Source organism: Delphinus delphis, chromosome 20, assembly GCF_949987515.2.
Source record: "Delphinus delphis chromosome 20, mDelDel1.2, whole genome shotgun sequence".
NCBI lineage: Eukaryota > Metazoa > Chordata > Mammalia > Artiodactyla > Delphinidae > Delphinus > Delphinus delphis.
The window spans coordinates 32,773,789-32,831,196 of NC_082702.1; the positions used below are offsets into that span (position 1 = coordinate 32,773,789).

A 57,408-nucleotide genomic window follows, 5' to 3' on the forward strand; every position below is an offset into this window, starting at 1 on the left:
TGTCCTCTAAATTACAAATATTTGCTTGAAAAACGCATTTCAGAAAAGGAATGACCTACCGATCTGCACAGATGCTGCCTGTGCTCAGAGTGACAAGGGGGACCTAAAAAGGATATTCACTGGGCATGTTCGAAAAACAGAACATGATGCAAGCTGCGAGGCTGTGCAGTCTGAGGCAAGGGACCTGGTGAACATTCTTTTTCGGTACTGGATGTCAGCAGTGCTGGGTAAAAACTGGTCACTGCTTACCCCCCCCACTTATAATGAGGGTTCTAGTTATTCCTATGGACGTCAAAGCAAACGTATTTTGTAAAGAACTTATGGGTTAGATCGATCTTGAAAATGTAATAATTCATAAATCAATAAAATTCCATATTTTTAGCTTCTCTTTGACAAAATGAGTTTGTAAAACATTATTCGTTTTGGGAAACACAAATTGTTCCAGAGGCTTAGTGGATTCCAGGAGAGTTGCAACAAAAATGGGAACATTTTTTTTCCTCAACTGGGTAAGTTTTGAGCTCACATTTATTTTCACATAAACATTATATCCATCCGTTGTCCAAGAAAGGCCGGCCAGCGAACTCGTGTTCATTCCCCAAGTCGCGCCGCCAACCAATTGCCACACCCGCGCTTACGGGCGATGATCATTCCGGCCCACGGGGGGCGATCTTGCTCACAACATTATACATTCACGTTTCTCAAAAGGGCAGCCAGACTTGGCACGGAAGAAAATTAACGAGTAAAATTAACGAGTAAAAAGGTTTCTATGCTGAGGATTCTTTGGCAGCGAAGCTGCTCTTTGCAAGCGTCAAAAGAAAAGTGCTCAAAAGCAAACCGGGAAACCTGGTGTCTAATCGCTCGTCTTAGAAGGATGCTTTAAAAAGAAAAATAAAAGGGAGGGAGGGAGGGAGGGAGGGAGGAAGGAAGGAAGGAAGGAAGGAAGGAAGCAAGCTGCCTACTTTTGTCAACTTATTGAAAGTGTTAAAACTGTAATTAAATTTTGGTGTTTTCTTTTTCTTCATTGGTGTCAGGTGGCTTTTTCATTTGCCTCATTTTCCAAGGCTGCTTAGCACCTGGACTTTGTTTTAAACGAACTCAAAGCAGAGGCTGACCAGGCTGACTGGCGCTGCAGGAAAGTGTCTGCAGCCCTGGGTGGCAGCGGTTAGAGTGCTATTTCTGCAGCAAAAGAAACTTAGGGGGCTTCCCTGCTGGTGCAGTGGTTAAGAATCCGCCTGCCAATGCAGGAGACACGGGTTCGAGCCCTGGTCCGGGAAGATCCCATGTGCGGCAGAACAGCTAAGTCTGTGCACCACAACTACTGAGCCTGCACTCTAGAGCTCATGAACCATAGCTACTGAGCCCGTGTGCCACAACTACTGAAGCCTGCGTGCCTAGAGCCCGTGGTCCACAACAAGAGAAGCCACCGCAATGAGAAGACTGCACACCACAACGAAGAGTAGCTCCCGCTCACCGCAACCAGAGAAAAGCCCGTGTGCAGCAACAAAGACCCAACGCAGCCAAAAATAAAATAAATTTTAAAAAAAGAAACTTGGGGTTCCATTTGCTCCTCAGTTTTCCTTGCAGCATCTTAGGGACACGCCATGAACCAGGAAGCTGAGAAGAGACCTCTTCATGGGAGCGCCTGTTTTTGAGTTGGAGATAAAAGGTAAGACTCCATTTGATGAAATTCCCTGTTGCTGTCAAAACAAACCAACCAACAAAACACCCTCAAAACCCACCATTTCCCAAAGGCCCAGGGGTGTCAAGTGGCATGGGGAGACAGCTGGGGATTACATTCTGACTCTCTTGACTCAATAAATAAATGAGGTTGGCAAAGACAAAACCCCCTACAGAAATGATGTTTAAACTCTGTTATGGTCAGTTTGAACAGATTCTCAAAAATCAGTGTTTATATGCTTGAATTGTAAATGAAAGTTCAAGAAACTCAAGCTTCAGAAAGCTATAATCAAAATTATTTTTTTAAAGATGACTAATACATAATCCCTTTGGATTTGCACAAGTTAGAAGTATTCTAAACTCTTTTGTTTGGGAAGATGGAAATGGGCATCCCTGCATAGAGCACAGAGGAGATTTTCCAGGAGCACACCTGAAAATGGGATTGTATAACATCCATGAGGTTAGGGGCAAGAGGAAACTCGTGGATGGAGGGTCTGCTTGTCTCATTCAGACCTCTCTCCTGGGAGAGAGTCTATTCTCACCTGGCTGGCAGGGTGGGGCAACTCCCCACTGCTGGGGGCCTCCTCCTCTCCTGCCCTGTCTTCCTCAGTCATTGATTGAGCTCCATGTTGTTGCCTCAAGGAAATCCACAGTCAAACTCTTCGTTCTATCCCTGATGATAGACAAATAGACAAAGGGTAAAGGACCATGATGGGTAATGCTGGAGTTGGAAAGGACAGAACTCAGATTGCCAGCTCCCTCAATTTACAGAAGCGGGAGTTGGCGACTTGCCTGAGTCACCTTGGGTAGCACAGCTGGTCTAGAGGCAGCAGATCTGATGTTCGGTTAGGAGTTTTTTCCATTGCATCCCAAATGACTCAGACCAACTCCGTGGGACTGTGCACATCGGAAATTGCCTTGGAATGTCTCATGACCAAGTCCCTAGAGAGTTCTCTTTTGGCCACGGATAGAACTTAGTTCCTATGATGTGAAAACCAAAGGAATGGTGAGTTTTCAGAAGATTCTGGTTTTTTTTTTTTTTTTTTATTAAAAGAGCTTTTAAAAAAATAAATTCTGGACTTCCATGGTGGCGCAGTGGTTAACAATCTGCCTGCCAATGCAGGGGACACGGGTTGGATCCCTGGTCTGGAAAGATCCCACATGCCGCGGAGCAACTAAGCCTGTGCGCCACAGCTACTGAGCCCACATGCCGCAACTACTGAAGCCCACGCACCTAGAGCCTGTACTCCACAAGGAAAAGTAGCCCCCACTCACCACAACTAGAGAAAGCCCACACGCAGCAACGAAGACCCAACACAGCCATAACTAAATAAATAAATGAAATAAAAATAAATTCTGCAATCCCCTCTTTTATTCAAAGTTGGTGTTTAATAAGTATTTTTTGCTTGATTGAATAGAGATGGTTCCAAAGTGAAGATGTCAATTCATAAATTCACAGCAATGTCAAGATTTTCAAACTTCTCATTTTTAGGCCTTTTTCCCCCTTAGACCAGGCTTCCTGAAATATTTTTCTTCTCTCTTAAATTTAATTTTATAAGCAATTGCCAAGCGTCTTTTAAAATTACCATTTTACATTCCTACCAGCAATCCAGTTTCTTTGCATTTTCTCCAGCATCGGGTGTTGTCATTATTTTTTTCCTGCAAATAGAAAGAATTTTATTCCTTCCTTTCCATGCTGTATGTCTTGTATTTCCTTTTATTTATTTATTTGCCTGTTGCAGTGGGTTTTTTTTTTTCCACTTAAGAATGTAACTTTCTGAATTTGTATGGAAACACAAAAGACCTCGAATAGCCAAAGGAATACTGAGAAAGAAAAACGGAGCTGGAGGAATCAGGCTCCCTGACTTCAGACTATATTACCAAGCTACAGTAATCAAGACAGTATGGTACTGGCACAAAAACAGAAATATAAATCAATGGAACAGGATAGAAAGCCCAGAGATAAACCCACGTACATATGGTCACCTTATCTTTGATAAAGGAGGCAAGAGTATACAATGGAGAAAAGACAGTGTCTTCAATAAGTGGTGCTGGGAAAACAGGACAACTACATGTAAAAGAATGAAATTAGAACACTTCCTAACACCATACACAAAAATAAACTCAAAATGGATTAAAGACCTAAATGTAAGCCCAGACACTATAAAACCCTTAGAGGAAAACATAGGCAAAACACTCTATGACATAAATCACAGCAAGATCTTTTCTGACCCACTTCCTAGAGAAATGGAAATAAAAACAAAAATAAACAAATGGGACCTAATGAAATTTAAAAGCTTTTGCACAGCAAAGGAAACCATAAACAAGACAAAAAGACAACCCTCAGAATGGGAGAAAATATTTGCAAATGAAGCAACTGACAAAGGATTAATCTCTAAAATTTACAAGCAGTTCATGCAGCTCAATATCAAAAAATCAAACAACCGAATCCAAAAATGGCCAGAAGACCTAAACAGACATTTCTCCAAAGAAGATATACAGACTGCCAACAAACCCATGAAAGGATGCTTAACATCACTAATCATTAGAGAAATGCAAATCAAAACTACAGTGAGGTATCACCTCACACCAGTCAGAATGGCCATCATCAAAAAATCTACAAACAATAAATGCTGGAGACGGTGTGGAGAAAAGGGAACCCTCTCGCACTGTTGGTGGGAATGTAAATTGATACAACCACTATGGAAAACAGTATGGAGGTTCCTTAAAAAGCTAAAATTAGAACTACCATATGACTCAGCAATCCCACTACTGGAGGGGTGTATACCCTGAGAAAACCATAATTCAGAAAGAGTCATGTACCACAATGTTCATTGCAGCTCTATTTACAATAGCCAGAACATGGAAGCAACCTAAGTGTCCATCAGCAGATGAATGGATAAAGAAGATGTGGTACATATATGCAATGGAATATCACTCAGCCATAAAAAGGAACGAAATTGAGTTATTTGTAGAGAGATAGATGGACCTAGAGTCTGTCATACAGAGTGAAGTAAGTCAGAAAGAGAAAAACAACTACTGTATGCTAACACATATATATGGAATCTAAAAAAAAAAAAAAAGGTTCTGAAGAACGTAGGGGCAGGACAGGAATAAAGACGCAGATGTAGAGAATGGACTTGAGGACACGGGGAGGGGAAAGGGTAAGCTGGGATGAAGTGAGAGAGTGGCATGGACATATATACACTACCAAATGTAAAACTGATAGCTAGTGGGAAGCAGCCGCATAGCACAGGGAGATCAACTCGGTGCTTTGTGACCACCTAGAGAGGTGGGATGGGGAGGGTGGGAGGGAGATACAAAAGGGAGGGGCTATGGGGATATATGTATATGTATAGCTGATTCACTTTGTTATACAGCAGAAGCTAACACACCATTGTAGAGCAATTATACTCCAATAAAGATGTTGAAAAAAAAAGAATGTAAGCTTCTGATCATAAGATTTTCAAATGAAGATCTTTTCCTCTTTTTCATGTTTCTTTTTAAGGGTGAAAAAATTGGTGTCAAAATCACGAGATTCTGCAATCTGTTTAGCATCAGTGACAGATGTTTGATAAACATAATCACTGGTTTTCCTCAAACAATTTAATTCCTTTGATGCTGTCAAGAGCATTATGGACACTGAATTTGATGCAGGCATCATTTGGCTTGTATCATTAATTTTACTTAATCTATCACCTAAAATTAATACTGAATAAATCAGAGTTTAAAGTTAATGTTTTCAGATGTGTACCTTTGACTTGCATTCTTTATCAATTATCTTTATCAATAAAATCAATAGTTTTTTTAAAAAAGAATATAACTCGGATATCAGATCAGATCAGTAATATGAATCAGCCTCTTTTCTTTTTTTAAAAAAATATATTTATCTATTTATTTTTGGCTGTGTTGGGTCTCCGTTGCTGCACGCAGGCTTTCTCTAGTTGCAGCAAGCAGGGGCTAGTCTTCTTTGCTGTGCGCGGACTTCTCATTGCGGTGGCTTCTCTTGTTGCAGAGCACAGGCTCTGCGTGCATGGGCTTCAGTAGTTGCAGCATGCAGGCTCAGTAGTTGTGGCTCATGGGCTTTAGATCGCACGCTCAGTAGTTGTGGTGCACTGCCTTAGTTGCTCTGCAGCATGTGGGATCTTCCCAGATTAGGGCTGGAACTGGTGTTCCCTGCATTGGCAGGCAGATTCTCAACCACTGTGCCTCCAGGGAAGTCCAGCCTCCTTCGTTTTAATGGGTTTGTAGTGTTCCATAGTAAAATGGCCTTGTTTTACCAGCATCCTATTGATAGGCCTTTAGTTGATTCTAATCTTTTGCTCTGAGGAACAATGCTTCAGTGAATGTCCTTGTATGTATCTTTTCACACATGTGTAGGATATTATAGAAAAATTCTAGAAATAGAATTACTACATAAAAAATATGTTCACTTTATATTTTGATAGTAGCTGAATTGCCCTCCAAAGAGGTCAAACCAATATATAGTCCTGTCTAACACAGTGTCTTCTCAATTTTTTAAAATCTTTGCCTATCTGATAAGTGAAAAAAAGGGTATCTTTTTGTTACAGTTGCTGGTTTTAAGATGAGGAGTTTAAACTTTGCTTAAAATGAAATCAAATTTATAAAACTAAAAAGTGACTCTCTAAAAATTAGAAAAGTATTGCATTATCTTTTCATATATCAAAGTTAGATAATATCACTATTTTTTATTCAATCTGGGTCTCCAGGCTGTATTTTGAAAACAATACAGGGGGACTTCTCTGGTGGCGCAGTGGTTAAGAATCCGCCTGCCAGTGCAGGGGACATGGGTTCAAGCCCTGGTCCGGGAAGATCCCACATGACACGGAGCAACTAAGCCCATGCACCGCAACTACTGAGCCTGCACTCCAGAGCCCGTGAGCCACAACTACGGAGCCCACGTGCCACAACTACTGAAGCCCGCACACCTAGAGCCTGTGCTCCGCAACAAGAGAAGCCACCACAGTGAGAAACCCACGCACCGCGACGAAGACTAGCCCCTGCTCGCAGGAACTAGAGAAAGCCCGCGTGCAGTGACGAAGACCCAACGCGGCCAAAAATAAATAAATTTATTATAAATAAATAAGTAAGAACAATATAGGGCTCATGACACATTTCGTTCACGTATATTGAGGGAGATTTAGTTGAGGCACTTTAGCAAACTCACCAAATACTGGTTTATGTCAGTGAATGAAACTATTGCCTTCAAAGAGCTTGTGGTCTAGCAGAGGAGTCCAAAGAATTTCAGTGTAATACAGTATTAGTATAACTGTCTAGAGTGGATGCTACTGTATAGGACAGATGGAAAAAAGGAATTTAGCTGAATCTGGAGGTTAGAGAAGGCTTTGTGGAGGAGAGAACTTCTGATCTGAGAAGTAAAGGAGGAGTAGAGACTAGCCAGGCGAAGACAGGTGGAAAAGGCAGTGCAAAGCAGAGGGAACAGCATGGCAAAGACATTGAGGCATGAGTGAACTTGAAGAGTGAGGAGCATACCAGAAACCCAGCATTTCTAGAGAGACAGGCAGAGGACATAGGAAATTGCTCAAAGTTAGCACACCCTTGTAATCAGCACCCAGATCAAGAAAGAGAACGTTACCAACATCCTGGACCCTTGTGTCCCCTTCCAGTCACTACACCTCCAAGGGTAACTATCCTGACTTCTACTGCTGTAGATTTGTGTTATCTTTATTAAAATGTTCGAATCAATCTTTATGAAAGCAATGGAATCATATAGTGTGTACTCTTTGGTGTCTGTCTTCTTTTACTTAGCACGTTTGTGTGATTTGTCCACAGTATCATGTGTGGTTGTGGTTTCTTCATTCTTGTGGGTGTATAGCATTCCAGTTTATGAGTGTATATTTATCTACTCATTCTCCTGTTGATGTATATTTGGGTAGTTTTCAGTTTGAGACCTCTATCAATAGTGTTTGTACATATCTCTTGATGAACATGAATATGGATTTCTTTTGGGAGAGGCGTTGCTGAATCATAGGGTAGATATACGTGGGCTTTAGTAGATACTGCCAACAGTGTTCCAAAATGGTTGTACCATTTATGCTTCCACCAGTGGTCTATGAAGGAATTCCACTTGCTTCACAGTCTTGCCAACACTTTCTGTCCTTTTCATTTTAGCCGTTCTGGTGGGTGGTATCGCATTTTGGTTTTAATTTGCATTTCCTTGATGACTAATGAAGTTGGGAACGTTTTCATAATTTTCCCTGATCTTTTTTTCCCCTCAACTCTTTATTACAAAAATGTTCACATTCAGAAAAGTTAAAAGAATTGTATAATGGACACTCATATACCTAGTACCCAGATTCAAACAATTGTAACCTTTTGCTATATTTACTTTGTGTGCACATGTGTGTGTGAGATCGTTTTGCTGATCCATTGTAAAGTAAGTTGTGATCACAATGACACTTGCTCTATAATTACTTCAGGAAGCATCTCCTAGAAATAGACATTTTTCTGTACAACCATAATACTATGTTCATATCTAACAAAATTTACAATAATTTCCTGAAAATTATCCACTAGTCTGTGTTCAAGTCTCTCTACTTGTCCCCAAAGTATTTGTCATCTAGTTTTTTGAACCAGGAGCCAATCAAGGCTGACTTACTATATTTGGTTGCCATAGCCCTTTAAACTGACACACCATCTTCCCCCACCCCCATGACACTGACTTTCTGAAGAGCCAAATTATGCCCTGGTTGTCTATATAAAGAACATTTTAACTTCAGTGGCTTAAAACAACTATCTTATATCTCACAATTTTGTGGACCACAAATTCAAGTGATTCTTTGTTTCACATGACGTTGAAAAAAGTCAGTGGTGATATTCAGTTGGCAGATGGACTGGCTGAAGCATCCAAGATGCCTTTGCTCTCATGTCTGATACCTTGGTTGTGATGGCTGAAAGGCTGGCTCAGCTAGGAATGCCCACCAGGGCATATCCATGTAGCTTCTCTAGCATGGTGGCCTCAGAGTAGTCAGTTTTCTTATATAATGGCTCATGGCCCTGAGAATGAATGTTTTGGTGAATAGGACTTGCATTCCTTTTATGACCTAGCCTCAGAAGTCACACTGCATACCTTCCATCATACACTATTGTTTGAAGTAGTCACAAAGCCCACCCAGTTTCAGAGAATTTGAAGCTATGTTTTAAAAACTGCCGTGGTCTGCATTCTGGCCACAAATTACAGATCTTCCTCAATTGATGATGAGGGTACATCTTGATAAACCATCATAAAGTGAAAATATCACAAGTTTAAGATGCATTAAATACACCGAACCTACCCAACATCATAGCTTACCCTTGCCTGCCTTAAACATGCTCAGGACACTTACGTTAGCCTACAGTTGGACACAATGATCTAACACAAAGCCTATTTTATAACAAAGTGTTGAATGTCTCATGTAATTTATTGAATACTGTGCTGAAAGTGAAAAACAGAGTGGTTGTCTGGGTACAGGGTGTTTGTACGTGTACTGATGGTTTACCCTCATGACCACCTGGCTGATCAGGAGCCGCGGGCTTGCTGCCACTGGCCAGCATCACGAGAGAGTATTGTACCGCATACCACCAGCCCAGGAGAAGGTCAAAATTCGAAATTTGAAGTGTGGTTTCTGTTGAATGCTTATCACTTTTGCACCATTGTAAAGCTGAAAAGTTGTAAGTAGAACCATCACAAGTTGAAGACCGTCTGCATTCGCCTTTCTCTCACATGCAAAATACACACACCATTTTCAAGAGTCCTCCAAAGTCTCATGACATCAGGATCAGGCTGATGTCTTTTTTTTTTTTTTTTTTTTTTTTTTGTGGTACGCGGACCTCTCGCTGTTGTGGCCTCTCCCATTGCGGAGCACAGGCTCCGGACACGCAGGCTCGGCGGCCATGGCTCACGGGCCCAGCCGCTCCGCGGCACGTGGGATCTTCCCGGACCGGGGCACGAACCCGTGTCCCCTGCATCGGCAGGCGGACTCTCAACCACTGCGCCACCAGGGAAGCCCTGATGTCTTTTTTTTTATCTTGAGTTCCCTGTGATGCTGCTATCAGACCACTCCCTTAGAAGTCTTAGAAGCATTACTGTCTAGCTGAGAGGAGCAGTGAGGCAGGCCCTTGATTCTTAGAGAGATTTTTGTATACCCGAGAGGGTTGTGACGCATCATGTTAAGCCATTCTGAGGTCAGAAACTTCTGTCTTACAGTCAACACACCAGATTCCCTGAGACAGTATTTTACTAGGTGCCCTCTTAGGAGGCTCCACGTTCTGATTTCTTCTACTTGTTTCTTCTTGGTGTCGTTTAACGTTTTCTTAAACCCCCCTCACTCACTCCCACATTTCTTATAGAGTTGAGTCAAGAGGCTTGACTGGAATCAGGTTAACTATTTTGGCAAGAATTCTTCATAGGTGATTCAGCATACATTATACTGCCTGACATCTATAGACACATAATATCAAGTTTTCCCGTCATTGATATGTTAGGTTGGATCACTTCTTTTGGGTGGTGACCATCAGATCCTTGCATTGTAAAAGTACACTTTCTTCTTTGTGATTAGCATGTAATCTGTGGGGCGATACTATCAAAAATACGGAATGCTTTACAAGTTCACATCATCCTTGAGCCAGGGGCCATGCTAATTTTTCTGACATTCTTCCAGTTTTACTCTGTGCTATGGAAGCAAGCCCTGACCTGGCTCTCATGTGTACAGATAACCCGTCTCTTGCCCCAGCACCTCCTCCTGCTCTAGGTGTCTGTTGGCTGAGCTTAGAATATCCCTGAACTGTTCTAGTTTCCTAGGTAGTAGTTTTGTTTTTGGGTTTTTTTCTATCCATGTTTAAGCTGTGTTTTTCTTTGCTCCAGTTTTTCTGTCAATCTGATCCCACCTGCTTTCTATCTTACAGGAATTCGTGAATAATCTGCTCTTCTGGTGGCACTCTTTATTGCTTTCCTGTGTTTTTATGGGTTTCACGTATAGACAGAAATACCTACAGAGAGACAGAAGGTGTCGTTTCAGGACATGTGAGGCAGGAAGTAGGAAGGGCGGTGTGTGTGGTTGTGTTCAATCAGATATCTCTAGCTAATCTTTGCTCTTGGGAAACCGTATTGTTGGGTAACAATGAATAACTATCAGAGGCTGAAGATAGAAACCAGATTATTACAGACTGGATTGTGCCCCCCCGCCCCGCTAATTCATATATTGAAACCCTAACCTCCAACGTGACTATATTTGGAATTAGCGCCTTTAAAAAGGTAATTAAGGTAAAATGAGTTCATAAGGGCGAGACCCTACTCCAATATGACTGGTGTCCTTATAAGAAAGAAATACCAGAGATGTGCGTGCACAGAGGAGAGGCCATGTGACAACACAGCAAGAAGGCGCCATCTGCAACCAAGGAGAGAGGCCTCAGGAGAAACCACCCCTGCCGACACCTTGATCTTGGACTTTCAGCCTCCAGAACTGTGAGAACTTTTCTGTTGTTTAAGTCACCCAGTCTGTGGTATTTTGTTATGGTGGCCTTAGCAAACTGATACACAGATCATGGAAGACATGTATGACTTACCGAGGAGTTTAGAATTTATTCTGTAACCCATGGGGAGCCACTTGGGTTGTAAGCAGGGTAGTAATAAGATCAGATCTTTGGGGCAGAAAGATCACTATGGGAATAGTGCAAGGGAAACTTTGGAAGATGGAGAGAGCAGAGGCAGAGAAAAACCGGTCAGGAGGCATTTTGAGAGTACAGGTGAGAAGTGATGAGGGCTTGAACAAAGGCAATTTTATGGACAAAAGAATGAAAAAAAGGTAGCATTAGCAGAACCTATTGAAAGGTTGGATATGGGGAGGTGAGAGAGGAAGTAATATTGAATTCTTCCCAGGGTCCTGAATTGGATAGTGATTGCAGTAGACATTTATTTGTTTTCTACCCAGCTTCTGCTTTCCTAAAAGCACCTAGGTTGTCACACAGAAATTGGCTTCCAGTCTCCCCTGTTGTGCAGCCCATGTGCTTTAGGGAAACTGACCCCATCCCAGCTTTCAAGGTGGGCCTTGAGTGACTTACACTAATTAGCTCATTCCATTGCTCTGGCTCTAGCTTTGGGTTCAGGAGTGAGCATGTGAACTAAACCTGTCAGTGACCATGAATGTCAGAACTCTCTATTGGGACCGGATGATCTCCTTGTTTGGACAAGAATAAAGATGCTTGTAGACCTGACTTAATTGGCAAACATCTTGTGACCCCCAGGGGAATGAGCCATAACTGGACATGACTATGTACAGAGCAAAGCAAAGATTAGATTTCTAGTGACAGTCTTGGGAGGCTGTTGCACTAACCGACCATGAAGTCTTGGACTCAAGTTTTGGAGTCTAGAATCCCTTGTCACTTAAGCTGGTTTGAGCTGGATTCTCCTGTTACTTGCCATATGAAGATACAGGTAATCAGGCAGATGGTGAAGCCATTAACCAGCAGATGCAAGGCAAAAGGAGGGACTGGTGTGAAAGGCAAGAAGTTTGGTTCTGAACTTCCATGATCCCACATCTTTGCTTGAAGTTGATCCCTGGGTCTGGGATGACCCCTCCTCGCATTCGTGGGCCTGCTGGAAAAGTCCTACTCACCCTTGAAGGCCCCATTCTGATGCCCCTTCCTCTGTAAAGACCTTGTAAACCCCTCTGCTGTCCAGGTCAGAAGTCCCCACTCTTCCTGAACTTCCACAACATTTTGGACACGGCTCATGTTACTGTTTCCTTCACTGGGCACCAATATCCTTAACAGCCCAGAACACGTCACATTGTTCTACGCGTTCACATCAGCAGCCCCAGGGTGTCTAATAGGCGTCTGAACATCTTTTTTTTTTTGGCCACACCATGTAGCATGTGGGATCTTAGTTCCCTGACCAGGGATTGAACCCGTGCCCCCTGCAGTGGAAGCATGGAGTCTTAACCCCTGGACCGCCAGGGAAGTCTAAGGCATCTGAATAACTTGATAAATAAACGACAGCTTGTTCTTCCCCCATATTCTCCTTGAACTAATGGATTTACTTGCCACTCCTCTTCTTTCGGACTGAGAAAAACTCTGGCTCTCAGAACATGGATTCAATTATATAATAAATTACCAGAAAAAGATAAAAATATAAGAATGGGAGGAAAGGGTATTTTTATGGAGCTGGGAACACAGAAAAAGAAAAGTTGGATTAAATGAGTTACCTCTGTTATACTGATGCGATATCTGCTCCTTTGCCAAGTTATGAGGGTGACACACAAAGTCTCTGAATATATAAGATGCATTTACAATTTCTGCTGAAGATTGTGGGAAGGATCTAAAATCGGCAGTACCCACACATAAGGTTGCATTATGCCCATCAGTTTATTTTGATCTCATTGAAGGCGTTTTGAAGCAGCGCTCAAGAAATAGCTCAACCAAAAGAACATTTAAATTATGTAAAAATGAACTCCAGTGATTTAAATCCATTAACCTTACATAATAACTTTTCAAACATAGTACTGTAATTTCAAAATTAAAAAATTTTAAGACTTTGAACTCATAAGAGATAAACTCTAACAATGTTTTCAGGGAAAAGTTGAAGAATAATCATTTATCATCTTCGAGTACATTTAGAAACTTGAATGGGGGGGCGGGCAAGCGTAGCCAAGCCTTTATCAATGATGACAGTAATGAATGACGATAGTTACTTAACAAATGTTTATTGAGTGCTTGCTACGTGCCAAGTATCATTTGGAACGCTAAGGATACAGCAGTGAACAAATGCATATGCATATTGATGATACTGAGGATGTTTACTGAGCCCTTACTATAGGCCAGGCCCTGAGCTAAGCGCTCTGCGTAGACTGGTTCATTCATTCCACTTTCACCAAAACTCTTGAGCTACTATCATATAATTCCCATTTTACAGACGCAGAAAATAAGCTTCCTGGGACTTCCCTGGTGGCACACTGGTTAAGAATCCACCTGCCAATGCAGGGGACACGGGTTCAAGCCCTGGTCTGCGAAGATCCCACATGCCACGGAGCAACTAAGCCCGTGTGCCACAACTACTGAGCCTGCGCTCTAAAGCCCGTGAGCCACAACTACTGAGCCTGTGTGCCACAACTACTGAAGCCTGTGCGCCTAGAGCCGGTGCTCTGCAATAAGAGAAGCCACCGCAACGAGAAGCCCACGCACCGCAACAAAGAGTAGACCCCACTCGCTGCAACTAGAGAAAGCCCACATGCAGCAACGAAGACCCAACGTAGCCAAAAACAAACTTAAAAAAAGAAAAGAAAAGAAGTTTCCAATCAATAACTCACCCGAGCTCTCAGAGCCACTTGAAGTGTTGGAAGTTGGACTCTACCCAGGCCTGTCAGATCCCAGAAGTAACACAGCAATTGAGTATAAATGGCTGCTGGAAATGTTTCATAGATAGGAGACTAAGCCATTTTAAATCTTGTCGACTCTTAAGCATTCCATTTTCACAGTTGGTATAAAAGTCAAATTCAATACTGTTGCACCAAACTTTAACACATTTAACTGAGCAGGGTCCAGTCAATGAGCTTTCATCACAGCATTATTATTGACTGGAGCTTATGGATGTAGAAAGTTACATGTGACTGGAACCTGTACCTTGGCAAAGTATTTTTAATCACTTAAGTCCAGTGTTTTCAATGTTTCACTGCTACCCTTTGCTCCTGTTGTAATATCTGTACACCACTTGTACTATTATTTACTTAAAACTGATTCATTGTTTTTACTTCATGTTTTAAAGGAAAATAATATAATTACTATAAATAAAGAACCACAAATTCATTCAATAAATATTTATGAAGTGCCTACCATGCACTAAGCTGTGGGGATACAGCAGTGAAAGATACACCAAAAAGAATCCCTGCCCTCACGGAGCTAATGTTCCAGTAGGGGTGATAATCAGCAAGATAAATAAGTAAGATACGTAGGACATTAGAGAATAGTCAGGGCTGAGGGGGAAAGGGGAGGGCATACTTGGTGCCAGTGGGGGAGAGTTAAAACTGTAGATAGAAGGGCTAGGGAAGGTCTCATTGAGAAAGCTTCATTTACTCAAGGTGACTTTGGAGGAAACACGAAACAGGACCAGCCATGTGGAAATCCAATAGAAAGGCAATCTAGGGAGCAGGAACAGACAGTGCCAAGCCCTGAGGAATGAGTGTGCCCGGGGTTTTCAAGGAACAATAAGGAGGTCATAGGCAGAAGCAAGACTAAAATAGGAAGCTACTGAAAAATCCAGGCAAGGGATGATGGTGGCCTGGACCAGAGTGATGAGCAATGGTCAGATTCTGGAAATAGTATGAAGGCAGAGCCAACATTTGCTGATGGACCAGTTAAGGGTGTAAGGGAAGAGGGATCAAGGAACACCCTAAAACTTCTGGCTGAGCAAGCAACTTGAAGGATGGTGTCCAATGTATTTCTTTGTTTCTTTCCTTACCCCGCCCCCCCCGTAGGTCTTCCCCTGCCCCCACCCCTGGATTTGGATTTCTGTCACTTGCATCACAGCCTCCCCACTCAATGGAAGAAATTTAGAAAGCACGGGTATTCAAAAAAACACAGATTTAATGCTGCTTGTAGTTTTGCTTTATCTAAAGTCTGTATATGCTACACAGTTCTACAATTCTGCAATCTTGAAATGATTACAGTGGGAAAATGATTCTATTTTTCAGGGATCCAGCAGATACCTTTCAGAAGACAGAAATTCCATATATTGTAAATATATTGAATATACTTTGAATATTATAAATATACTGAAATTCTGTTCAGTGTAATTCTGGTATGTAGATTGGTTGGCTGGGGACTAAGGGACACAAGCTTTCTTAAAAAAAAGAAGCATGGCTGGCTCTTTAGGCTATAAACAGATCTATACTTGATAAACTATGTGCCCCTTTTGTCAATGAATTAATGTAATTGTTTAGCATCATAAGCTCAAACTTTCACTCATTTCACTTTTTCTGGCTTATTCACTTATTAGTTCAAGGAGAAAACAGACTAAATAGAGAAAAAACATACACGAAATGAATAATAGTTTCATGGATGAGCCAGGACGTTAAATAAGAAAACCAAGGTACTCTGATTTCATCTTAAACACTGGCCTGTTACCTTAGTATCAAAATAACTGTGGTATTTGAGTTTAGAGCCAATATTCTAGTCTCTGTACAAAAGTAATGCCTTTCTTTGGCACTGATAGATCATTAAGCATCCATCTCAACAGTTTCAACATAAAAAATAGCTTACTCTCTTTGTCAGCAAATAACCTACATTGCCTTCAATTAGACAAATTAACTTATATTTCTATCCTAAACTATATCCAGTACCCTACATCCATTCATCCTAGAAATCATAAGTTTTGGATATGAATTATGTTTATTTTTGTATTGGATTGTGTAGCAAACTGAGCATTTAAAATATGATAAAGAAAAGGACTCCCATGTAACTACCACAAATAGATAACCCTGGCGATCCAGTGCTTAGGACTCTGTGCTTTCACTACGAGGGTGAGGGTTCAATTTCTGGTCGGGGAACTAAGATCCCGCAAGTCGAGCATCGCAGGGAAAAAAAAAAGATAAAGAAAAAGACTCTCATGTAACTACCACAAAATAGATAACTGAAAGTTCAACGCTGGTTTCTCCACTGGGCTGCACACCTGCCTGTTCAGCGGCTCCTGGACTCCATGAGTGCCAAATCAAACATGTATTTTCCTCAAACCGCCCATATTCCCGTGCTCTGTACAGCAATTAGTGACACCTCCATCCACCTAGTCAACCAAGTTAAAAACCTGAGTCATCTCTGACCCTCTCTGTCCGTTCCTTCCTATATCCGACTGCTTGCCAGGTACTGCCCACGGAACAGCTTCCAGACCGACTTACCTGCATCTAATCTCTCCCTTCTTCACCCCACTGCCAGAATTCTCTTCTTAAAGCTCAGATATATGTTACTACTTGCTCAAGAACCTTACACTTTTTCTCCCATTTCCTATGGAATAGTCTAACTCCCTAGGATAGCACCCAAGGCTTTCCATAATGTGGCCCACTCCCCCACCGCTTCTGGTTTTGACGATGCCCAGGATTTAACTTATATTGGTCACTGAGTGATGACACAGAGTGGTCAGTGCCACTGAAAGAAGTTTTATTACTCCCAAGGGAAGGGGGCACATCATGCCATGCAGGGCCACACAGGGGAGTACCAGGGTCAGTCAGGAGGCACAAGGAGCAAGGGGAGAATATGGCCCAGAACCTTTACTGTGGTTTCTGTGGGAAGAAATGGGTGAGGCAGAGTAGGCAAGTCTGAACAAACCTAGGAGTGGATAGTTTGAATAAGGTTGGTCTCTTAGTTGTCCAGTTCTTGGCCCTGGGGTGATTTAGGGCAGGGGAAATATTGGCTTGGTATGTGGGAGTTAGATAAAGGAAGTGGTTGGGATGTGGGCTTTGGATCAGTTGCTTTGTACATGGCAGGCAGGTTCATAGGCAAGTTGTTTGTTACTCTAGGAATTAGCTCACCCTGGGAGGAACAGTTCCCTCGGGGCTGCAAGGCCCCAAGATGTCAAAGCATCATAAAATACACAACATAAAAAACATGGTTAACACACATTCCTTTCCTAGGAACCCTCTGCTCACAGCTCTAGTCGCCCCAGAAAATGTCCTTCTTTATGAAATAAGTTCTGTAGTGCCTCTCTCAACACTCTGCCACCACCCATGCCCCTGAGCCCCCAAGTCTGGTACCTGTAACAGGACCCCTTCCCTGTCCCTGTGGCACTGACACAGGCACCCGATCTACAGAGTGGCTGGCCACCTATGACCAATGTGCCTGCCTCAGAGAGATGAACTGGGCCGATCAGATTTCCTCTCTTAAGGATTTAAAATAAAAGCCACAAAAGGAGATGGCCACTTGATGTTAAGGTGAACCGGGGGGGCCCTGAAGTAGACTCAGGGCCTTTGCAAGCCACGTGTGCTGTGCTCCACCCTTCCTGCCACTCTACACCTCCTCCAAAATACTACAAATAGTCCATAATAACTATCTGGAGCTAGTGCTAGAGTTTTGTTTTGTTTTGAATGTTTCTTTCAAGTACCAAGATTAACAGATATTCACAGAGATTGACAAACTGTAGTAAACAGGTCAGAAGGGATCAAGCCTGGGAGAGAGGGTGCAATGATATCCTTTTTTAAGCCCCCAAACGTGTTGCAAAGTGTTTTAAATTTCATATAAACGTTTAAAGGACCACATAAAGACAATCCAGTGCAAATGCATCTTGCAGTTTCAAAGGCATTTCCAGCTGCTTTTTAAAGTTCTCACACTGGGCTACAGAGCTGCAAAAAATCTCCAGGCGGATCCACCTACTGCTCCCCCTCCCTTGGGTAGCGCTGAACCAAATCCGCAGACTTTGTCGATTGCTTCTGCCTGGGCAGATCCGCCTGGATCGACTGCTCTTGTCTGGCCCGCCCCGGGCGCGGTAAAAGCGTTTGAATCCAGCCTGGTGGCCGCAGCGACATCCTCAACGCTCACAGTCCTGACCGGCCTCAGCCGCCTCCTCTTTCTTTTACATCCCTGACTCTCCCGAATCACCAAGAGTGGAAACGGAGAAGCTCAAGCCGCCGCCATGTCCGAGGCTTATTTCCGGGTGGAGTCGGGTGCGCTGGGGCCTGAGGAGAACTTTCTTTCCTTGGACGACATCCTGATGTCCCACGAGAAGCTCCCGGTGCGCACAGAGATCCTTATGCCGCGCCTCGGCACTTTCTTCCTAGACCGGAGCGGAGGGTCCGAGGCTGACAACGCAATCCCTCAGGTAAGCGATCCAGCCCGGAAAGACTACAACTCCCGATAGGCCTTGCGAGCTTGGGGGGGGGGCGGCCCGCGTCGCTGGGCGCGCTGCCTCTGGGATCTGTAGTTTTACGGGGAGGCAGGGCCGTGAGTTAAGGAGTCTTGTCCGCTGGTCCCCCGCCGACCTAGCCTTCAACACCCCTACGGAAACTAAATTTATAGTGGGTCGTCAGGCTCCCTGCAACACGGATTTCATGTTTGAAACTATCCATATTCAGCAATGTCTTTACACCCCTACGTGTGTTGATGCTTAAGGATTGGCGCCTACGGAATACTTGAGGACCAGGGTTCTGATCACTTTTGCCTTAGAACACAACAGTTTGGGGTTGTATAGAGTAGATGATGTCTGGGAACCGCAGATTGCTAGATTCATTCCTGCGTAATGAAGACGGTATCAGCAACCATTTCCTGAGGGCTTTAGTGTAGGCATGGATGGGGTGGGGGGAGTATACTTTTCCATCTATTACCCCTTTAGTCCTTCAACAACCCTATAGTTAGGTGTTGTTACATATAAGGAAATTGAAGCCCAGAAAGTTTGGGCCAGGGTCTCATTGTAAGGGATTCGAACCTAGGACTGCAGGACTTCAAATTCGAGTTTGTCCCAGGAACATGGCTTGTAATGGTTATTTTTGATTTCCTATTTAACCTAAGTTTTGTTTAGAAGGGTGCTTTTGTTTGGTCTGTTTTGAGTTAATTTTTATCAAAGTAAGGCATATGCAGAGTTTAAAAAGTTAAATGGTACCGAGAGATTTATAACAAAAAGTAGCAGGTTCTGCCTTGCTTCCCTCATGCCCCTTTCTATTTCCACAGGATCTGTCTACTTTTTTCACAGTTTCTTCAAAATTCACCTCCGTATTTCTAAGTAATGTTCTTACATTTATCTTGATTTTTTTTTTTTTTTTTTTGCGGTACGCGGGCCTCTCACCACTGTGGCCTCTCCCGCCGCGGAGCACAGGCTCCGGACGCGCAGGCTCAGCGGCCATGGCTCACGGGCCCAGCCGCTCCGCGGCATGTGGGATCCTCCCGGACATGGGCACGAACCCGTGTCCCCTGCATCGGCAGGCGGACCCCCAACCACTGCGCCACCAGGGAAGTCCCTTAAATTTATCTTGATTTTTTTAAAAAATTTAGACATTATTTATTGACTTTCCATTATAGTAGTTAAGGATTTAGTTCTCTTACACACTGATATACAGATCTATCGTCCATATTTTATTCATATTTCCTTCGTTTTTACTTAATGTCCTTTTTCTGTTCCAGGATCCCATCCAGGACACCACATTGCATTTAGTAATCATGTGTCCTTAGGCTCCTCTTGGCTTTGACAGTTTATCAGACTTTCCTTGTTTTTAATGGCCATGAATTTTGTGGAGTGCTGGCCAGGTGTTTTGTTGAGAATGTTCCTCATTTGGGATTTGTCTGATGGTTTTCTTTATGATTAGACTGTGTTTGGAGGAGGAAGACCACAGAGGTAAAAGTGCCGTTTTTACCACATCGTATCAAGGGTACATGCCATCAGCATGACTTATGTTGATAGATACCTTGATCACTTGATCGAGGTGGGGTTTGTCAGGATTCTTCTCTGTAAAGTTACTCTTTTTTCCCACCTTTTTTCTCTCTGGAAGGAAGTCATTATGTGCAGCCATACTTAAGGAGTGGTGAGTTGTGCCCCACTTCTTTGAGGGCACAGTGTCTGCATAAATTATTTGGGATTCTTCTGCATGGGAGATTTGTGTCGGAAGGTTTTTAATGACATTTAATATCATTCATAGACACAGGACTATCAGATTTTCTTTTCTTGTTTTACTCTTGGTACCTTGTTTTTTTCCCCTAGGAATTTGACTATTTCATCTAAATTTTCAAATATAGTGTTATAATGTTCAAATATCCTTTTACTATCTTTTAAACATCTGTGCAATTATAGCTGTGTCCTGATTTTTATTCTTTTTAAAAAAAATAAATTTATTTATTTATTTTGGCAGTGTTGGGTTTTTGTTGCTGCGCGCCAGCTTTCTCTAGTTGTGGCGTGTGGAGGCTACTCTTCATTGCGGTGCGTGGGCTTCTTATTGCGGTGGCTTCTCTTGTTGAGGAGCACAGGCTCTAGGTGCGTAGGCTTCAGTGGTTGTGGTGTGCAGGCTCAGTAATTGTGGCATACGGGTTTAGCTGCTTCGCGGCATGTGGGATCTTACCGGACCAGGACTCGATCCCATGTCCCCCTGCATTGGCAGGCAGATTCTTAACCACTGTGCCACCAGGGAAGTCCCCTGATTTTTATTCTTGATATGGAGAAATTACGATGTCTTTCTTAATTAGTCTTACTAGGAGTTTATCACTTGTGTTAGTCTTTTCAAAGAACTAAGTAATGGCTCTGTCAACTTTCTCATTTGTACTTTTATTTTTAGGTCGTTAAATTCTTATCTTAATTGGTTCTTTCCTTCTACTTTCTTCAGACTTGATTTTCTTTGTTCTCTTCCACCCAGTCACATTTTGAGATGGGTACCTAGGTCATTGATTTTTCAGCTTTCCTTTTTACATTTTTAGCTGTGCATTTCCTCTAGCTTTAACTAGATTTCACAAGTTTTAATTTGATTTTCTGATTTCCATTGTGAATTCTTCTTTGACTCATGGATTATTTGTAAGACTGGTGCTTAGGTGCAAACATTTGGGGATTTTACTATGTACACTTTTGGGTTTTGATTTCTGGCTTAGTTACACAGTGGCAGAGAACATAGTCTGAATGATTTCAGTTTTTTGAAGGTTAACGCTTGCTTTAAACCCCAGCATAAGATCAATTTAACCCTTCTATATATGCTTGAAAAGCTCTATATTGTGAAGTAATGGTCTGCAATACATAATTTATATCTGTAAATTAGGTCAAGTTTGTTATTTGTTTTGTTGAGATCGTCTATATTCTTACAGTTTTTTTGTGTTTGCTACTTCTCATTTATCTAAAGAGAAATGTTAATGTCTCCCACAATGATTATAGGTTTGTCAGTTGCTCTTTTTAATTCTGTTAATTAAATAGTATTTATATTCTTCTTGTGGGTTTAATGACCCTTTTATTACTGTCACATGTCCCTCTATCTCTGGTAATGCTTCTTTCTTTTGATTACTGTTTGCATAACTTTTTTCCATCCTTCTATTTTCAACCTCTATATGTCTTTATATTTATATTTACGGTATGACTCTTTTAAGCGGCATATAGTTGGGGTTTTTTGGTTTGGTTTGACAATTTTTTTATTGGTATATTTAATGTATTTACATTTATTTAATTATTGATTTATTTGTGTTTATTTTTACCTTCCTACTATTTTCTTTGTGTTCCATCTGTTTTAGTTTCCTTTTTCTTTTTTGACTTCTTGTGTATTAATCAAATTTTTGTTATCCATTTTCCTTTTTATTATTTATTCTTCTGTTATTTTAGTGGCTACCTTAAATATTACACAATCATTTCTGACTACCAAAAATGTTATATGAATTACTACTTTCATCACTTCACGGTCAGTGCTAGAATCTAAGAACATTTTCTTTTTGCGTTACACGGGCCTCTCACTGTTGTGGCCTCTCCCGTTGCGGAGCACAGGCTCCGGACGCGCAGGCTCAGCGACCATGGCTCACAGGCCTAGCCGCTCCGCCGCATGTGGGATCCTCCCAGACCAGGGCATGAACCCGTGTCCCTGCATCGGCAGGCAGACTCTCAACCACTGTGCCACCAGGGAAGCCCTAAGAACATTTTAACTCCATTTTCTCCCTCCTTTCTTTTATGTTATTGTTGTATTGTAACTTGACTCGTTTTAAATCCTATAAAACATTATTGTCATTTATTGTTATTTTTATATTTACACACTTATTTACTCTTTCCATTACTCTTTTTTTTTTTTCCTTCCTACATTTCCATATTTCTTGCAGGGGTCATTTTCATTCTCCCTTCTTGATTTCTTTACTCTGGGTCTTCTAGTGATAGATTCTCCATTTCTGTCTGTACAAGGGGTCCTAAAGACCAACGTTGGGTTCGATGATTCACTAAGAGGACCCACAGGACTCATCAGATAGTCATGCTTGTGTTTAAATTTTAAAACAGTAAAAGGATAAGAGCAAAATCAGCAAAGGGAAAAGGTGCATGAGATGAAGTTTGCAGGAAACTAGACACGAGTTTCCAAGAGTCCTGTCCCAGTGGAGTCATGTAGGACACACTTAATTCCAATAATGAACTGTGACAACATGTGTGAAATATTGTCTACCAGGGAAGCTCATTAGAGACTCAGTACGCAAGTTTTTACTGGGGGAAGTTTAATATAGGCACTCTCTAACTAGCACATACCAAGATTCCAGACTCCAAGAAGGAAAGCAGGGGTTCAGCATAAGCCACATTGTTTGTACAAACAGTGTAGGTGTGGGCTTCCCTAGTGGCGCAGTGGTTGAGAGTCCACCTGCCGATGCAGGGGACACGGATTCGTGCCCCGGTCCGGGAAGATCCCACGTGCCACGGAGCGGCTGGGCCTGTGAGCCATGGCCGCTGAGCCTGCCAGTCCGGAGCCTGTGCTCCGCAATGGGAGAGGCCACAACAGTGAGAGGCCTGCGTACTGCAAAAACAAAAACAAACAAACAAAAGCAGTGTAGGCCTATTGAGGCACTCTTATCAGTCCCAGGAATGGTGGGAACTCTCCTGAAACCCAAATTCCCAGATACCAACCAAGGTCATCCTTACAAGCAGGCCTTTCTAAGGAGAGCAGTCTCAGGCTGCTGTGTTAACTTTTTAGTGCACACTTTGTCTGGAAATGCCTTTTTTTCACCTTTGCTTTTAAAGGATATTTTCACTCGGTATAGAATTTTAGTAAGCAGTTATTTTCTGCCAGCACTTTGTAGTCGGCTTTAACTCTTATTGTTTCTTCTTTAAAGGCAATATATTCCTCACCTCCACTAATAGCTGCTTTTGTCTCTGTCTTTGTTTTTCAGCAGTTTGAGTAAGATGTGCCTCGTTGAAGTCTTATTAATATTTATTCTTCTTGGTATTCATAATGTTCCTTGAATCTGTGATTTTATATTCCTTTTAATTTTGGAAAATTCGTGGCCATTATCTCCAGCTATTTCTTTTGCCTCAATCTATCCCTCCTCCCCTTCTGGGATTCAAATTACATGTATGTTAGACTTCTTTTTTTTTTTTTTTAACCATATTCCATATGCCTCTTAGGCTCTTTTCTGTACTTTCTCTCCATGCTTTAGTCTGGTTATTTTCTACTGTTTTTTTTTCCAATTCATGATCCTCACTTCGTCTATGTTATATCTGGTAAAACTGTTAAATTTGACTTAATCTAGTGAGTTCTTAAGGTCAATGATTGCATTTTTCAGCTCTGGAATTTCCATTTGATTTTTTATTTATTTTAAAGTCAGAGCCTAATTACTGTTGATATTTAGTGCCAAATATTGGACTTTGCTTTTTTCTCTTCTTTCTTGGATCTTGACCCCTCATGTCCTGACTGCTTGGGCAGCTTTGAACCAAATATTTTTCTCCCCAGTCCTGTGAGGTTTAACCAAAAGCTCTGCTCACCCACCCCTCAAAGCCACCCCCACCTTTAACAGCAATTCTCCTCTGTGAGAGTTTGTGCCTTTGTTGCCTCCTTAACCCAGTTATGCTTGCCTTTTTTTTTGGATGTTTCTCTTTAACTTCTTGCATTCAAGATTATGAAACTTTGCTGTGGGCCCTGCTCTCCCTTCTCCTCCTCCTGTTCACCCTGGTGGTGTGTGGGTGAGGTGCGAGGGGGGACCCACAAATATATATCAGCCCAACAGCCCTAAGTCTTCTCCTTTATTATTAGGAAACAAAACAACACCAACAAAAAGTGTCATCATGAGTGTGAACAACACTGTCAGATGAGTTAGTTGAAGTTTTTTTTTGTACTTTGTCCTCAAATTTAATGGATTAATGTGTCTTGTATATATAAAAAGAAAACCTCTAAAAAAAATGTCAGAGAAAGGCAAATACTGTATGATTTTACTTATATGTGGAGTCTAAAAAACAAAACAGGTGAACAAACATAACAAAATGGAAACAGCCTCACAGATACAGAGAACAAACCAGTAGATGGTTGTTAGAGGGGAGGGAGGGGCAGGAGGAGTGAAATAGGTGAGGGAGATTAAAAGGTACAAACTTAATTACAGAATAAATGAGGCACAGGGATAAAGTGTTTTTTTTTTTAAAAAGTGGAGTCTATATGATCTTAATGGAGAACGTTTTCCAGATTCTCATTGGGATATTAAAATGCTGGCTGAATTTCTAGCTGTTTTATATAGAGCTGATTGCTTCAATTTGTAGCTTCTGCAAATTTTTAACTGCCTGTTTTTAGGAGTATAAATGTTACTTTTTTGCAGACCTTTGAGGTAAAAACAGGCCCTTGCATATGCTATTCTTGTCTGTTCATTTTGATGTTTCTGCAGCTTGGACTGCAGAAACTGCTTGCATCGTGGCCACCTCATCTATTTACTAATTCTGTTAAGGCTTTAAAAAATAGAGACATTTACCTTTTCTGTCATCTTTAAAGCTGCGTATTGGGCTGGGGAGGGGCTGTAGCCTGAGCTCAGGCTGACTCTATTTTTCTTTATATTCCCCAGCACCTAGAGAGGTGCTTGGCACACAGTAAGTAGTCAGACAGTGCATATGTGGAATAGATGTTGAATCTTCAAAAAAAGTAGAAATGTTTACTATATCTCTGAAGTATCTGCAATTGGACAGTTTTTATTTATGTTAGTTAGAAAACTTTCCCTTTGTGTCACATTTTTGTTCTCGACTTTGTTTTTGGTATATAAATCCTTTTTCTCTCTCCTTTCCATCATGACATAAAACTTCAGCCCACACAGTTCATTTCTTCACGTCACAGCTATATCTTCTGTATTTGACAGTTATACCCCTAAAGAGAACAGGCGGTATTGATATTCCCTCAGGCCATGTGCATTTCCTTTTTGTCACACACATTTCCTACTATGTTACTTGTTTTTAAAACCTACAATCCTGTGCGATACAGGGCTCAAAGCTTGAACTCCCCTTGTGGCTGGCAAAAGGACTTTTTGACAACAAGCGCCGGATCCTTTCTGTGGAACTTCCCAAAATCTACCAGGAGGGTTGGAGGACCGTGTTCAGTGCAGATGCCAACGTGGTGGACCTCCACAAAATGGGACCACATTTCTACGGGTTCGGCTCCCAACTCCTGCATTTTGACAGTCCAGAGAACACAGACATCTCCCAGTCTCTCCTGCAGGCAAGTTATTGACGTGAAAACCTATGGCATTGCACATGTCTCAGGAGCCAGCCGTGGCAGCCACCAGATGTTACTCTTACCCGGGGAGTGTATGATTTATACAATCAGTTTCTTGTTATTCCGGGTCAGCCTACAATTAGACTGTGTTTGCTGATTATATACACATGTAAATATGGCTTGTCTGTCGCTCTTCATATTTGCTTGCTAAGAGTTGGGACCAACAGGAAGTCCTGGAAATAAGATACTTGATTACAGGTGGCAGAGGAGACGCAGACCTCCTTCCAAGTCCTAAACCATATTCTTGCCTTTCGTGCCATTTAAATGTTCAGGGATTAAAATGTATCTGATTTCTGTCTCTCGCTTCTTCAGACGTTTGTTGGACGTTTCCGCCGCATCATGGACTCCTCCCAGAATGCTTACAACGAAGACACTTCGGCGCTGGTAGCCAGGCTAGATGAGATGGAGAGAGGCTTGTTTCAAACAGGGCAGAAAGGACTGAATGACTTTCAGTATTGGGAGAAGGGGCAGGCCTCTCAGATCACAGCTTCCAACCTGGTTCAGAACTACACGAAGAGAAAATTCACTGACATGGAAGACTGAAGGCCAGAAGAACGCAGAATTGCTCCCTGTAGACTTATCCCTCTGTGTGTCCTTGATAGGAGCCTAGTTGACCTTGTATAGGGCCAGAATCATGTCCCATCTTGTGACTTATTCCCAGCAGCACTGTCGGGAGTGCTACCATCTGGTGGGGAAACAACATGCTGGAGGATGTCCCTGGACCTATAAGTCTTCCAGGACTATCCCACCTGCTGACCCACAGACCAGACCTACTTAGCCCAGGAACCCACAGCCAAGGAGAAACCAAAGTCCTTCATAAATAAGGATCATGAATGCATATATCGCAATAGCGTTGGAACTGGGATTCCTCGTGCCTGGGAGTTTGGACAGCCTTAGATATCCAGTTTCACTAGCTCCAAAGGACGGGTACAAATGGGCCTTCCTAACCTGTTCACAAAATGTCCTCTTGAGCTTAATTGCCTCATCTTCCTCATGGTTGCACAAAGGACAGTACCCCCAGGATGCTGGCTCTACTTGTAAATATCTCCTGCCACCTGCCTATGGGGAGTTACCCAGTTTCAAAAAACAGTTGCCAAGAATAAGGAAGGAGGGCTTCCCTGGTGGCGCAGTGGCTGAGAGTCCGCCTGCTGATGCAGGGGACGCGGGTTCGTGCCCCGGTCCGGGAAGATCCCACATGCCGCGGAGCGGCTGGGCCCATGAGCCATGGCCGCTGAGCCTGCGCGTCCGGAGCCTGTGCTCTGCAACGGGAGAGGCCACAACAGTGAGAGGCCCGCATACCGCAAAAAAAAAAAAAGAATAAGGAAGGAAAATGGAAAGCCCCGTGAGTGGCAAGGCTTTTACTAAAGAGAAGACATTGCTTTCCTCTTCTGTGAGGAGGGCTTCATGAACTGTACTTCACGCCTAGGCGGGAAATGGTTAAACTGAGCTTGTTTTTGCCTCTAGATCTTTAGAGCCCCCGCACAGTTATTCCATGCTCTCCCTAGGAAAGCTGTCAGGGAGTTGTTTGGAATCGCAAAGTAGTTGTTAAAGGGTGTTAACCAGCCCTTATTACATTGAAATCAGGGCTTCAGGGTTGCTGGTTATGAAGAGCCCTGTTTGAGAAGCTTAGCATGGCAGATGTGAGTGGGCAAGAGACCTCGGTCATGGTTTTTTACTCTTCAGTAAGTTTTGCAATATTATTATATAACAGATTCCTGACCAGTTACTGAGACTCTGTTTAAGCAACCACAAAACTCTTTCCCTGGAGATCAAGGAGGAAACCTCAGGCAGAGTAGGAAACAGCATCCCTGGGACCCACTGGACTTTTTGAAGGGCAGTTATCACCACACCATGGGTCCCCTTCCAACTTCCCACAACTAGTGAAAATTGCCTTTGTCACTGGAAATTACAGTGGGATTTGGCTCTCCAGATTGTACAGACGTCTTGATGCAAACTTAGAATGTCAGAAATATTTTTTAAATGCCTGTTTTAAGATGGAACTGATGTTTTTATGATTTGATTTTGGTGCTAAATAAATGATCCACTTTGCACATGAATACGTTCTGTACATGTACTATTTCTGTAACTCGAGTACTACAGATGATCAGGCAAAGCTAACAGAAAATTTTGTCTTTGATAGTATTTGACAGTAATGCCCCAATAACTCCATGTTTTAGCAACTGCTCTTTTGTTTGCACAATACTCATAAATATGGGGGACATTCTCCATAGGGATGAGCTGTGTCCTTGAAAAGGGGGACTTCCATTGCTGTCACAGCATTTACATATAGTCAGGGGCCCAGAGATAATTCATAGTCAGTGAGAAAAACATATTTTTTAATTTTTGGATTCACAGACAGCTTTGTTTTTAAAGTCAATCCTAAGGCTGCTGCCGGTTTTTTTTCTTATTAAAAAAAATTTGGCTCAGAGGCACATACCAAGAATATGTGGGTATGCACGTGTAGAATTTATTCCATTTTAAATTTTGAACAAATTATATTACAGGGAGCTTCCGAAGCCCATCTCCAATTACAGATTTGCCTTCGAGGCTGTCAGTTACTAACCCTCTCCCCAGCAACCTTCCCCCAAATCAGTCTCTTGGTCCCTTCAAAGAAGTGAATTTTTCAAAATAAGTCAACAGATGGGCTCAGCTACCATATCACTCTTAAAAACAAGGGGGGATGTGTGCTCTTTCCCCTTAAAGGCTCTGTTCCCAGGTAACTCTGGTCTTAATTACATACAAAAGACCTCACTGTCTTCAGGCTTTTTCCCTGTGGTACAAGTTGGGCTGCCGAGAGGAAGGGCCAAGGCTTTGCTTTCCCAGGTCATTTCCTCCTGCTCTCCTGACCTCTGCGTTTTGGATGGCTCCATGGTCAGTCCTCGGATCTCTTCTAGCCATTCTGACTCCCTCCAGTGTCAAGTTTTAAATACCACCATCTATATGTTGATGACTCCCAAATTCCATCTCCAGCCAGACCTCCCTTCAACTCCAGACTTGCAGCCAGCCACCTGCTTGACATTCCACTTCAACATCTGACCCCACAGGGCTGAAACTGAGGCCCTAATCTTACTCTCACAGTCTCCTCCTATCATCTTTCTCATCTCTGTTTTTGACAACTACATCCTTCCCTACTGCTCAGGACAGAAACGTAGGAGTCCTCCTTGGCCGTCTTTCTCATATCTTTTGGGTCAACCTTCAAGTCATTGGCAGAACCTGCCTGCCTCTTGCCCACCTCCACTGCTGTCCGGGATGGTTGAGGTCAGCTCCCAACTCCTTCCCTGCATTCATTCACCCTTCCCCGCCTTTAGACTCTTCTCACCAGAGCGGCCACAGTGGTCTTGTTCAAAAATAAATAAGATCTTATTACTTCTCTGCTTAAAACCCTCCCTTGTCAGAAAAAGGCCCCTCTGTCATACCAGCACCATTTGTGAAAAAGTCCATCCTTACCCCAGTGATTTGGTATTGAATTTTCTTACTGCTTCCACAGCAGAAGTAATTTGTTCCTTATTTTAAGCAAAAATTTCACCTTCTGCCTAAGAGATTTCTGAACATTTTATAGAGCTTGTTAATCTCTGAGCACCACTGGACCTGAGAAGTTTCTGGACTACTGTGTCTGAGGTAGTGAAATTGGAATGCAGAATTATTGAGCAGCTCACTCAAGTTCATACAGAAGTCAAGTCCTGTTCTGAGTCTTTCTGTTCCACCAGCCTTCAAGAAATTCCAGGAGAGCTTTTCATCTTTACACCATCTGGGACAATGGTGTTTAAGTGAAAATATAATATTTTACACTGATCTTGGCAAAAGAAAATAATTGCAGAGGCCGTACGTACATTTCTGAAAGTAGGTATCTTTGTGTTCAAGAGAAAAATCTATACTTGAAGTAACTTGTGGCACAAAATATAGGATAGATGCTTAAACTATAAGAATTACTCCAAGAACCTTAATTTCAACAGTCCTTATCTAATATAGGTAAAATGAAAATCTTAATATTGATTACACATAGAAACAGTTATTTATTTATTTATTTTTACATCTTTATTGGAGTATAATTGCTTTACAATGGTGTGTTAGTTTCTGCTTTATAACAAAGTGAATCAGTTATACATATACATATGCTCCCATATCCCCTCCCTCTTGCGTCTCCCTCCCTCCCACCCTCCCTATCCCACCCCTCCAGGTGGTCACAAAGCACCGAGCTGCCCTCCCTGTGCTATGCGGCTGCCTCCCACTAGCTATCTGTCTTACGCTTGGTAGTGTATATATGTCCATGCCACTCTCTCGCCTCGTCACAGCTTACCCTTCCGCCTCCCCATATCCTCAAGTCCATTCTCTAGTAGGTCTGTGTCTTTATTTCTGTCTTACCATAGAAACAATTTTTAAAAGACAACTAAATGCCCTGAACCTAAAGAAAAGTGCCTAAAATTTGGAATTCTCTTGCTAACTCTTGATAGTGGCATTTTGAATGAACAATAAATCTCCCGTCATTAATGAATAGTGAATAAAATGTATAGTGAATCAAGGGCAAGTCTGAGAAAATACAGTTACCCTCTTCCAAGAGCAAATGATTAGCACATGTGACAGGCCCAGCGTGCTTTTGTTTGAGATCGTTTTGTTGATTTTTCCAGGCTTCTGCCTTTCTGCCTCGCTAATCAAAGGAGACACAGTACAATCAGACACAGTCAGACGCGGCTGCTTTCCAAGCAGCCTTCCTCTAGGACACGAGACAAGCATTCTCCTTCCTGGGTGTGCTCTCCTGTTGCCTGCGTTGTGGTCTAAAGCAGCGGTCCCCAACCTTTTTGGCACCAGGGACCGGCTTCACGGAAGACCATTTTTCCATAGACGGGGTGGGGGTAGGGTTGCAGGCGGTAGTGCGAGCGATGGGTAGCAGCTGTAAATACAGATGAAGCTTCGCTCTCTTGCCCGCCGCTCACCTCCTGCTGTGCGGCCCGCTTCCTAACAGGACCAGTACCGGCCTGCCCAGGGGTTGGGGACCCTTGGTCTAAAGCGAGGAGGCCACGCCCAGAAGCCAGAGGCCTCCTATCTGTCAGAGGTCAGAGTGAAGTCCACTCAAGGGGCATCATTTCGTTAAACTTTTTTATTTGGAAATAATTTCAGATTTATAGAATAGTTGTAAAGATAGTACAGAGTTCCCCTATATCCTTCACCCAGCTTTCCCTGATGTCTTACGTAATCATGGTACGTTTATCAAGTATTACTAACTAAGCCACAGGCTTTAGTCAGATTTCACCAGATTTTCCACTAATGTCCTTTTGTTGTTCCAGAATCCAATCCAAAGTTCTACGTTGCATTTAGGGAGCAATAATTTTTTAGAGCAATTTGGGGAAGCAAAACAGTATTAGATTCTTCCCTATATTCATTTCAGAAGGTAGGCTTATTGGAAAGGCGTCGTTGCATTGGGCTGCATAACTGGGGCCAACTAGGGACCTAGTAGGGCTTGCACAGGAGCAAGCTGCTGGTGAGCTAGTTAAGAAGGGACAGAGTATTTGCTTTTCACCTGAAATTTTCACTTTTTCCCCAGTACTTGCATCTGATGGGAAAAGGCCTCTTTCATTTTACTTAAAACTTCTCCTTTCTCTCCCTGAGGGCGGTAACTTGATATTCTCCCCTTTCACTTCTGGCACATACTAGCCAATTTTCTCTGTATCTAAATGAGTTTAAAATGAGCAGGGCTTTCTACCCTAACATTATTAACAAATGTCAGCGCAGCTCTGAAAATAGTGCCTGGGAACTGCTACTGTTTCAGAATCCGTAAAGGGAGCACAGAGAACCAGCTAATCTTTGCAAACATCTCCCACCTATGGCCAATTAAAAAAAAAGAAAAAAGCCCAGAGGTTTGTATCTTTATGACATTCTCAGCTCCTGTATCACCCTCGAGAGAGAAGTTTCTTGGATTCTCACATGATTTGCGTGGCTCCCTTTTGGCAACTAAAGTTCTTCCCTGAAGACAGTTTCTTTGGATGCAGGAAAGCAGATGAGGAGCTAAAAAGTATAGATTCAGGGGCAATGAATAGATTCAGGTGTGGTGAGGAGGCATTTTGATGCTTGAAGAAAGACAGAAACCAGTGTTAAAAGCCACCATTGGCGGGGTCACTGGAGGGAGAGATGACAAAGGGTGTTCCGGGAGAGTGGCTTTATCTTAATGGGAACAAGAGGCCTTGGCGCTTGGCTATCTCTTAGGTTCAAGAGGAAAACATTTTAAAAACTTTGCAAAAGACACTGTCATTTTCTAATTTAGCATTTTATGTTCACGCATTTCTTCATCCAAGAGACCAGATAAGAATTAAGTAAAGTACTTCTCTTCCTGTCACTGAGCAGTCCAGGAGGTGTTTTCTCAGGTTTTGAGGCAGCTCAGCCCTTGATCAACATTTCAGAGGATCCTACTGGCTGAATTTCTAGATCGTTTTAAAGATTTTTAGGGAGAGCTCACCATATAACATGATACATCATGTTCGTGTGTAGTCAGCAGTGATAATCAAGCTCTCTACTTTTTAAGGTATTTTTAAAAGAAATCAATAAAATTTGAAAAACCTCACTCCATTTCGAAAGACTGTTATATCCATAGACCATTGTGATTTAAAAAGGCTTTTCTGCTGCTGCAAGTAAAACAAAGAAACCATAGGAAAAAAATGTCTTGGCTTATTGTAGATGCACCTGTTGAGAGAATAGCGTTTGCTTAGCTGAGTTACACGGAGGTGGACGGATTGCCTTGCTTAATTACGGCTCAAGCATACCCACCTCCTTCGATGTCATCCACACCATGTGGCAAGTTCCCTTGGGGACCCACACTGTGAAATAAATCTCTCAGGAAAGAGCTTATGTCTTCAGGCCCCCAAGATGGCCTTTAACCCAGGGAAGCCAAAGACAGAGAAATAGTGTAGGGGTGACTTCTTAGTAATATTCTCTGTGGGACCCCTTTGTTCAGTGATTCCACACCTGTTCCCTTCTAGAAGTGTAATGGACGGTAGGTGTCTGCCTGATGGCCCACTCATTCCCTGTCAGATTTGGGCCACAGTGTCGGAAGGTGCAAGCCGACCAGTTTTCCCAGTTTGAGGATGGCCTGGGAGCCGGGTCAGCCACAGTTCACCCAGCTCGCTCCCTCCTGTCCACAGGATCATTCTTTGTGCCTCTTCTCACAAACCTCCAGCCTCTACTCTGGGTTTTGTGCCCAGAATTTGTTTTGGAGGCCTCAAAGGCAGTGCCACGCCTGCCCCTTCCAAATTCTTCCCAAAATAAACAGATGGTAGAGGAGTGGAGAGTTTCTTATCAAATCTCCCTCAATTGGTAGCTGCTACCCAGTAGCTTAGAGCTGAAAGGGCCCGTAAGAATTAACTGTTTTCCAGGCTGGTAAAATAACTCTTTATCATGTTACATTTAATACATGTAAAAGAATGCCAGTAACATATCTTTAGATTATGAAGTGTTATAATAACAAGAATACCCAGGGACTTTCACTCACTTCAGTTCTAGAAAATAATCAATACTTCTGGTTCCTTTTGCATGGTTTCCTGCTGCCCCCGCCCCCAGAGTTACCACAGTCCTGGGTTTTATGTTTATTATGCCTTGTTTTATATATCTAATGAATATTATTTTGATTTGGTTTTGAACTCTGTCAAAATAATACCCTGCCACCCACATGCTTCTTTCACTCAATTTTACGTTTTAACTTTCAACCATGTTTTTGCAGTTCATTTTTACTGCTGAATGTTACTCGATTCTGGGAACATACCACGATTTCTATAAGCATCCTCTTATCACTGGACATTTGGTTCGTTTCCAGTCCTTTTTTCTATTACAAACATTGTCACTGTGCACATTCATCCTCACATCTGAATCATTTATTTAAGAGTTGCTCTCGGGTAAGTTTCACCTAGAAGTTAAATTGCTGGCTTGTAGGGTCTGTGAGTGCTCAACTGCACGAGATGCTGCCAAAATGTACCAATTTACTCTCCCATCTGCTCGGTACGAGTCCTCATTATTAGATTTCTTAATCTTTGCCCAGTTAATGGGTATAAAATAATACCTCATGGTGATGCAGATTTGCATTTTCCTGAGCACTAATGAGGCTGAATATTTTATTATATGTTCATAGGCCATTCATGCTTCCTCTTCTGTGAAATTCCTTTTTGTGTCTTGCTCATTTTTCTCTGAGGACATTTGTCTTTTTCTTACTGACCTATAGGAGTATTCTGGATACTAATCCTTTTTCAGTTATCTGTGTTGTAAAAAATCTCCCAGTTTGTGGCTTGTCTTTTAATTTTCTTTGTAGTATCTTTTGATGAATAGAAAAGTCCTTAACCTACCTTTTTTTTTTTCTTTAAATATTTATTTATTTATTTGGCTGCACCAGGTCTTAGTTGTGGCACATGGGATCTAGTTCCCTGACCAGGGATCGAACCCTGGCCCCCTTCATTGGGAGTGTGGAGCCTTAGCCACTGGACCACCAGGGAAGACCCTACCTTTTTTCAATAAAAGAGAAAATAGGCACAAATAGGTAAGAGGAATTTTTCAATATAAAAGTATTACTATAGAAGAATGAAGTTGGACCCTTACCTAACACAATATACAAAAATTAACTCAAAATGGGTTAAAAACCTAGATGTAAGAGTTTCAGTTTTGTAAGATGAGAAAGTTCTAGAGATCTGTTGCACAACAATGTGACTGTATATAACATTGTTGAACTGTACATTAAAAATGGTTAAGATGGTAAGTTTTAGGTTTTTTTAATCACAATTAAAATTTTTTAAGTGTTGTAGCTAATGACATCTATTATTTATTGAGTGTTTACTCTGTGCCAGGCACTACGATACCCACCTTATACACATTATCTTTTTATTTCTTTTATTCTTTTTTTTTTTTTTTTTGGTTTATTCTTTACAACCCTGAGAGAGAAATTACTGTTTCCCCTCATTTTCCAGAGACAGAGACAGGCTTAGTGAGGTTAAGCAACTGCCCAAGGTCACACAGCAACAAGCGCTGAGCCCAGGGTTGGAACCCTGATCCAGCTGATCCTGAAGGGAGATCTTAGCTGCTCCACTGTATTGTCCAGTAAGCAGCAGAGCCTGGCCAGGAACCATGGACATCCTCTTCCCACCACACCACTAGGTGTCTTTCTCTTCAGCTTTGGTCCTTCCAACACAGCTTCTCCAGGCATCACCACGCCATCACTCCTAAACATCTCCTTTGGGAAAATTGGCCGAAGTTATGCCTATATCACATAACCGTTATCTGCAATATAAATAGGACTCCTCTTTCTGTTTCAAAACACTGCTCATGTCATTGACAATTCGTGCTCATTCCTGAGATACAAGTTGCTATTTTTGAAAAGTTATTTTGCATGGCATCTTGCCCCAGGGGCCCTTGGCCTGCTTAATCTGGTATCTCAATTGGCAGAACACAGTGCAGCCCTCTGGATTTGATTATGTGTCTAAGCTGCAACTTTGGCTGTTCCCAAACCTCCACTGCCTCCCTCCATCCCCACCCCACCCCCTCGCTCAAAACAAAGTGCTTAGAGGCTGATGGTTGACCTAATGGCAGGGAGGTCTGCAGAAGGAAGAGCCCACAGGGCAAGCCTGGCAGGTTTTCCGGCCTCTTCCAAAGTGGATTTCACTGAGAGCAGAAACTTATCCCATTCCTTCACTTCTCCAGTGATGCTCTAGCCTGTGCAAGCGCTGGGCACCGGGTCTACAGTGGGGAGTGGAATGGTCACTCCTCCCTGCCCTTGTGGAGTTTACATTCTCAAGGGGGGTTAGATCTGATTAACACAAGATCTGTGATATGAATTAAAGGGCGTGTGAAGGGGAACAGCTCAGGGGACCTTCTTTAAACTGGGTTCATAGGAGGCCTCTCTAAGTTAGGATATGCAGTCGGCCAGGTGAAGAGCCCAGAGAAGAACATTCCAGGCAGTGAGGGTAGCAAGTGCCAAGGTCCTGGGGCAGGAAGAAGTGGGGTCTGTGGCTTGGCCTATTCTGAGGAAGGGAAAGCAGGCCTGGGTGGCAGGAGCATGGAGGGCAAGGATGAGAGTGACAGATAGTGAAGTGGGGGAGGGAAGCAGGGGCCAGGCCATCACAAGCAAGAAGCCATACAAATTGCCTGAGAGCCTATGGCTGAAGCGCCATCCCAAGGTTGGCAGAGGGGCTGGAAGGGAGGGCCTCCAGGGGAGTGACATTTAAGCAAGATCTTATAGCAGTGATTCTCAAAGTGTGGTCCCCAGACCAACAGCATAAGCATCACTTGTGAATTTGTTAGGAATGCAGGTTCTCAGGCCCCACCCCAGACCTACTGCATCCCCCAGAGCACAAAGGACCAAGCCTGTACCCAGTAGATGCTCCATGTACTGAATGGTGAGTTGCAAGCTGCCCAGCTCCATAATGTGCCCCAGTGTTAAAATGCAGAGTCCTGTGATGGGGGCACACCGCGGCCAGCGGGTCGCACCCACCCGGGCACGGAAGAAGGACAGGGCCCGGCTCACGTGGGTTTGGCTGATTTCAAGGTGCAAAAGTAGAGACAGAAAGTGAGAGAGCGGCATGGACATATATACAACCAAATGTAAAATAGATAGCTAGTGGGAAGCAGCCACGTAGCACAGGGAGATCAGCTCGGTGCTTTGGGACCACCTAGAGGGGTGGGATAGGGAGGGTAGGAGGGAGACTCAAGAGGGAGGAGATATGGGGATATATGTATACATATAGCTGATTCACTTTGTTATAAAGCAGAAACTAACACACCATTGTAAAGCAATTATACTCCAATAAAGATGTTAAAAAAAAAAAAGTAGAGACAGAAATGCATCTCTACAGCTCTGCCAAGTGAAACTTCACACCTGGCCTCCGTGTGCCCTGGGGCAGTGCTTAGACTTTTACAAGGTGTGGAAGGAATGAACATTCATTGGAAGACTTTAAACTGGTTTTGAGTTACAAAAATCAGGCCAAAAACAAACAAAAAAAAAACAAAGGAAAAAACACCAAGTAGCAGAGAAATTACCTAATCTTCAACCTCAGCTAACTCAAGACCAGCTGCAGAGGATGTTACCATATTATCTGTTAAGAAAACCCACTTTGGGGCTGGGAACCAGCCTGAGACGTCAACCCCCGGGGGTCCTTTTGAAAAGAAAGTTTTCCGCCTGCGAACAGAACAGAACGCTCACTTTTAAAAAGCCGCCTCCTACAGCACTGCAGAGCCTCAGTCCTGGACACTTTAATCACCCTGAGAGAGCAGGTTAATGGGGTTTTAATGAAAATAGAACCCAAATGGGCATTGAGCCCTATTTTTTTGCAGCCAGGGGCGCTGCCAGAGTTGCATTTCCACAGGTGTTAGGGCTGGCCCCCTTTATGCAGTGAGACCCTGCTGAGAATTACCTAAGGGAAGTGGGCTCATGGAGTCAATAATTTGAAAGTCCACAAAAAGCAGTTGGCGAACTCTCTCATCTATGGCCTGTTCTATCCAGGAAAAGACAGGTCAAATCATGTCCTCAGATCACCACAGGCGTTAAAAGCTTGGGCGTGGCATGTCCGGTACCGGTGTGGCCAGTGAAGTTCATTGGCTGCTCCTCCAGCCAGTTCCAATCTTCAAAAAGTAAATAGGGTGCCGGTTTTCATCTCATTCGTGGTTTTAGGCAGGATCATTTAGTAATGAAGGACTCAGGTCCTGGGCTGAAGCCACCTGGGTTTGAAGCCCACGTTGGCCACTTTAGAGTTGCCCAGCTGGGGGGCAAGTGGGGTACCTCTGCGCCTCACTTTGCTCATCTGTAAAATGGGTGTCATGATTGTACTGGTGTTGTAGGGTCTTGAAAGAACTGACTGGGTGGTCTGTAAAGTGCTTAGAGCCGTGCCACACCCACGGTAAGCCCTAGAATAGTGCTGGCTAGTGGGGGAGATTGGGAATCAAGTAGACATGACGATTTCAGACAAGCATAGGCCCAGGAAGCAGGTACGCAGACTAATGTGATGGAGAAACTGTGAGAGGGCTGGGGGTATAAGGAGTAGCCAGGCTCACAGAGGCAGCGAGAGCAGAGGCCCCGGGCAGGAAACAGCACAGAAAGGCCAGGGCGGCTGGAACACAGTGTGCAGGTTTGTGGCCTCGGAACCGTGATGAGAAAGCCCCAGGGAGAAACAGGTTTGGCCAAGATGATATAATCCCACCTGGCCAACAATGTGGCCCCTCCGCCTTTACCCTGGGCGCGCTGTGTGTAGTTTCCCACTGGGCTTTTGTCACTTAATTTCCAAGCTGCTCCAAGATCCTCACGATCGCTGCTCATGCTTAGGGCATAAGAATGTGCAGTAGGTCTGCGCTCCCGTTTACATAACCACCTGCCCCTGCCCGGTGACTGAGCCTGTTTCCAATCCTGACAGTAACCAGGATCGTGGTCCTTCCTGAGACTTCCTGGCAGCTTGGACGTGGAGCCCCTGAGCAGCCCCATGGTGGGGGGAAAGCACTTCGGAGTTTGGAGGCTTTTTTAATCTTAGAACTCTTTCATAGTTTAACTGTGTGTGTTGTATTTGGTTACATAAATAATATGTAAAAGATTCAGACAATCCAGAACAGAACATGAAGTCCCCTTCACCATCACCTCCCCTGCCCAGCTCCCAGCGCCTCCCTGCAAGTAACCATCATCAACAAACAGGCGGCTTCCTTCCAGACCCCTTTCAAGGCCTTTACACTCTTACGCTCGTCCTTTGTTTTTACCAAATAATACATCTTGTGGGAGAGTCAGAGATCTAGCTACCGTGTTTTCTTTTTTTTAACAGCTGCACAGTTTTTCTAATATGGTGGTATTATATTTTATTGAATATTTTATTTTGTTTATTTTATTTACTCACCTTCTCTGAGGGTTTGGGCTGTTTACTAATTTTCACAATGCTTTCATGAATGTCGCTGGACTTATATTCGGGCTCACAGGCAAGAATTTCTGTCCAGCAGATTCCTGGAAATGGAATTGCTGGATCAAAGGGCGGGTACGCTTAAAATTTTCATAGCTTCTTCCAAATTATCCTTCCCAAATGTGCCATTTTCTTAAAAAAAAAAATTCCTTTGGTTACAAAAAGTAATTCATGTTCTTGCAAAACGTGTACAGAATACAAATAAGACCAGAAAAGAAATTTTAACATACTCATAATTCCATCACCCAGGAATAACAGCTATTAACATATAGTTATTTGAGCTTTTTACTGTATCTCACAAAGATCTTTTCAAGTCATTAAAGCGTCTTCTCTGGTGATTTTTCTAGGTTGTTAATGTGGTTTAGGGACAAGACGAGGAACTCTTGTGTGGAAGGAGGGAAACTAAAAAGAAATTTTTTAAAGACTGTGCTGAACAGTTGATAACCCATGTGCAGGATATGTTCACCTGAACTACGTATGTAGAAGAATTATTCTACAACGCTGGTTCTTGGATGTCTCTGAGAATCTGATAAAGCTGCCTCCTTCCCAGCAATGTGTATGATCACGCAATTTACATATAATTTCAGGGGTTCATGTCCCTTGTCCCCCCACCAGAAAAAATTCATTGTCTACAGCATCATTTTAAATGGTTGCATCGAATGCCTCAGGGTGGCTGAAGCACAGCTCATGTAACCCATAGGGTGTTAAGAATATGGACTCGAGGCAGACACACCCCATCAAATCCTGGCTCGACTGCGTGCTCTTCAGTCCCTCTGCCCGTTCCCTCACTTGTAAAATCCAGACAATAATAGGTGGGTTATAGGGTGGTCGGGAGTTTAAAGCGTTCATGTGCGTAAAATGTTTAAAACAGGGTCTGGCACATGGTAAGTGCTAATTAAATGTCAGCTCTTATTATTTCCAGTGTTTGGTTTTTATAACATTTCTAACTCTATTTTTGCACACTTCTGTGATGACTTCCCAGGGATAAATTTCTAGATGTCGAATAGCTGCGTGGAAGCATTAGCGTATTTATAAGATTTTGGATACATAATGCAAAACTCCTCTATAAAGACTCAGATTCAATCATTATCTAGGACTGAGTTTCCAGTGGTGAACAGATGGATGAAAATCCATGCCTTGGTGGAGTTTACATCAGAAAAGGGGTAGACCGTGAACAAAATAACAACGTGACCTATTAGAAGGTGACAAGTGCTGTGGAGAGAAATGAAGCAGGGCTGGGGTGGGAGGGCTGGGATGGGGTGGCGGTTGAGGTTCTGAAGGGATCTGAAGGAGGCAGGGAAATGGTAGGACCGTGTTCCAGGCCGAGGGGACAGGTATGAGGGCTTGGGGGCAGGGACGTGCAGGGTGTGCCTGAGGGGAATCCAGGAGGAGAGGAGGACAGAGCCGGAAGGCGGCAGGGACACTTCACGGAGGGCCCGCAGGCTGAATCAAACTACACTTTGGGAGCAGTTTTAATTCTGTCCAACGATCAGTCTAGGAAGGATGAAGTAGGTGTTCAAGGGGACAATTGGAATGAACTGAAATTATGTCTTCCTTGTTTCAGTCTATGCTTAAGGGCACTAAAAGGAAAAGACAGCTCTCAACGTTTCTCCAAGAAAATCAGAGGTTCCTTGTTTTCTGAGTAAAGCATGTGAATGTCTCGCCTACTCAAGTCCAGTCTTTTTTCTTTTTTTTCTTCCTAGAACAGTAAGAACCAAGAACAAAATGAAAGACACAAGCTTGTTTTGTTTGTTCCTGGGCCGTGTTCCCGGGACAGCCTGTTTGCCAGGTGTGTGATTCTCAGATGATGTTTATCAAAGGAACTTAGGTCTACAAGTGTGAGATGACATTGCCCAGGGTCGAGGGTCCCTGGGCCCCACGCCTCACCCCCTCTTGTCTTCCCTGCACCCCGCAGCCACGAAGCATCAGCCCCAGAGACACATGCAGGGGGCAGAAAGGCCAGCTCAGAGGTTGCAGTTCAGGGCAAAGAAGTAGCAAACCACATGTTCATCTTGGGGACACCATGGCGGAGATAAGTGACCTGGAATTTCTACCCACTTCCTCCAACTGCAGAACCTCTGCTTCAAATAAACCAGGAAGTTCTGGGGGCTTGGGAAGGACCAGACTTTGATCTGAAATGGCTAGAAATGAGGGGAGACGAATGGCTGTGGAAGTGAGGCTGGTGGGTGTGGGTGTTGCCGTATGGGGTGGAAGCTGAGCCCTGACAGGACGCTTGCCCCTCCTGTTTGGGTGTCATCTACACCTTTACAGGCGCTCCCATCGGTGACTCGGCTGGTCGACAATATGTCATTGATCGCCTACTGCGTACACTAGGCACAGGGCCGGTGCCACAGGAGAGCTTATAAAGAATCGTACCCGGAGGAGCTGCCAGTTCCCGCCGGGGAGGGAGGGACACTTTGCTCCACTTGTTGGCTAAGTGCCCCGCAAGCCTTGCCTGCTCCAAGTCAACACCAATCAGCTGGGTGTTTCTTTGTCTCCACTCTCTCCCTTCCCTCCCTTCTTTCTGTTTTGCAGGTGGTACAGTTTTGTCATTATGAGATGGGGTTAGACATAATAGATAACTTCTCCTAATAACGGTACCTCAGTTTAAATTTTTAGCCAACTTCAAGCAAGTTTAAATGCTCATTGAAAAGGTAAAACTATATAAAAACAACCAAAGAAGAAGGGCAAACCTTCACCGCTTTTACTTCCTGCTCTTCCTCTCCCGAGATACCCGCTGTTAACGTACCAGTATTTATTTACCAGCTTAGACCCTTTTTTCCCTGTACACACCTATTTCTGCATACAGTTTTTATACAGAAAGAGAGTATAAACCCTTGTTTAATTCACTTCTGTACTTCCAGCTTCAGGAACATGATAGACACTGAAAATATTTGTTAAACAAATGAATTAAGAATTTCTGAAATTTGTCCTTCTCATTTAAAAATGCACCATGGACGGCCTTCCATGTCATCCAGTTCATTCCTTCTATGGCTGCGTAGTATTCTACAGAGTGTCTGCACGGTTGTTCAACCACAACCCTATTGTCAGACATGGGCTTACCCCTGCTTTCAGTATTGAAGCCCTTGCGCCTACCCCCTCCCACACTGACGTATTTCTCTAGGCAACTGCGGTAAACAGAGTAATGGCTTCCCAAAGATGCCGGCGTCCTAGTCCTCAGAGCCTGTGAATTTGTTTCCTTCCATGGCAAAAGGACTTGCAGGTGTGATTAAGCTGAGGCTCTTGAGACAGAGAAAGCCTTCTGGATTATCAGGTGTGTCCAATATAAGGCACTTTATAAGAAGGAGGCAGGAGGTTCAGGGTTGGTGGAGGAGTTGCGCGGAGGAAGCCGGGGGAAAGCAGACGCTGTGCTGACAGCAGAGGTTGGGGTGACGCCATTGCTGGAAGGCGCCATAAGCCAAAGAACGCGGACAGCCTCCAGGAGCTGGAAAAGGCAAAGAAATGGACTCTCCTCTAGAGCTTCCAGAAGGAATGCAGCCCTGCTGGCCCATTTTGGACTTCTGACCTCCAGAACTGTGAGATAATCAATTTTTGGGGTTTTTTTCCAATTTTTTTATAGTGGTAAAAATTTTACAGTGATAAAATTTACTGTCTTAACCATTTTTAAGTATACCGTTCAGTGGCATTAAATACATGCATAATGTTTCATCAACACCATCCATCTCCATAACTCTTTTCATCTCGTAAACAATTAAACAATAACTCGCCATTGCCCCCTCCCCTCTGCCCCGGCAACCAACCTTCTACTTTCTGTCTCTGATTTGGGCCACTCTAAATGTCTCATATAGTGGAATCATATGGTATTTGTCTTTTTGTGGCTGGCATATTTCACTTAGTATAACGTTCTTAAGATTCATCCATATTGTAGCATATGTCAGAATTTCCTTCTTTTTAAAGGCTGAATAATACTCCATTTTATGGTGGTGGATTTCTAGGCAGAACTGAGACAGGCATTCTTAGCTGAGACGCCAAGAGGTGGTTAAAACAGTATGAGAACATCAAGGTAGCTGATTCCAAGCAGAAAAAACAGCTGACAGTGTAGCGATGTATTTGAATCTGCTGTAATTAAGATTTTCCACAGGCTGTGGGCTGGGTGAGAGACCTCGTTGACAATTTTATCAAACTTGTGATGTTTAAATTCAACAAAACGTTTACATAACAGATTTCAGAAGGAAATTAAATCTGTTTTTGTTTCACTTTTCTATTTTTAAAAAATATAAATGGGCTAAATGAAAGCTGATTTGATGTAGAATACTAAAGTGTGTAAATATGTTGGGGTCTAAAGCCCGTGGAGACACAAACAGGTGTGAGAAGTTCCATGCTCTTAATGATCAAAAATGGGTGTGTAAATCCTAGAGAAGCTTTAATTAAACAGTTCAAAAAAGGTAGCTCCTTTCTACAGGTGTTTTGCAGATTTTGATAGTTGTAGATTCTTTTTTGCTGTGTTGTAAAACAAAAAACAAAAAAGCTAACTTTTAAACCAGAAAATTTTGTTTACCCATTCATTTGTCAGTGACCACTTGGGTTACTTGTACGTTTTAGCCATTGTCAGTAACGCTGCTATAAGCATTGGAGTACTAATACCTCTTTAAGATCCTCCTCTCAGCTCTTTTGGGTATATATCCAGAAGTGGAATTCCTGGATCATATGGTAATTCTATCTTAAATTTTTTGAGGAACCTTCATACTGTTTTCAACAGCAGCTGTATCAGTTTGTTTGTTTTTTTTAATTTATTTTATTTTTGGCTGCGTTGGGTCTTCATTGCTGCACTCAGGCTTTCTCTAGTTGCGGTGAGCAGGGGCTATTCTTCCTTGCAGCGCATGGGCTTCTCATTGCGGTGGCTTCTGTTCTGGAGCACGGGCACTAGGCATGGGGGCTTCAGTAGTTGTGGCATGCTGGTTCAGCAGTTGTGGCTCGTGGGCTCTAGAGCGCAGGCTCAGTAGTTGTGGCGCACGGGCTTAGTTGCTCCGCGGCATGTGGGATCTTCCCAGACCAGGGCTCGAACCCTTGTCCCCTGCACTGGCAGGCGGATTCTTAACCACTGTGCCACCAGGGAAGTCCCTGTACTAGTTTTTAATATCGCATCAGCAGTGCTCAAGGGTTCCAATTTCTCCACATCCTCACCAACACTTGTTTTCTGGGTTTTTTTGGTTGTATGTTTGTTTGTTTTTAGTAGTAGCCATTCTAATGTGTGTGAGGTGATATATCATTGTAGTTTTGATTAGCATTTCCCTAATGATTAGTGATACCGAGCATCTTTTCATGTGCTTATTGGCCATGCGTATATCCTCTTTGGAGAAATACCTATTCAAGTTCCTTTGCCCATTTTTTTTTAATTTTTAAAATTTTTATACAATTTTAAAAGTTACACTAGATTTATTGTTATTATAAAATATTGGCTATATTCCCTGCGTTGTACAATACATCCCTGTAGCCTATCTTACACCCAATGGTTTGTACCTCCCACTCACCCACCCCTATATTGCCACTTCCCTCTTCTCTCTCCCCATTGGTAAACCACTGGTTTGTTGTATTTTTTAAGATTCCACATATAAGTGATATCATACAGTGTTTGTCTTTCTAACTTATTTCACTTATCATAATGCCCTCCAACTCCATCCATGTTGCTGCAAATGGCAAAATTTCGTTCTTTTTTATGGTTGAGTAGTATTCCATTGTGCGTGTGTGTGTATATATATCACATCTTCTTTATCTATTCATCTGTTGATGGACACTTCGGTTGCTTCCATATCTTGGCAATTGTAAATAATGCTGCTGTGAACATTGGGGTGCATGTATCTTTCTGAATTAGTGTTTTTGGTTTTTTTTTAATATATATATACCCGGGAGTGGAATTGCTGGGTCATATGGTAGTTCTGTTTTTAGTTTTGTGAGAAACAGCCATACTGTCTTCCATAGTGGCTGCACCAATTTACATTCCCCCCAACAGTGTACAGGGGTTCCCTTTTCTCCACACTCTTGCCAACATTTATAGTTCATGTTCTTTTTAATGATAGCCAACCTGACAGGTGTGAGGTGATAACTCATTGTGGTTTTGATTTGCATTTCCCTGATTAGTGATGTTGAGCATCTTTTCATGGGCCTGTTGGTCATATGCATTCCCTCTTTGGAAAAATGTCTCTTCAGTTCTTCTGTGCATTTTTAAATTGGGTTGTTTGTTTTATCAATGTTGAGTTGTATGAGCTGTTTATATATATGATGGATATTAATCCTTTATCAGTCATATAATTTGCAAATATTTTCTCCCATTCAGTAGGTTGTCTTGTGGGGTTTTTTGTTGTTGTTGTTGTTGTCTTTGCGGTACGCGGGCCTCTCACTGTTGTGGCCTCTCCTGTTGCGGAGCACAGGCTCCGGATGCGCAGGCTCAGCGGCCATGGCTCACGGGCCCAGCCGCTCCGCGTCATGTGGGATCTTCCCAGACCGGGGCACGAACCCGTGTCCCCTGCATCGGCAGGCAGACTCTCAACCACTGCACCACCAGGGAGGCCCCAGGTTGTCTTGTATTGTTGATGGTTTCCTTTGCTGTGCAAGAGCTTTTAAGTTGAATTAGGTCCCATTTGTTTATTTTTGCTTTTTACTTTAAACCCTTAAATATATGATTAGCAAATATTTTCTTCCATTCTGCAGGTTACCTTTTTACCCTGTTGATATTATCTTTTGATGCACGAAATTTTTAATATTCATGAAGTCCAGTCTATCTTTTTTGTTTTGTTGCCTATACCTTTGGTGTCATATTCAAGAAATGATTGCCAAATTCAGTGTCATGAAGCTTTTTTTCCTGTTTTCTTCTACGGGTTGTATAGTTTTGGGTCTTACATTTAGGTCCTGATCCATTTTGAGTTAATTTTTATACTTGGCACTAGGTAAGGGTCCAGCTTCATTCTTTTCTGTGTGGATATCCAGTTTTCCCAGCACTTTTTTTTTTTTTTTTTCCCCCCGATACGCGGGCCTCTCACTGTTGTGGCCTCTCCCATTGCGGAGCACAGGCTCCGGACGCGCAGGCTCAGTGGCCATTGGCTCACGGGCTTAGCCGCTCCGCAGTCAGATTCTTAACCACTGCGCCACCAGGGAAGTCCCCTATTCTTTAATCTTTATTTCCTTCCTTCTGCTAGCTTTGGGTTTAGTTTGTTCTTTTTCAAGTTCCTTAACTTGTAAAGTTATGTTATTAATTTGAGATCTGTTTTTTTTAATGTGTTTATAGCTGTGCATTTTCCCCTTAGGACTGCTTTTGCTACATTATAGTTTTGGTATGTTGCATTTTTGTTTTCATTAAAACTAAGGAGTTTCTAATTCACCTTGTGATTTCTTCTTTGATCCATTGGTTGTTTAAGAGTGTGTTGTTAAATTTCAATATATTTGTGGATTTTCCAGTTTGCCTTCTGTCACTGATTGCTCACTTTATCTCATTGTGGTCAGAGAAAATATGATAGTTATCTTTTTAAATCTGTTGACACTTAATTTTTGTGGCCTAACATATAGTCTAACCTGGAAAATATCCGCGTGCACATAAGAATGTGTATGCTTTTGGTGGTGGGTAGAGTGTGCAGTGTCTGTTATATATAGTTGGTTTGTTGTATCTATTTCCTTACTTCTGTCTGCTTGCTCTATCCATTATTTCTCTCTTCAATTTTGTCAATTTTTGCTTTATTTATTCAGTTGTATGTCATTAGAAATGTGTTTATAATATTACAGCAAGAGGATATATCAAATTTCTATTAATATATAATGTCCTACTTTGTCTCTTGTAAACTTTTTGATTTAAAATCTGTTTTGTAAAAAAAAAAAAAAATCTGTTTTGTCCAGTGTTGGTACAGCCACCCCTGCTCTCTTTCGGTTACTGTTTGCATGGAATATCTTTTTCCATTCTTTCACTTTTGATCTAAAGTGAGTCTCTTGTGGATAGCATATAGTTGGACTGTGTTTTTTTAACCATTTTGCCAGTCTGTCTTCTGGGGTGTTTAATCCATTTACATTTAAGAGTAGTTACTGGGAAGGAGAGACTTCTGTCATCTTATTTGTTTTCTATACATTTTACGGCTTTGTTTCTCACTCCCTGCCTTACAGTACTGTCTTCCTTAGTGTTTAGTTGACTTTTTTTTTTTGGTAGTGAAATGTTTAAATTCCTTTCTCATTCCTTTTTGTTTATATTCTATAGCTATTTTCTTTGTGGGTACCATGGGGATTACAGTTAACATACTAAAGTTATAACACTCTTATTTGAATTTATACCAGCTTAACTTCAATAATATACAAGAACTCTGCTCCTTTACAGCTCCATCCCCACCCCTTGCTGTTGTTATCACAGAATTACACCTTTATACATTGTGTGCCCCAGAATAATGTAAACTAATAATGATTTTTAATGCATTAGTCTCAAGTCATTTAGAAAACAAAGTGGAATTATAAGCCATTGTTACAATAATGTTAGCTTTTATAATTACTTGTTTATGTACCTTTACTGGGATCTTTGTTTCTTCATATGGCTTTGAGTTGAATCTTTTTCTTTCTGTTTCTCAGTCTTGATTATTTCCATTGTCCTATCTTCAAGTTCACTGATTCTTATGGCTGTTCAAATTTGCCTTTGAATCCCTCTAGTTAATTTTTCATTTCAATTATTATACTTTTCAGCTCCAGAATTTCTTTTTGGCTTCTTTTTAGGTTTTATGTCTCATGATTGATGTTTCCATTTTTGTTCATACATTTTCCTGACTTCTTCCAAATCTTCCTTAAGTTCTTTGAGCGTCTTTAAGACAGTTGTTTTAAAAGTTGTTTTGTCTGCTGTATTTGCCATCAGGTCTTTTTCAGGGATAGTTCCTGTTGGTTTTATTTATTTTTTCTTTGAATGGGCCATACTTTTCTGTTTATTTGTATGCCTTATGATTTTTTTGGAAAAAATTTGAATATTTGGATTTAATAATGTGGTAATTATGGAGACCAGATTCTCCCTCTTACCCAGAGTTTGCTGTTTTTTGTTACTGCTTTGTTTAATAGCGTTTTTTTGTTTGTTTGCTTCCCATTGCTGTAGGCTATCTATGTGACAAGGATCAGCTGAGGTATAGTTTAAAGTCTTGGGTCTTTTCAGAGCCTTTCCTTGGGCATGCACGATCACTTGCTAACTTCCCCCATATATGCAGTTGTTTTGCATGTCTGATGGTTAATTTTGTGTCAGTTTGCCTGGGCTAAGGAATGCCCAGATAGCTGGTAAAAAATTATTTCTGGGTATGTTTGTGAGGGTGTTTTCAGAAGAGATTAGCAAAGAGATTAGAAGACAATCAATACACTGAGTGAAAAAGATCTGCCTTCACCAATGTGGGCAGGCCTCATCCCATGCATCAAGGGTCTGAATAGAACAAAAAGGCGGAGGAAGGGCAAATTATCTCCCTGTTCTTAAGCTGGGAGGTCCATCTTCTGCTGCCCTCAGAGATATCGGAGCTCCTGTTTCTTGCACTAGCAGCCCCTCACCCCCTGGTTCACAGGCCTTCAGCATTTTACTGAATTATGCCCATGGCCTTCCTGATTCTCCAGACTGCAGATCATGTGACTTCTCAGCCTCTGTAACATGAGCTGACTCCTATAATAAATTTCATATAGATATACATAGAGAGGGAGATATCTATATAGAGATATCAATCTACATATATCATACTGGTTCTGTTTCTCTGGAGAACCCTAATACAGTATCCTTGTCTTTAATGTTTGGCTCTAAAAAGGAGGAAAAAGAGAAAAATGAAGAGGGCAGTAAAGGGCACCCACCCTTTAAATCCCCTGGAAGTCACTTCAGCTGGAGGTGGAGGGGCAGCAACAATATAATCAGAAGCAGCAATGGGCAGTCAGCATAGATCGCCAACATTTGCAGCACAGGGTCCTCTTCTGCCCAACCTGGCTCCCACAAGCTGTATTCAAACAGCTGCCCACCATGGGAATGGGGGGATGGGTAACTGCTATGCTCAGAGCTGAAACTGACCAAAATGAAGCACAGTTTACCTGTCCAAGCCTTCCCCTGGAAGTTGCAATCCTTCAATAGACTCCAGAGTTCCAAAATACTTACATGAGACAGATTCTGCCAGTACAATTGTTGTCTGGGGGGCGGGGGGAGATAGATTGCTGATGCTTCCCATCCAACTATCTTTCCAGAATCCTTTCAATCTGTGTTCTTTGAAACCACCTAGTTCATAGTAATTTGTTATAGCAGAAGTAGAAAATTAATTCAGCAAGAGACCTAGAAATTTCTAGTTCAAAGTATAAACTCATTTTCTCAATTCATTTATTGTCTCTCATATAGACATGGTAGCCATCCTGGTCACTGCCCTCCTGACGATTCCCAATGTGCCCATGTTCCTCTCAAAATGTCAATCCCAGAATGACCCACTGCTCTAGACCCTGCCCACTGGTACAGAGTAAGCATCTTGTTCGATTTGTGTCTGGGAATCTCGCATTAAGCTGTGCTCATTAAGCTAGAAATGAACTGAACACCTAAATCTACCTCAGTCCCATCTCTTCTGTCCTGTTCTTGTGTCATTGGCTTGTTTTGACCTTGGGGCAGGACTTTATCCTTTCTAAACTTCATGTTGTCTAAACAGTGAAATAATAGCATCTCCAGCATCAAGCTAGACTAGTTGTTTGTTGCCATTTCAATTCCTTGTGCTTTCGGAGAATAGAAAGAGCAGGTAGATTTGGCCCCTTAACCTGGGAGGAAGCTAATAGAGACATTATAAATAGAGTAGGTAAAAGCCACGATGTCAAAACTGGCTCAGCTTCAGGGCTTTACATGCCTAAGATGTTGGGGGTGGGCTCCCAATCCGGTTCCATCCGGTTCTCCCTCCCGCCGCGGGTCCCCCCAGCTCGGGCGGCGAGAGAAGCGGCAGCGGCCAGGCAGCCCAGCTTCGAGAAGGCTCTCGGTGCGCCGCGGCCCGCAGGCACCGGGCACGCGCCCGCCCCGCCGCTGCGATGCCAAGAGGAAGGTCAGCTCCGCCGAGGGGGCGGCGAAAGAGGAGCCCAAGAGGAGATAGGCAAGGTTGTCCGCTAAACCGCCTCCTGCAAAAGTGGAAACGAAGCCAAAAAAAAGGCGGCAGGAAAGGATAAATCTTCAGACAAAAAAGTGCAAACAAAAGGAAAAAGGGGGGGAGCAACGGGAAAACAGGCTGAAATGACTAACCAAGAGACTAAAGAAGACTTAGCTGCAGAAGATGGAGAAACTAAAAACGAGGAGAGCCCAGCTTCTCATGAAGCAGGAGAGAAAGAAGCCAAATCTGATTAATATCACACACCTGGTCCAATCAGTGGTCCCTGTCTCCTTTCTTGTACAATCCAGAGGAATATCAACTATTTCGTAAATGCAAGTTTTTTAGTAGCTCTAGAAACATAAAAAGGAGGGAATCCCACCTCATCCCAGTTTTTGAGTGTAAATGCTTTTTTTAAGAGGTGAAATCATTTGGTGGTTGTTATTTTTTGATACAACCAGAAAATAGTGGGATATTGAATATGCGAGGCTTTGTCTTGTGTGTCAGCTTAACATTCCACAGATGGAGGGTAGCTTTTATAGCCTATAATACAAAGCGTACTAAATGGCAGTTTGGAGTCAGTTGTGCATTTAATGTCTTAAACCCTTTACATTACTTCTCTTCCCATGTTACTTTTGGTAGAATTGTTTCCTAAAGCAAACCACTCACCCCTTGCTCTTGGCTCTCCTGGGCAGAGTTTTGTGCACTCTGTAACATCTTTGGTCGGTGGTAGTCCAGTTCTCGTAACTGTTAATGTGCTGTGAACGACTGACAATTTGAGGATGTAGTGTATATGATATTGTGAATTAGTGGGACTTACAGTGTAACAGCCTATCAATATTTGAAGATATTGGTACTTGATATCCTGTGAAGGAAATTTTGCCTTCAAATTTTAAGCTGGAAAGTCCCTGGAATAACTGTTCAGAAAAGAATCACAGCTACGTGACTTTTTAGATTTTTGGTATGTATGTTGAGAATTGTGTACAAATTGAAATGTGTGTGTACTGATCCTCAAAACAATCAGTAAAATCTCAATTATGAAAAAAAAATGCCTAAGATATGATTTATAGGGGAAAACTTCACCAAAGAGCCCAGCTCAAAGCAGGGACTGAATTTTTTTTTTTTTTTTTTTGTCGTATATGGCCTTTATTACGTTGAAGTAGGTTCCCTCTGTGCCCACTTTCTGGAGAGTTTTTATCATAAATGGTGTTGAATTTTGTCAAAAGCTTTTTCTGCATCTATTGAGGTGATCATATGGTTTTTATTCTTCAATCTGTTAATAAGGTGTATCACATTGATTGATTTGCGTATGTTGAAGAATCCTTGCATTCCTGGGATAAACCCCACTTGATCATGGTGTATGATCCTTTTAATGTGCTGTTGGATTCTGTTTGCTAGTATTTTGTTGAGGATTTTTGCATCTATATTCATCAGTGATACTGGTCTGTAATTTTCTTTTTTTGTAGTATCTTTGTCTGGTTTTGGTATCAGGGTGATGGTGGCCTCATAGAATGAGTTTGGGAGTGTTCCTTTGCAATTTTTTGGAAGAGTTTGAGAAGGATGGGTGTTAGCTCTTCTCTAAAGGTTTGATAGAATTCACCTGTGAAGCCATCTGGTCCTGGACTTTTGTTTGTTGGAAGATTTTTAATCAGTTTCAATTTCAGTGCTTGTGATTGGCCTGTTCATATTTTGTTTCTTCCTGGTTCAGTCTTGGAAGGTTATACCTTTCTAAGAATTTGTCCATTTCTTCCAGATTGTCCATTTTATTGGCATAGAGTTGGCTTGTAGTAGTCTCTTAGGATGCTTTGTATTTCTGCAGTGTCTGTTGTAACTTCTCCTTTTTCATTTCTAATTTTATTGATTTGAGTCCTCTCCCTCTTTTTCTTGATGAGTCTGGCTAATGGTTTATCAGTTTTGTTTATCTTCTCAAAGAACCAGCTTTTAGTTTTATTGATCTTTGCTATTGTTTTCTTTGTTTCTATTCCATTTATTTCTGCTCTGATCTTTATGATTTCTTTCCTTCTGCTAACTTTGGGTTTTGTTTGTTCTTCTTTCTCTAGTTCCTTTAGGTGTATGGTTAGATTGTTTATTTGAGATTTTTCTTGTTGCTTGAGGTAGGCTCGTATAGCTATAAACTTCCCTGTTAGAACTGCTTTGGTGCATCCCATAGGTTTTGGATCGTCATGTTTTCATTGTCATTTGTCTCTAGGTATTTTTTGATTTCTTCAGTGATCTCTTGGTTATTTAGTAACGTATTGTTTAGCCTCCATGTGTTTGTGTTTTTTATATTTTTTTCCCTGTAATTGATTTCTAATCTCATGGCATTGTGGTCAGAAAAGATGCTTGATATGATTTAAATTTTCTTAAATTTACTGAGGCTTGATTTGTGACCCAAGACGTGATCTATCCTGGAGAATGTTCTGTGCGCACTTGAGAACAAAGTGTAATCTGCTGTTTTTGGATGGAATGTCCTATAAATATCAATTAAATCTATCTGGTCTGTTGTGTCATTTAAAGCTTCTGTTTATTTATTTATTTTCATTTTGGATGATCTGTCCATTGGTGTAAGTGAGGTGTTAAAGTCCCCCACTATTACTGTGTTACTGTTGATTTCCTCTTTTAGAGCTGTTAGCAGTTGCCTTATGTATTGAGGTTCTCCTATGTTGGGTTCATATATATTTATAATTGTTATATCTTCTTCTTGGATTGATCCCTTGATCATTATGTAGTGTCCTTCCTTTTCTCTTGTAACATTCTTTATTTTAAAGTCTATTTTATCTGATATGAGTATTGCTACTCCAGCTTTCTTTTGATTTCATTTGCATGGAATATCTTTTTCCATCCCCTCACTTTCAGTCTGTATGTGTCCCTAGGTCTGAAGTGGGTCTCTTGTAGACAGCATATATATAGGTGTTGTTTTTGTATCCATTCAGCCAGCCTTTGTCTTTTGGTTGGAGCATTTAATCCATTCACATTTAAGGTAATTATCGATAATGTATGTTCCTATGACCATTGTCTTAATTGTTTTGGGTTTCTTTTTGTAGGTCCTTTTCTTCTCTTGTGTCTCCCACTTAGAGAAGTTCCTTTAGCATTTGTTGTAGAGCTGGTTTTGTGGTGCTGAAATCTCTTAGCTTTTGCTTGTCTGTAAAGCTTTTGTTTTCTCCATCGCATCTGAAGAAGATCCTTGCTGGGTAGAGTAATCTTGGTTGTAGGTTCTTCCCTTTCATCACTTTAAGTATATCATGCCACTCCCTTCTGGCTTGTAGCATTTCTGTTGAGAAATCAGCTGTTAACTTCATGGGAGTTCCCTTGTATGTTATTTGTCATTTTTCCCTTGCTACTTTCAATAACTTTTCTTTGTCTTTTAATGTTTGCCAATTTGATTACTGTGTGTCTCGGCGTGTTTCTCCTTGGGTTTATCCTGTATGGGACTCTCTGCGCTTCCTGGACTTGGGTGGCTATTTCCTTTCTGATGTTAGGGAAGTTTTCAACTATAATCTCTTCAAATATTTTCTTGGGTCCTTTCTCTCTCTCTTCTCCTTCTGGGACCCCTATAATGTGAATGTTGTTGCGTTTAATGTTGTCCCAGAGGTCTCTTAGGCTGTCTTCATTTCTTTTCATTCTTTTTTCTTTATTCTGTTCCACAGCAGTGAATTCCACCATTCTGTCTTCCAGGTCACTTATCCGTTCTTCTGCCTCCGTTATTCTGCTATTGATTCCTTCTAGTGTATTTTTCATTTCAGTTACTGTATTGTTCATCTCTCTTTGTTTGTTCTTTAATTCTTCTAGGTCTTTGTTAAACATTTCTTGCATATTCTCAATCTTTGCCCCCATTCTTTTTCCAAGGTCCTGGATCATCTTCACTATCATTATTCTGAATTCTTTTACTGGAAGGTTGCCTACCTCCACTTCATTTAGTTGTTTTTTGGGGTGTTATCTTGTTCCTTCATCTGGTACATAGTCCTCTGCCTTTTCATCTTGTCTATCTTTCTGTGAATCCAGGGACTGAATTTATGTTGGGAATTTATTTTGTCATTAGTGCCAGAGCGGCCAGGCCATCCAAATGTTGGCCCCAGATGCTGCAGGCCTCCTCCAATGCCAGAAGAGAGGAGATACCCTGGGAGCCCCCAGGCTTCACACCTGTGTGACAGGCACCTCCCTTCAGCCCCCTGGGGCCCCACCCAGCACTTGGCCGAGCGAACTCTCAAGGATTGATAATTCTTTGGCACTTTATTGTCTGATGGAGCTGGGTGGTTTTACAAATGCAAAGCAAGTTAGAGTTTGGAGAGAGCCAATTCCATCCTGGTTCCTCTTTTACAGAGAGAAAGCCAAGGCTAGTTCGTGTAGACTTCAGAGTTCTCTAAGTTATGCTTTGTGGAATAGCCTCATGGGAAGTCTCTGTGGGGGCTTCCCTGGTGGTGCAGTGGTTAAGAATCTGCCTGCCAGTGCAGGGGACACGGGTTCGAGCCCTGGTCTGGGAAGATCCCACATGCCACGGAGCAACTAAGCCCGTGCGTCACAACTACTGAGCCTACGCTCTAGAGCCCGTGAGCCACAACTGCTGAAGCCCATGTGCCTAGAGCCTGTGCTCTGCAACAAGAGAAGCCCCCACAATGAGAAGCCTGCACACCGCAACAAAGAGTAGCCCCCGCTCGCGGCAACTAGAGGAAGCCTGGGCACAGCAACGAAGATGCAGTGCAGCCAAAAATAAATAACTAAAATAAATAAATTTAAAAAAGGAAGTCTCTGGGCATTTTTCACTCCATCCAATGGCGGGTGTGCTGGGCCAAACCAGGAAAAATGCTTCCACACAGGGCTCACACATATTTGTATCGGAAGCACTAGATTCGTTTCCTAGGGCTGCTGTAACATAGTACCACAAACTGGGTGGCTTAAAACAATGGAAAGTTCTTGTCTCTCAGTTCTGGAGGCAGGTGGTCTGAAATCAAGGTATCAGCAGGGCCAAGTTCTCTCTGCAAGCTTCAGCGAAGATCCTTCCCTGCCCCTTCCAGCATCCGGTGGCTCCCGGCGACCCCTGGCATTCCCTGGCTTGCAGGTGCATCACTCCAGTCTCTGCCTCTGTCATCACACAGCGTTCTTTCTGTGTCTCTGCATCATCTTCCCTTTGCGTATGTCCATCTCGGTGCCCAAATTTCCCCTCTTGTAAGAGCACCAGTCCTATTGCATCAGAGCCCACTCTACTGGGGGCCCTCTTCTTAACTTGATTACCTCTGCAAAGACCCTGTTGCAAAATAAAGTCACATCCACAGGTACCAAGGGTTAGGACTTCCACATCTCTTCTAGGGACACAATTCAACTATAATAGGAGCCTTCTACCGGGAGACAGAATGAAGCAGGTAAAAAAGGCCTAGGGATGCTGGTTCCGTTAGCCATGTCCTAACTGAGATATGAGGGCAGCTGGACAGGCAGCCCTGCAAACTAGTATTCCTGGCTGACCCTGATTATGAATCGTGGAAGGAAGGGCTGATACAGGGCCCAGTCTCTGCACTGACTCTTTTTTTAACTTAAAAAAATTTTTTTTGGCCACACCGCAGTGGCATGCAGTACTTCCCCAACCAGGGATTGAACCCAGTGGAAGTGTGGAGTCTTAACCACTGGACCACCAGGGAAGTCCTCTGTACTGTTTTGAGAGCCTTCCTTAGACCCAAACTTGCTTTCCTGACTTGGCAAAGCAAGCCCCGGAGTCCCTTCGTCACCTGCCTCAGGATCCAGTTAGCAGTTGTTATCACTTGTATCAGTATTACTTATTCCACCCTCACTCCTTCCCAAAGTACTCCTTCTACCCCACACACGGCTTCCCCTGAGAAGAGCTCTGGTTAGTTAATACGACCTTCCCTCCGCTTGCTGCATTTCCAATGTGCCATGGTGGCCTGTACGCACTGGCATCCCAGGCAGCCCGCCGGCACACCAGCCCCTCAGCCTCACTCTCCTTGCAGCTCTCGGCCATGGAGGGTGAGGCTACCCCACTCCCGGGCCTCGCTGCCAGGGGAGCCTGTGTGCTTGGGTATTTTCTGGTTCCAAAACATTGCCAGTGACCTGCTCTCTCTGATCCTTGATGACACTTCTCACTTCAGTAAAGATTTGCAGATGCGTCCAAATCCACCACCTGGAAGATACCAAGAACGTTATGTCCCATTTGAGTGGGGCCACTCGGGCTAATCGTTTCTGCAGGGGCAGTGGAGAGCCTGCATTGCTTCATCCCAGGGTCTTACATCCTTGACTGGAAGCATTCTCCAAGCCCACTGCAGCCTAGATAGAAAACTGCAGCAAGACTTTCCATTAGGTGGTTCTAGAAATGCCACCTTAGAGAACCATGAACTTGCCCGCGAGTGACAGGACTGCAGGTATTAAACTGTGTGTGCCCTGCTGTCCCAGGCCTGCAGGCGAGGGCCCTGGCATCACCCACTCCATTTCCCTCCATACCGTCCCCGGAGGGCACTGCCATTGCCCAACAGGTTCTGGGAGATAGAAAGGAGAAGAACCATCCCGAGGGAACTGAGGTCAGGGGCAGCACATGTGCAGCAAGGGGTACAGGGCTGCTGTGCCAACTTGTCCATTCAATACACTGTGAGCAGTGCCTTCTGGAATTGGCTTCTGGCAGCAGTGCAGAGGCCTGGCAAGGGTGGGGCAGACATCCGTGAGTGAAGGAGAAGTTTTCTGGAAAGGAAAGTGAACATCTCATGGGAGCTGTATGATATGACAGAGAATGGTCACTAGACTGGAAGTGCCTGTGCCGTCTGTACCTGGACCCGCTTTGTGCTCAAGAAGATGGGAACACTTTTTGGAACTTCAGTGGGCTGTGTTTCTTTGAGACCCTGCGCCAGGATTGGATCACATGGGTGTTAGAGCCTCAGTGGGGTTCCATGTGCTTTGCCCTCTATAATCCTCACAACCACCCTGAGATGATGGCAGTGGCGTTATTATCCCCATTTTACAGATGAGAAAACCTAGGACCAGGCAGATTAAGTGACTGGTTGAAGATCTCCCATGACTGGTTTGTGCAGAGCTGGGATTTAGAACCCTGGCCTGGACACCTCACCTCTTCCCATCTCCTTGGTACTGTGTTCCTTGAGTCAGAATGGCCCAGCCCAGACTTGGGAATCCAGTGCTCCAGGGCCTGGAATTGGCCAGAGCTCTCAGAGCCATAAATAGACCCCATTCCCAGTGGGATGTGCTGTGTGGAGACACCGAGTCTCCTTGCAGCCCAGGAAAAGCATCAGCAATGCCCACAGGGAGAGTCTGCAGGGCTGCTCCCCCCCGCCGCCCCCCACCCCCAGGGAGAGCATGGAGCTGCAGGTCCCACAGGGAAGGAAAGCCAGCCCAGCCTGGCTTTGTGCCTTTCTCCATTTGGCCTAAGAACGGAGGACACCCTTTGGATACCCCAGGACTTCACGGGCCGTGAGGGCCACAGTGACCAAGAGGAGATAAATCTGAGTGCGTCCTTCTCAGTGGGCTGTTGGCGTGAGATTACAAATAAATGACAGTTTCCATAATTACTGTGCTGTCTATTCTGAAGCAAGGGTGGATGCGGGTCAGGGCTCTAGAATCAGCGCCGGGTTCAAGTCCTGGTGCTTATGTGGCGTTGGCCTCATGACCTCAGGCAGGTGAGCC

At 42.9% G+C, this 57,408-nt stretch overlaps 1 protein-coding gene, 1 non-coding gene and 1 pseudogene across 2 annotated transcripts; 2 read left to right on the top strand and 1 right to left on the bottom strand.

Moving 5' to 3' along the window:
- Positions 1-10,282: 10,282 nt before the first annotated feature.
- LOC132417402 (U6 spliceosomal RNA) lies at positions 10,283-10,384 on the bottom strand. Its single transcript, XR_009517837.1, has one exon. It is a non-coding gene; the product is annotated as a U6 spliceosomal RNA (small nuclear RNA).
- Positions 10,385-18,174: 7,790 nt separating this feature from the next.
- GINS3 (GINS complex subunit 3) lies at positions 18,175-27,889 on the top strand. Its single transcript, XM_059999900.1, has 3 exons — positions 18,175-18,493; positions 25,548-25,781; positions 26,151-27,889. The coding sequence occupies exons 1-3, from the start codon at positions 18,308-18,310 to the stop codon at positions 26,379-26,381; spliced, it is 651 nt and encodes a 216-aa protein (XP_059855883.1). The 5' UTR covers positions 18,175-18,307; the 3' UTR covers positions 26,382-27,889.
- Positions 27,890-49,512: 21,623 nt separating this feature from the next.
- Positions 49,513-50,033, top strand: LOC132416050 (non-histone chromosomal protein HMG-14 pseudogene; annotated as a pseudogene).
- The last annotated feature ends 7,375 nt before the right edge of the window (positions 50,034-57,408 follow it).

Excerpts from the sequence above, each read along its gene's own strand:
- GINS3 (XM_059999900.1), top strand. The coding sequence starts at position 18,308 with ATGTCCGAGGCTTATTTCCGGGTGGAGTCGGGTGCGCTGGGGCCTGAG. Across the intron at positions 18,494-25,547 it reads CTGACAACGCAATCCCTCAG|GGCTCAAAGCTTGAACTCCC; the intron begins GTAAGCGATCCA and ends TGTGCGATACAG. Across the intron at positions 25,782-26,150 it reads TCTCCCAGTCTCTCCTGCAG|ACGTTTGTTGGACGTTTCCG; the intron begins GCAAGTTATTGA and ends TCGCTTCTTCAG.